The sequence below is a fragment of the Dermacentor silvarum genome, chromosome 9 (assembly GCF_013339745.2).
Source record: "Dermacentor silvarum isolate Dsil-2018 chromosome 9, BIME_Dsil_1.4, whole genome shotgun sequence".
In the NCBI taxonomy this organism is placed as follows: Eukaryota; Metazoa; Arthropoda; class Arachnida; order Ixodida; family Ixodidae; genus Dermacentor; species Dermacentor silvarum.
Genome location: NC_051162.1, coordinates 8367354 through 8439442, shown reverse-complemented (window position 1 = coordinate 8439442; position 72089 = coordinate 8367354). Strand labels below are relative to the sequence as shown.

Here is a 72089-nt window from a genome sequence, read left to right as displayed (position 1 = left end):
AATATACCAAGAGTAAGATAGCTGGAGTTTTGCCGCATGGAGGTAAAATTACATGCGCATTAATATCCAAAAGGAAATGGGAGCCTACACTAAAGTACACAAGATTCTAAGAGTACTAATAAACAGATGTGGTTACCAGATGAAGTGAAAACATGTCTGAAAGTGTTTTGCGCATGGAACGGACAGAATTAGTAAACTCAACCCTGACAATCAGTCTGATCAGTCTGCAGTTGCAGCCTCTGGAGAGTTACTGCCCAGGCAAATAAAAGGGAAGCAACAAGTTAAAGCTGTGAGGTATAATGCAGATGAAAAACACAGAACAGGAAGGCGCACTTCTAGAGCACTCTTCGATGCACAACCAAACTTGCCTTCTTTTATTGCTTTTGTTGTGCAGCTAATGTCTTACGTTGCAGTTTTTGCCCATAAAAGCAAAGTTTGATGCATTCATCCACGATTCATGCTAAAGGAGTAAACGATTAGCAAACTATTATACAAGGTCTAGTGTACATAGTGAAAGCCACATGTTCCACCAGTTTTATTTTATATTACAGTATGCCTTATAATTGTTACTTTCTTCTGTCACCGAGCAACTGCAAACACCCGCATACATATTGTTACGGTTAATGTTGAACCGGCTTTATTTAAAGGACGAGGTTGATGCTGAAGTAAAGATGGCGTCCTGAGGCTGCGCCAGCTAACGTCTTCCTCCTCTTCTCCTTGCCCGGCTCATGCCGTAGCAATCCCCGGTTGCCAGACGAAGCCCGCTGGGCAAGTCCAAATCACTCGGAAAGCGTGGGGTGAAACCGCTTAAGACGAGCAACATGTACTAACTGGGTCCTGCTAGACCGACGACCAGCTGACGTCAAGCGTGCCACCACGTACGTCAAGTCACTCAAGCGATCTACAACGACGAATGGGCCCGTGTACTGGGGTAAAAACTTTTCGCATAAGCCACGCTTACGTAGCGGGGTCCACAACCACACAAAGTCTCCTTTAGCGTACGAGACAGACTGGTGTCGGCTGTCATAGCGCTCTTTCGATCGGTGTTGCGATGCCACCGTACGAAGACGAGCAATACGCCGGGCTTCTTCGGCAAGACAAAGCGTCTTGGCAACAGAGTACTCGCTGTGAAAGTCAAACGGTAGTATAGTGTCAATGCAGCTTAGCGGTGGACGTGCGTAAAGGAGATAAAAAGGACTCTAATCGGTCGTCTCATGCTTTGCAGTATTATAAGCATAGGTGATGAAGGGGAGTACGTCATCCCAGTCTCTGTGATCGGAAGATACGTACATGGCCAGCATGTTAGTTAGAGTTCTGTTCGTACGTTCTACAAGCCCATTTGTCTGAGGGTGATAAGGCGTTGAATGGCGGAACTGCGAATTGCAGAGACGAAGCAGTTCTTCTACGGCGTCCGCAACGAATTGACGACCGCGATCGCTAATGATTACACGGGGGGCACCATGCCGAAGAATAACGAAGCGAAGCAAAAAGGTTGCAACGGACGCAGCTGTTGAAGATGGTACGGCCGCCGTTTCCGCGTAACGGGTCAGATGGTCGACACATACGATCACCCATCGGTTGTCGTTAGATAATCGGGGAAATGGGCCCAGAAGATCAATACCCACTTGTTCAAATGGCAGGCGAGGCGGCGGCAGAGGTTGGAGAAGACCTGGCGGAGCGGTCGTAGGGCGCTTGTAGCGTTGACATTGTTCGCAACTGGCGACATAGTGCTTGACTGTGTCCCGCATTCTGGGCCAGTAAAAACGTTCCTGTGTCCGGTTCAAAGTTCTGATGAATCCTAGATGGCCAGAAGTCGCATCGTCGTGCATGGCTCTCAGTATGTCCGCTCGCAGACTCTGCGGCACCACCAGAAGGAAGCGTGCGCCTTTAGCCGAATAATTGGTCTTGTAAAGCAGGCCGTCACGGACACAAAATCGACCGGTGGCTCCAGGACGCGATGCGGCTACAAATAGAGGTTCCAAACTAATATCATTTTCCTGCTCTGCTGTGAAAGTCATCGAGTCCGGGAATGTACAAGAAATGAGAGCAAAACAGTCATCAACATTGTCTTCGTCACACTCGGTCGTCGTCGTCAGAGGAAGACGGGAGAGACAGTCCGCATCTGTGTGGCGACGCCCAGACTTGTAGGAAATAACGAAGTCGTACTCCTGCATTCGAAGAGCCCAACGTGCCAGTCGTCCACTCGGGTCACGGAGATTCACCAACCAGCATAACGCGTGGTGGTCGGTAACGATAGTGAACGGGCGTCCGTAGATATAGGGCCGAAATTTGTGGACAGCGAAAACAGCTGCCAAGCATTCTTGCTCGGTGACAGTGTAATTGCGTTCCGCCTTATTCAAAGAGCGACTAGCATAAGCCACAACGTGTTCAGCTTCTTGATGACGTTGCACGAGTACGGCACCGATGCCGATGCCACTGGCATCAGCGTGCACTTCCGTAGGTGAGGACGCATCGAAGTGACGCAATATGGGCCCTGACGTTAGTAGAAATTTTAGCTGGCGGAACGCGTCGTCGCAAGCCGATGCCCAGTTGAAAGGGACGGCTTTTTGGAGAAGACATGTTAGGGGGTACACCACGTCGGCGAATCTTGGGACGAAGCGACGAAAATATGAACACAGGCCCAAGAAACTCCTCAACTCCCGCACTGACTTCGGTGCTTCGAAGGAGCTGACAGCCTCAATTTTCCGTGGATCTGGCCTCACGCCGTTCTTGTCGACCAGATGCCCAAGTACTAACGACTCAGTTTCCCCGAAACGACATTTCTTGGAATTCAGGATCAAGCCAGCTTTTTCGACACAATCCAGAACAAGTCTGAGACGGCTGTTATGCTCACTCAAAGTGCTGCCAAAAATCACCACATCATCGAGGTAGCACAAACAAATTTCCCATTTAAGTCCTCGGAGGATAGTGTCCATAAATCGTTCGAATGTTGCTGGCGCGTTGCAAAGGCCGAACGGCATAACGTTAAATTCATAGAGACCGTCTGGTGTCACGAAGGCCGTTTTCTCCTTATCGTCTGGGTGCATGGGTATCTGCCAATACCCTGATCGTAAATCCAGTGATGAAAAGTAGGCAGCGGAATGTAAACAATCAATGACATCATCAATTCTAGGAAGCGGATACACGTCCTTTTTGGTGACCGCGTTCAGTTTCCTGTAATCAACGCAGAACCCTCACGATCCATCCTTCTTCTTTACGAAGATTACTGGTGCTGCCCACGGACTAGAGGACTCTTGAACAACACTTTTCTGTAGCATGTCTTTCACCTGTTCAGCGATAACTGTCCTCTCTGCGGAAGAAACGCGGTAAGGCTTTTGCCGAATGGGGTGCGCAGATCCGGTGTCAATTCTGTGGCGGGCACGAGAACGCGGGAGTGAAGACTGCTTGTCGCCTTGTGTGAAATCGAACACAGAAAGATGTGCCCACAAAACTTGTGCGAGAGCGTGGCGCTCATGTGAGGGAAGCGCCTTGTTGATCATCCGTAGGATCTGTTCTTCAGAAGTGCTTCGGAGATCGCTAGTATGAGACTGCTCCTCCTCGCTTAGAACTGTAATGGAGCTGTACGTAATCTCGTCAAATTCAGCGAGCTTCATATCACGCGGGAGAACAGCAGGGACGCAAGAACAATTGAAAACCCACAAATTTGAGGCGCCATTCACTACTCTCACGACAGAGCGTGGCACAAGTACATCTTTCTTTACGCAGCTCGACGTAAGTGGCTGAACTTGCGCGTCAAACGATGAAAGGTCGGCAGCAGCGACATTGACAGGGACACGTGACAGCGACCAAGGGGGTAGCAGCAAATCGTTCGAAACAACACAATAGTTTTTCTCGGGTAAAGATGTGTCGGCAAGGGTGGCGAGAAGCGCGCTATTCAAGGTAATTTCGCCTGTGCCACAGTTAACGGAAGCACCACAATCCTGAAGAAAGTCAATCCCGAGGATAACATCATGAGTGCACCGCGGTAGCACGAGAAATTCGGAAGCACCAGTATCCACTAATGCTGTTGCAGGTATACTATCAATTAACACACGCACTTTGTTCTTCACCATCATAATAGGCAGAGGAGGATTTCGCAGAGACGCAGACTGTCCGGCGACCTTACCTCCATCGGCCGCGCCGGCTAGTTTCCCGACGGCGGTGGTGACGTAGCACGTCGACGTGGTGACGGTGAACGGCGTTGGCGACTGGTTGGGGGCGTCAGGCTGCGGTCTGAAGCTGGCGAGCCACTACGTCTATTATATTGACGGAAGGTATTCCGGGGTGGCGCGCCTGTGGTGTTTGCAGTATCAGGGTCTGTCGGCCAGCGGTCGTCATAACTGACTTGTTCAAAATTAGGCCAAGCTGGTGGTGGGCCTTATGTTGTTGTCTGTCGGCGCCGGCGACAAAAACGAGCAATGTGTCCTGAGGCGCCACAGCTGTAACACACAGGCGATGCTCGACCGACGTTGTAAGCCTCGGGGTCAACCCTGGGACGTTGCGAATAATAAACGCGATCTGCCGAATGCCGATTCGTGGTGGTAGCTCGACGAGTGCGCTGATCGTGCGTCATGTCGTCGGGAGAGGAACGTCGATGCTGTCGCAGCTGATCGACTCGACAGTCTGCAACGCCTGGCATGGCAGACAATGCCGACACAGCAGATGCATGCTCTTGAGGTTGGTTGCAAGCGCAACGAAGCTGTTCGACATTCGCCCCTGTGGGGTGTCGTTCAAGTTCTTCGCGGACAATTTGCCTTATAGTTGCCACAAGGTCAAATTGAAAATTGCACTTGTCGTTATCGTCAACGCTTGCCACCGTTGTGACATTCGCTAACCTGCCGAACTTTGGCGTGATACGGCGCAGCTTCAAGGCCTCAAATGTGCGGCAATGCTTGATGAGGTCGGCGACCGAGGCGAGACTCTCCTTTCCGATTAAATAATTATACACGTCCTCGGCTATGCCTTTGAGAAGATGTCCAACTTTGTCCTCTTCGGACATTCGAGGATTGACCGTTTTTCAAAGCTTCAGGATCGCCTCTATGTACGTAGTACAGGTCTCACCTGGGACTTGAGCGCGCTGAAGCAATGTCTGCTCCGCCCGCTTCCTTTTCGTCGTGGAATCTCCAAAGCATTCTGTGAGGTCAATAACGAAGCTGTCCCACGTTGTGAAGGAATCTTCATGGTTCTCGAACCACACTAGCGCCGTGTCTGTGAGGAACAGACCGACATTGTCGAGCTGAGCCGTGGAGTTCCAGCCGTTGTACTTGCTCACACGCTTGTAGTGGGTGAGCCATTCCTCCACGTCCTCTCCGAGTTTTCCTGAGAAAGGGCGGGGTTCCATCTGATGCATCCAGGTGCCGGTTGTTCGCACTGGAGCCGCCAGAGAAGGCTGTTGGTCGCCGCTGTGGGACATCGGGATCTCAAGCGGTGTCGGAGGCAGTCGAGCGAGGCGTCGGCTTCGGCGTGGCACTTGCTGCAGCAGCTCCGTCGTCTTGGTCGAAATACCCAGCACCTCCACCACAAAACTGTTACGGTTAATGTTGAACCGGCTTTATTTAAAGGACGAGGTTGATGCTGAAGTAAAGATGGCGTCCTGAGGCTGCGCCAGCTAACGTCTTCCTCCTCTTCTCCTTGCCCGGCTCATGCCGTAGCAATATTAATTTGTGCCAAGTGTGCCACTGTACTCTCAATACATAGTTATATTCAACATTGTGACTGCTATCAATGGCTGCCGACTTCTTTGGCAATGAAATCGACTATAATGGATGCTTGGACAAAGTTGTGGTGCTGCTACTGAATGCACACAAATTGCATGTGCGTCGAAGACATTATTTTGCAACTGTACATGTGCCCACATAAAGAATTTGTGTGATTCTGCTCGCTCTGTCAGGGCACACAATTTTCATACAGTATGTAGTTGCACACAAATGTTACATATTCAGCTTACAGCAAAAGTATTTGCGTTTCATGCCAAATGGAAAGCAAATGACAGAATATGTAACAAAATTAACGGTTTCATTGCAAAACAAAAAAATTAAGAGTGGGACAAGAAATGTCAAGAACAGGTGGGATTTCTTTTAACTCGTACTTCCCATGCACACAATGATGTAACATGTTTGCTTTTGCGATGCAGCACGGGAGCAACACATTCGCGTGGCTGGTAAGCACATAACATACATACCACCGAGGCCGAAATGAAATGGGTAATAGAAGTGTTCTTTTCACTCGATATCGATTATGACAAATGTGAATACGGATGCATACGGACTCTTAAATTGCATGCCATACATTGCAGCATTCATGCTCAACGCCGTGATAATGGTACTCACGGCCGGCCAACAATGGTTTCCTTGATAAACAGCAGGCGGTCGTAGAACAGCCAAGTCTTGGCCGAATCGTCGATCTCGCCGTCTTCGGCGGGAAAGAATCCCTGAGATTCTTCCATCGGGCCTTCACTTCACCCACTGCAGAAATGATGGCGCGTTTGTTATTCACAGCATGAAATACGCACGTATCAAGAGAGGTAAGTGGTTATTCTTTGGGAAATCATGGGTTGGTTAATAAAAGCAAGAGGGAACCGATGCAGGCCATTTCAAAACACCACCTACTATGAATGTCGATTCACTTGATGTGAATCGTACGAAAACAGTGGCGCACTTACCGACAGTCACCTGACGTATTTTGCTTTAGCGCGAATTACAACAGGTTACACACACACAACATAGTAAGCATGCTTTTATCTGTGTTAATTTGAGCTTACCGCTGCATCCCATTGAAGTTGCGACGCGACGCCATGCCACTTCTTTCAAATGGTTGGCCTTGTAGAGCTGGCTGGCCATGTCCCACAGCACTCTTTCTTTCTCAATTTCGTCAATGAGACGAAAGTCCAGTTTGCGTTGAGACGGTTTGCGTTGCAGCAAGCTCACGACGCAGTTGGGTTCGATGGTAAGCCTAAGTACCAAAACAAATAAGCGATATCAATAAAAAACGAACAAATATCAACCCTGACTTTGTCCTCAGCGTGAGATTTCACTATGGGAAGGCTGATCTTACCATTTAGTTCTTGACGTGAAGGCGGAGATCAATCGCAGAAAGCAATGTCATTACGAAGTCACTCTAGCACGAAGCGAACGGCGTGGATGCTGCCATTTTCTAAAGAACCGCCGGAAGTCGCTGTGCGCATTTCCGGTCGACACGCGATCTTTTCTGGCTGGCCAGAAACCGGCGACGCGACGAGCGACAGCGACAGAAGACCCTCTGCGACAACGAAACTTGTCGCTCGTCGCTGTCGTTCGTCGCTGTCGCTTGAATATCGCGTGCATGCGGTTGGGCCTTGACTTGTGTTCTAGCCATGCGAAAAGTTGGCTACAATAAACAGGTAAAGCTCTGATGTGCGCTCTGCAGAATTGTGTCATCTATTAAGCATAAACTAATGAATGCATGGAAGTACTTCCACGATAAAATTTTCTCTTCGTGTTTTAGGGAAGTTATGGACAGAAATTCTAATATGACGAAGTTAGTTCAGCTCACAAGCTTTGTTTCATGTTCAGAGCAATAATGCTCCATTCATTAGAATGACAAACTGTCACGTATTTTCTCTGTACTTGCAGGATTCATATATGACAAGTGCCACGTCATTTGTGAGCAAGAAGAAATGTTCTCTGAGGCCATAGGCCTTTCTGAAGCAGCTTGCTTGGGTTTTTCAATATACTATGTCGTTAACATGGCATAACCTGATGCAGCTGCAGCATCACTCGAATTCTTGCAAAAGTAAGATTCAAGTTCATCTTATGGCCACTGATGTTTGTTCTGGTTAGCAATTAAATTATTTAAGATGCTTTCACATTTTTTTTCCAGGACCGTTACTTTAAATTTTAAGCAAGCAGTTTCTTGGTGCTCATTTTTCGATTGCAGAACAACTAGCCGTTGTAGTAGTATAACAGCTGAAATTCCCAGCGAACTTTTTTCTGAGAATGCACCATGTATGCCAGGTTAGCAGCTACAAAAGTAGAATATCTACAGGGTGTCCGAACTATCGTGCACCAATATTGAAAAATATGCTAATGCCACGTATCTGGACAGAACCAAAGTAATGTTGTATGCCATCGCTTAGAGAGACTGGGATTATTTTTTGCACTCCGCCTAATTAGATAATTAGTCGTAATAATCTGAAATATTATACCTAAATGAAAAATATCAATGAAAAAATTGTAGAGCAAAATGTAAAACTCCTCACAGAGCTTCCTGTTGCTCGATATGTGCTACATAAGTGTTTTTACAAGTGCGAAACAGGCCCGTGAATACACGCGAAGTGCCAGAGCGGCCAGTTGTGTGGCAATTTTATGTATTCGCAAGCTTCTTTCAAGCTCGGAAAAACACTTTTATGTAGAACGTATTGAGGAAAAGAATGCTGTCGGGAGTTTCACAGTTCTACAATTTCGCCATTCATACTTTTCGTCTAACTATAATATTTCACGTGTTGATTACGACTAATTATCTAATTAGGTGGAATGCCAAAATAGAGTGCAAGCGATGGCAAACGTTACCTTGGTTCTGTCCAGCTACGGGGCATTTGCATATTTTGAATCTTGGTGCATGATAGTTCGGGCACTACTGCATACTTTACATGTATGTGCAGCAGTAACCTAACAGCTACGATGTTGCACTGCTGAGCTCAAGGTCACACGTTCGATCCCAGCCATGGTGGTCGTATTTCGATGGTGCTGAAATGGCCAAAAATGCTCATGTACTTACATATAGGTGCATGGTAAAGGTCAGGTGGTCAAAATTAATCTGACGTGCCTCATGAATTCATGGTTTCGGTGCTTTGAAACCCACAAAGTTTATAAGTTCCAACTTATAGGAGGGCTGTACAGAGCCCACGTCGTTGTTGCTATAAACTGCTGCTTGAGTGCCATTTAGTATGTGTCACCGAGCAAATAAAGCTTATAATTTGTATTGAACACTCTTAAAGAAAAGAACTAAACCATTGCTGTCTTTCTTTTCATTTATTTCACTTGATTTATTATCACCTTGAAGGCACGAAGGCATTGCACAACGGGGGGCAATACAAACAGATGTAAACCTGGTTACGTACAAAACAACAACAAAAAAGAAACATTGCTGATTTTGTGTGACTTTAAACAATCAAACAAAAATTACGAATTCAAAGAAGTAACACGGCAATACGTTCGCGAGCAAAAAAAAGATACACTAGGTGGAAGGGTTGACAAGGGTACACTACTACGAGTGGTTTGTGATAGGTTCATGAACGTTGTACACTGGGAAAAGAAAGTTATTCAAAGTGATTTGTTAGGTATTCACGAAATTTTTTGCGGTCAGTAGAGGTAGCGAAGTGGTCATAGAGCGCATTCCAATAAACGATTGCATCAGGAAAGAAGGAAGTGGTCATGGCAGATGAGTGGCCGGGTAAACGTGCTATGGCAGAGCTGTGACTTATGCGAGAGGATGTTCGCAATGGTAGTTTAAGAAGGTGGTGCCTTGAGCGTGGATTGTAAAAGAAGGAGTGCAACAAACAAAGACGAGATATGATGCGGCGTGACTTCAGTGTTAGCAGACCTATTGTTTGCTTCAAGGAAGTGACACTAGTGTACCGTGAATAATGTGAAGTGATGTAGCGGGTGGCTCGGTTTTGAACGGATTCCAATGATGCGGCTAGGTAATCTTGAGATGGCTGCCAGACAGCCGAAGCAAATTCGAGTTGTGGACGGACAAATTTCACGTACGCCAGCTTCATCACTTCCGGGGATGCCTTTTTTTAAATTTCTTTGTAGATACCCGAGTGAGCGCGCAGCTTTGCGACGTATTGTTTTGATAAGTGTTACCAAAGAGAGTGATGACGTCAAATTAAGTCCCAGGTACTTGTAAGATGAAGTGGTGCTGATGTTGACAGAGCTAATGCGATAAGTGGACTGAAAGGGACTGCGCTTTCGGGCAAAACACATCGATTTGCATTTCGATTAAGTTGAGAGGCATGTGCCATTTTTCGCACAATGACGAGATGGCATCGAGGTCACGCTGCAGGCAAAGAACATCGTCAGAGGAGTTAACAGTGTTGTATAATCTACGCAGTCGTCTGCGAAAAGTCGTAGTTTACAATGTATGCTAGTAGGCAAGTCGTTCCCACAGATTAGAAATAATAAAGGGGACAGACAGGCACCCTGAGGGACGCCAGAAGTCACATCGGTAAGAGGTGAGCGGTGATTGTTTGTGGAAGTGTATTTAATGCACCCGGATAGTAATTTTTCAATCCATCTGAGTAAGTTATTGCTGATTCCAAGTCCGGATAGTTTTTGCAGTAGAAGCTTGTGAAGCACCTTATCAAAAGCTTTTGAATAATCTAAGAAAACAGCGTTGATCTGCAGGTTCCTGTCCATGATAAGCAGAATGTCGTGGGTTAATTCGGCGAGTTTCGAATCACACGATAAGTGCTGTGGGAAACCATGCTGAAATGGGTCGAAAAAAGTAATGGCTTCCAGATGTTTCGTTAGGTTTGAGGCTATGATGTGTTCTAGTAATTTTTAGGGGATGCTTGTAAAGGAGATTGGGCGGTAATTGGCAAGGTTCGAGCGGTCACCTGATTTAAAGATAGGCAAGATATTAGCTTTCTTCCAGTAACCGGGAACGATCCCAGTTTCTAGCGATTGGTTGAATAGTAAGCAAAGTATTTGTGCTGATACATGAGAGGTGTTCTTCAGAAGTTTACTACTCATACCATCACAGCCAGCGGAAGATGATTTAAGACTATTGATTAGGTTAAATATGCCCTCCGCGTAAATTTCTAGGTATGGCATAGCAGGTCAGGGTCGTGAATGGGAGCACTAAATACAGAAGAAAAGTAGTTATTTAGGGCGGTTGCGCATTCATCATTAGGAATAGGTTCACCATCGAGGTCAACGAGTTCGATGGTGTTAGATCTGTCTTTCGTGGAGAGCATGCGCCAAAACTTATTTGGATTTGATTGTAATATTCAGGAGGTCAGTCGATCCAAAGGTAAATTTAACAGTCACGATCTACTCTCCATTGTCCAGTTTTACGCACGCGCGATAAATTCCCATGCTGCAGTGTTATTGCTTTGATTATCTTTCCTGTAGAGACGTTTTTTTTTACGTTTGAGAAGAAATTTTACACGTTTAGTGAACCAAGGGTTGTTATAATCTGATTTGGCGACAATAGTGGGTATGTACTTATCCTTTAGGTTTAACATTGTGTTTCTGAATTGCTCCCAGTTGGAGTTGACTGGTCGTGACAGGGAAGTGGTATGAAATTCTGCCAAAATAACTCTAGTCCACTGTTTATAGCATCATGGTCACCTCTCCGGTAGTCAGAGATTAGTTTTTGGGCATATAATTTCTTACTGAGTGGGAGACGAAAAACAACGTGCAGGAGACAATGATCGCTGAAGTCAGCAATCGCGGTAATGGCGGAAATGTCGTCCGGGTGACTTGTAAGAAGTCGAGTATGTTAACGCCTCTGGTAGGACATACTATCACCTGCTGGAGGTTGAAATCTGCTGTTACTTCAAGAAATTGTTTCGCTTCAGTGGAAAAGGTCCCTGTTGTTACAGACAGTATACTCCAGTTAATTTGGGGGTAAATAAAATCTCCGAAAAGAAAAAGCGGTGCATTCGGCAGCTTGTGTTTTATGTTTGCTAAGGATTGGGACAGCAGGTCAATGAAAGCTTGTTGTTTATCAGGTGGTCTGTAACAAATGCCAAAAACTGTTTTTACCGTATTGTTATAGACACATCTCTTACAAAAATTTTTAATGTGTTTTTTTAGAGAGTCTTTTGAACTTGTTCGATAGAATTCTATTGTGTTTATTTTGACTGCTTATAGAATTTTCCTATAGAGTTCCAACAGTTATTTGGCCACCGCATTATTATAGGAACTTTGAAGACACAATTCTATAGAACATCTCTACGGAGTTCCTTTTAAGATCCTAAAGACAAATTTCTATAGAACATTTCTATGGAGTTCCTTTCAAGATTGTAAAGACGAATTTCTATAGAACATTTCTATTGAGTTCCTTTCAAGATTGTAGACAAATTTCTACAGAACGTTTCTACGGAGTTCTTTTAAAGATCCTAAAGACAAATTTCTATAGAACATTTCTATTGAGTTCCTTTCAAGATTGTAAAGACAAATTTCTTTAGAACATTTCTCTGCAGTTGCTTTACAGACCCAAAAGACAAATCTCTCTAAACCTATGTCGATGTTTGTAATGTGCTTGTACTTTGCCGAGGTTCTAGAGAACTGTACTGTAGGCATTAACGATTACAGTAAATGCAGTGGCAAAAATAATTGGCACTACAAACACAAAGTGATCTGTTTTAAACGTTTATTGGACTTCAGACTAGATACATGCATCATACATACTACATACACACTTTAGAACAGTCAGCATACATGCTTCAGCCTAGAACTTGCAACACACAAACTGTAGCTGCCAATGCGCTTCACGGGTCAAGCTGGTGGTGCTAACATACGAAACAGGACAACATTTGTGGCACACTCGACTGGAGTTGACACCTGAGAAAAGCAGGCTTGTCTAAGACAAGAAAGCTTCGCATGAAAACTGCAGAAGGACCTGCTGTTCCAGCAATGCACATTAAATGGTTGGATACTAAAGCCTGAAAGCAGATTCATATCAATGTGCACAGATATATGTGCACTGCAATGTTTTGCGTCAGCTCCACAAAACCACACTAAACTTATAAAACACAGCATTCTGGCCTATTTTGAAGTGTAAAAAGAACACTGGCAGTCCTTGTAAAAATGCAGCAAACAGTGGTACTCCTGGAGAAGTGCATCATATATTGTACAAAGCTTAATAAGCTTGAATGTTGTTATAAGGCAAATTTTGAGATCAGGCTCAATATTCCAAAATTATGCTGGGAAATACAAACATGACTGACGCACACCAATACCTAAGAAAACGATTTAGCTCAGGAGCTCCTATGCATGTGAATAGTGAAATCGTTTTTCTTGGCAACCACAGGACTGAACTTGATGTTTGTTATTTAATACATTTTTAATTGGTGTTATTTACATTTAGACCAATTTTTATTAAGAATGGTTGAAAATTGCACAATTTAAAAAAAACTTATGTTTAGAACTATAACTCACAAAAAAAAACTAGCAAGCACAATTCTGTTCTGCAAATCGGAATTGGCCTCGAGCTTTAGCTAAGGACCAACTCCGATGTCCCTCCTTAAATACGTGTGAAATTCCTAAATGGTTTTGAGACAACCACAAGGCTATTTTGAATTAAATTTGTAGCATTTGAGAAAGTTAAGGTCTACCGGTTGTTGGAAGAATTTCAATTCAGAGCCTAAAGTAAAAATTATTAAAAATAGGCAGGTTTAAAGAAAAGTAAAAGCATGAAGTTTAATAATCCCCAACTCTGCAATAAAAACACATATCACAGTTCTGCAGACTGGATCAGCTATGTCTTAAGTCAAGGAATTTGATATATGAATTTACAGCTTGCGTGAAATGTTCGAATGTTTATAAGCATTTTGCACGTCCTACTCACAAATTAATGATTGTATTTTAGAGCAGTATATGATACGTCAATTTCGCCAACTTTAGTTATGGATTAGGTGCAACTAACAGAACGGTGATATCACTGTTTTTTTTAGTAAGAGTTGTTAACTTAATAGCTTCGTTTCTTGGAATTTTCGTGGATTTGTATGAAACGTCACTTGAATAAAAAATGTTACATCATGCTTGTGCTATGCGAATGATGCTTTTTTGAATGACGTGTTTACGTTGATTTATTAATGCTTTCCCATTTTACCTAATTTCTTCCTGGAGAGCATGTAAGGCTTTAGTGAGGTATAAACAAATAAATGTAAATTATTTAATACTAACATAAATAAATAATGTGGTTTGTTTCAGCATTCCAGTTTTTACCACCAGCATGACCTGTATGAAGCTTTGGCTACTGCTCACATGTTGCAAGTTCATTCTTACATGATCGCCCACTACTTCACTTCCTGGAAAGCAGCGAGGAAAGGCTAGCTTTTAACCTCGTTGGTTCCGCCTGGTACTCTGCCACGGTGAAGCCTGCAAAATACAATTGAAAATCATTTTAAAAAGGTGTAATGAACATTTAGCCATAATGTATAGGCAGGCGCAAACATGTCACAAATATATATATCTACAAATGTGGTATAAATATTTATATGTATATAGTTGTAGCACTACACTGTTTCATTTAAGTATTTCAGAAAAAAATTATAACAAGAAAGTAGCAGAAGTATCTCCGTGAAGAGGGACAGTTCTCAGGCAATCACTTTTGAGAATATTTTCACTTTCCCAAGATTTTGTGACACTAGAACTAGGCCAATGCACCGACACTAGAATGCCATTGCTAGTGACAAAAATAAAGTGTTTCCAAAAAACAGCAGCCCAGTCGCACATTAACGTCATCTTGTAATGACAACACATTTTAAGTTTCACATATGTAAGCAAGCAGGAACACCCATGAACTAAGGCTCCTATATAGACATCGCGCTATGCATAGCAAACAAATTTTTGGAAGAAAAAGAGAATGATCTACTGGCTTCTATTGTTCAGCGGGTGAAAAAGTATTACATCTGTCGGTCGCCATAGTTCGTATGTGCTATGCGTAATATGGCAGTATTCAATTTCTCACGTGGAGCTTGAGATTTTGAGCAATCATGATAACAATGCATTTAACTATCTGTTGCATGGGGACCAATCAGACTTTTTTAGGGTTGTTTGCAATGAAAAGTTTGCAATGCCAAGTTTGGACTGCCGTCCTCAATTTCGCATTGCTTTCACAGGCAGAGGAAAAAATTGGCCTTATCGCTCAACCCCTGGTCCGTATAATTTTCTCTCCTAGGCGCATGTTGAGGCACCGGCCAGTCTGCGCCATGTACATTTGACCAAATATGCATATGATCACAGAAATAGACAACACTACCCCTGACAGACCCAAGACAAATTTAATAGTATCTTTAATAAAGCAAGTCTCCCTGGCCAGGGTGCCTTTCTTAGTTCACTTGTACACTGCTATGCACATGTATTTCTAGCGAAAAATAAAGCAGGCAGGATATGCATGGCAGCCTGCAAGCGAATTGAGAAAGGCAAGCAGGCAAGGGAGGCTTGCGTCGGTGAGAAATACCTCCAAATTTGTCCATTACGTGTCACAGGTAGTGTACTGTACTCCTTTCACATGTGGTCAAACTTACATAGGGCAAACTGGCCGGTGCCTAAACATGTGCCTAAGAGATGACCATATTTCACTCAAAAGACCAGTATGCTTGTCCTACTTGGCCATGCATTGTCACAATAGGGCATAATGTAGGATTAAGATTGTTCATCAGTGTTCACCCACACTGAAAAATTAACTAGAGAAATCAGTGAGGCATACTACATAAATAAGAAGACATGTGTGAGCGAGCTTTCATTAATAATGTACGAAAAAATGATATCCTTTCTAGATGACAAGGGATCGAAATCAGTCTGCCTATTTATTACTGAAGTAACTGAGCAGAGCGAATACTGACCTTCATATTTATTTTCAGCAAATTCAAGCTAATGAAATGTGCATTTGCCAGACACAGTTTTACAGGACAGAAATAACTGGGAAGATATTAATGATAAACAATGGTGTGCACACTACGTGCTTAGACTTGTGACATATGTGGCAAACTACACTACAAATTCTTACATGCACAGGTAACTGCATGAGCTTGCAGCACAAACAGGAAAAATATGGAAATAAATGCAACAGCATAGGAAACAGTTTTAAGACAATAAAACCAAACTAAAAAGCGATAAACATACTGTGTACTAAACAAAAATAAAATTTATGTTGCAGCCAAACAATTTATGCAGGAAAAAATACTAAACATCAGGACATGTTAGGTCTAGTTTTATACAGAACATGATAATGTGTGCCTAATCTTTACGCACACATGTAAGTAAGTTGTAAACTGCATAAACTAATGTGTCGCTAAACTGAACCATGAATGATACCAAGATCCAACTTTTTTGGAACATGTACATTTCATACATACCTGACATGAGCATCCAGCCATGCTGCTGCAGGCACTCGTATGGGGTCTGCATTTCTGGGGGCTCCTCCTTTTAGAGGACACTGTTGCGGGCCAAGGCCTCGCCACTACAAAATGAGTTGTGTTAGCTATAGCAGTGGAGCAATAAAGCTGTCATGTCGTAAACACATGCAAGGAGCACCTAAAATAGTCACGAAAACAATGTCTGCACTAGTACATGATGGCAAGAGAGCAAAAGGTTGAAATTATTGAATGGCTTGATAATATGGACCTCTTCATCAAAGTAAATTTTTGGGCACGTCGCAACTGCACATTACAATGTATTTAAAATTTTTTTAGAGAGTCGATTTTTTTTATTATTTAGATTAAGCAACTTTCCCCTACCATGTTTATTTATGTGAAAGTTATGTCAGCACAGCTTGTCATGAAAAGAAAGCTATACTAGTAAGTAGCAAGCTGTGATTGGCTTACATTTTTTTCCTGCTGCTCGTAAGCCAGAACCTCGTAAGCAGAGATTACCCACAACGTCGAAGCATTTATAAGCAAGGAAACGTCATTGAAAGAATCGGTGAAGAGGCAGGTGGATCGTTACTATGCAACTGCAGCAGAAAAACGGGAGCTCACGCACAGGTGCACAAGATGATTTCCGAACGTAATCTATCTCAGCGGAAGAAAACGCTTATCAGAATTATCAATTCCGCATTGTGGCAACAAATTTGCGTAACTAAATTCTGACAACCAGTGCGCCGCAAGCATTAGCACAGATTTCACTGTTGCCGTGGGTGTTCTATTTCCTGCGTCCGCAAGGCACTCTATGCACACGATAAGCACGCACAACACACGTGTAGTTAGCAACTACGATTGCTTACCTTTTGAACAGTACGATGAGATCGAAAAGAGCTCTCCGAGTTGCCAGTGCTGCGTCGACGATGTTGATCCAGCATACATGCCGTTGCGTAATGGACGAGCTGAGGCACGCTAATAATACGCATTATTTCATCGCGACGTCCACAAAACTTTTCACGACCACCCAAGACAAAGGGAACACACTCCACGGCATGAAAATCGTTGGTCCACATTTGCCTGGCGCGCCACGCATACGGCGAGTTTGCAGCGAGCCGCAGGCTACCTTCCGGCACTTTCATGCACACGAACTACATCACATTTCATTACGGCAAACCTAAAAACACACGATCAAACAAACACATCGAAGGAGCGTGCACTACCGACCGGCACATTCAAGACGGAGGAATAACAACACGACTTATTTTACCGGCCGCGTGGGACCGGCGCCGCCAGCGCCGTCTGTATACTTGTGAGGCTGTTATGGTCTCCGTGATGCCAGCAATAATAACCACTACAGCACGTTTTTGTGCCATTTTGTGCCCAATTACGTATATATATGTTGCGAGACAAAAGGAACCATCGACCAGTCTATATTGTACACTACAATTTAGCGCAGGAAGAAATTCCATGATCAATTCTTGCTTTTGAATCACTTATGCCCCAAGTAGCCAACAAAGCATGGCCTTCGAGATTCGGTTATGTGATCCTGAGAAATCTGTGGCTGGGGCGTGATTTGAACGATTTGAACTCCGATCACCTGCCTTAAAGCGCCTAAATGACATTTCCCGCAGCCGTTAGCTGCGCTACTTGGGCCGTAACTTCGTTTTAAGTAGCTTCCTGCTGTCTTCAACATTGGATGTAGCCCAGAAATTTTTGACACAATCTCGGAGCTGGCAGTGTGCGATGGCAGTGTGCGATGTTTCCGTGTACTTTGTAATTGTCCGTCGCAAAGCAACAAATATGCGATGGTTCTTAATTTTGCTCGTGTGGTGCAGGCTATACCCATGTCGTCCGTATCTTGCTTTCGTGTCGGTGTGTTTATCGTGCGCGGATTGCACTCATGTCGTTCGTGCCTTCTCTGTGTATCGTGCGACCTACGAAGATTCCTCGAAAAAACCGCATGTCTCTGCAGCGTGCATGCGTCGCATTTTAGTGACGTAGGCCAAAATGTGCGGCGGCGTTCTGTGTGTTTGCTGCCAAGTGCTGCAGTCACTGCGTTCCAGCAGATAGACGCGGCTGCTTACGCGTAGTTTTGTTTAGTGTTCCTTCGTCATCTTTGTGATTCACCAGCATCGGCGATAGAAACCACAATGCGCTTCCTTGACGTTACTTTGTGTAATTTCGCTTTTTGTTTTGTTCGCCTTCTTCAGTGATTATAAAGATGCTCTCGCTTGATAGTAAAAACCCATGAAACGGGTTTGAAATAATCAGGCTTTTTATTCCTTGGAAATTGGCGCGAGTGGTAATTTTACAAGAGCTTAGCAACAGCTCTGTACATCGAGCTAAAAAGCAAAATATCTAAACGTGTTACAGTACGTGAATCTTACTATTATGTGTCAATATCTCAGTACATTCTCTGCTGAGAACGATTGTCCAATTCGCTCTGAACTAGCGTATATAATTTTTTTTCATATCATTTGTTGCAAGTACAAAAATTTGCATGGTTGCACTGTTGTCTTTTCGAGTTAAAAAGACACTTTGAGATATTATTCAGCAGTATCCGACACCTTCTATTGAAACGTTTATAGAGTGCAAATATAGAGCCATTCTATAGAAAGGCCGCACGGTAGCTTCTTTAAGCGTCCTATAAAGGTTCCTCTATAGAATTCAGTGCATATGTGAATACACACACTATAGAACGCTTATAGAGTGGGAATGGAGGGCCAGTCTATAGGCAGCCACAATAGAAGTGCTACAAACATTCCATAACATTCTTCTATAGAATTTAATACATATGATGTCAAAACACCCTCCATACACGGTGTTTCACGTAACTTGAGCCAAACTTTAAAAATATGCAAATGCCACGTTGCTGGACCGAACTATCCAAACCAAGGCAATGTTGTTAGCTGTCGCTTGGAGATACTCACATAATTTTTGCATTCCCCCTAATTAGATAATTAGTCTTAAATAATTAATCAACTTCTGAAATATTGCCGCGCGACTGGCCGTTCGAGGCACTTTGCGTGTATTCGTGGGAGTCTTTCACACTCGTAACAGCACTTTTATGCAGCGTGTATTGAGCAACAGAAATATGTGTCGCGAGTATTTCATGTTGCGCTGCAATTTTCTCATTGATAATTTTTATCTAATTATAATACTTAAAAAGTTCAATAATTAATTAAGACTAATTATCGAATTAGGCCGAATGTAAAAACAATTTGAGCATCTGAGGGCGACGGCAAACATTACCTTGGTTCTCTCCAGCTACGTTGCATTTGCATATTTTTTTATGTTTGGCACAAGGTAAATGAAACACCCTGAAGAATGCTTAAAGAGCGCGAATAGAGAGCCGCTCTATAGACAGACCACATTAGAACTGCTAGAAATTTCCTATAAACATTCTTCTATAGAATTTAGTACATACGATGTAAATGCAACCTCTATAGAACTTTTACAGAGGGCGAATGGAGAGCCAGTCTATAGACAGGCAGCATTAGAAGTGTTAAAAACGTTCTATAAGCATTCTTCTATAGAATTTAGTACATATGATATCGACACACCCTATATAGAACGTTTATAGAGAGCGAATGGAGAGCTTGTCTATAGACAGGTCACATTAGAAGTGCAAAAAACTTTCTATAAACGTTCTTCTATAGAATTGAGTACGTAAGATATCAATACACCCTCTATAGAACATTTGTAGAGGGCTAATTGAGAGCCAGTCTATAGACAGGCCGCATTAGAAGTGCTAAAAACGCTCTATAAACGTTCCTCTATAGAATTTAGTACATAAGATATCAATACACCCTCTATAGAGCATTTATAGAAAGCCAATGGAGAGCCAATCTATAGAGAGGTCACGTTAGAAGTTCTAAAGACGTTCTTTAAAGAATACTTTATAGAATTCAGTACATATAACGTCAATACACCCTCTATTGCACTTTTATTGTGTGTGAAATGACATGTTTCTATAGACAGGTTGCTTTAGACTTCGTATAGAGATTCTATGCAGACGACTCTATAGAGCGCGAGTTACTATAGAGTTCCTTTTGACTTCATAGGAACTCATTAGGAGTTCTAAAGGAACTCTAAATTCATTTTCGTAAGGGATACCCATGAAAGTTAAAGGTTACCGTCGTGATATATTAGGTAAGATGATAATGTCTTCCGAACAGCGATAACGCCTCCTCCCCTTCGGCCTTGTCTATCGTTACGGTATAATGTGAAATTTGTGTTAGACGTAAAACTTCGTTATCGTCTATGTCCGAGCTCAGACACGTTTCTGTTAGCAAGATGATATCGGATTCTTTGTCGCTAATATAGCTGTGTAACTGCTCTCGCTTTGGTACTACGCTTCGTATGTTAGTGAATGGTATGTTGAAATTCAAAAACGTAGGCAGCCTTTTGGGAGCGGAACTTGATGAGTTAGTATTCTTGAGGGACCATTTAATTGGTCGGGACCGTGGGTGTATTTACAGAATTTTTGGTTCGGGCGTACGCATGCCGCATTGGTGGTGTGCATTCCTCAACTTTAGAAGACGCAATGTCATAGAAGAAAGCACTCATTACCGATATGAATTTTATCGAAACTGAGTTTGGATGCACATTTCTGAGTTCGGGCGAACTGTAATCGTTTAGATCTAGACGCACGCGTGGTAGCCTCGAAGTCTTCTCTGATGGCCGTAGCTGGTATCTTAATTTTCATCCATGAGACAGAATGTTGTCTTTAGTCTTAAAATGGGTGAATTTCACAATGATAGGCCGCGCCGCTTCTTTGATTCGCAAAATTTACCGATTCGATGCGCTGGCTCAATGGAGTTGGGTTCTAATTTAATGTTTAGATTATCTGCGCACAATTCCAGTATTTTATCTTCGGACTCCTTCCATGACTCACTGACACAGTCATCTAATCCTAAGAACAGTACGTTATTTCGTCGCATCCTATTGCTAGTATCTATGCTTGCAGTTTTTAGGGTTACAATATCCTAGCGAATCTGAGTTTTGATTTTGAAGAAGCATTGCCTGGTGTTTGTCTGGTGCATTCCAGTCGTGTTACGCGTGATTGAAGGGACGAAAATATATTGTCTTGGTTTGTTTGAAATGCTCGTATTTCTACAATTTCTGCTCGAATTGCTTCTAAAGAAGGGGCCAGGTCGGTAGCATCAGTTAGACCTGGATTCAACTCGACATCACCTGACAATAACAGCATAAGTTTCGAAAGCAGTTCAAAAGCAATCGTGTCACTACACAAACAAATCACAACGCGCCAATTTACGTGAAAGCCAATTTACGCCAGTTTACGTGATTTACGTCACTACTACGAAAATCCTTCGAGTCGCCGAGGTAATAAACCTGGAACGATAGGTGGCTCAGTACGGTGTGCCGAGCGGTGTCGTGCCCAATGCAGGCGCCATTCCATTCCCTGTTAAGTGTGCTTGGTGTGGTCCTGTGACAAGTGACGTAGGCGAGGCGTGGTGTTGCCAGACGGGCACGTCCGTGCGCGCTAGAACTGGATTTCTTGAAGAAAAGGTGGTGAAGAAGGGTTGGTTGGTGGCGACGGGTTCAGTTTCGTTGAGAGTAGATGGCATCATGCAATCGTAACCGGCCCGATAATGTGCACGGGAAGACAAGGGGCCAGCATAGCAGCACCTGGAACGATACGTGGATCAGCATGGTGAGCCGAGCGGTGTCGTGCCCCCAATTATATTACAGACAAATTTTCGACATAAATCCTGTGAAGCGGACCAAGTGGAAGGGGGGCCAAAAGTCCCGAACTCCAGCTCATTCGAAGATAATGAAATTGGCACAAGCTCTTCGTGCAGACATCTGAGCATGTGAGTACATTATATTTAATGACAGCATGTCTTCTCCGCATAATGTCTAGCATTGCTAGTTGTGTATTTGACAAAGACTGAAGGCATCTCATCACGACTTTTATGTGTGAATATGCCAGCAAAAAGGACAGATTAATGAATAATTCTTATTGCTGACCAAATGGGCAAATTGCCCAGGCAGTATAGAGCATAGGACTGATAGGGGTGACAGCATACTCGCAAAGCTCTAACAGTAGGAGAACTTGAAATTTTCTTTCTTCTGTGTTTTTAGGACCACATTCAATAAGTAATAAAGAGACCTGATGTGTAAATTAACAGTGCTGTGGATATGAAGGCCTTGCACCTCTCTTGTGCAACATTGTGGCAAAATACGCAAAGAGCACATTTACTTCCAGCAGTGATTAGCCAAATTACTGTCAAGACACACATGTGCTAAGTTAGCATGTTTGCCCATCCACTCATGATACACCTGCCTGTTTGTATGACTTAGCAATTATTGCATGATAAAAAATCTGGTATAGCATTTGACAGTAGCACAACACATACTTTCTTGCAATCTTTGTAATTGCGGAACAAAATGTGCTTTCAACAGTAGCTTCCTACAATCGTGACAAGTCAAGAAGACGGGAGAGGCTCCTGCGAAGAAAACATGTTGCGCTGGTGATTTATTCTGTTCTGCATTTCACGAAATATAGTTAACCTACCAATTCCACCAGCACTAACAGCAGCAGCCCCAGCTGTTAACAGCGAACAAGCATACGAACTGCTCGCACTGCAAACAGCTTGAAGGGGATTAGGAGTTCATTGACATTGACGATCCCGAATATATGAAATATAAAGGAGATAGCGAAATAGTTTCTTGTATTGATAAGTTGAAATATGAAGTATATCTATCTGAACCTTTTCGAAACCTCCTCCGCACGTCCAAGTTTACCAATATAAAAATGGGAATTCACTGATTTGCTTGCTCAATGCTGTGTGAAACACAAATAAGTTTACTTAATTTCTTGCATAACAATGTCGCAAATCATACACCCTGCAAAGTAGTCTGATATGGTGATTGCAGTGCTAATCCTATAACGAAATATGGAAGCGAACCAGATTGACTTATATGGAGTGTTGCTGGAGGTGTTGTGCGCTCCCTTGATGGTCACTAGTTGCTCTATTTTTGATCTGTCACTGACAGCTTTAAAGATTAGCTTTCAAGCCCCCAAAAGCAGCTTTATGGTTGCTGTACAGCCGGTGGGCATAGTCTGTCTCGGCTTGCCTGTCAGTTATGTGTTCCCCGTAGACCATCCTCTCCTCATTAATATCATGAGGGATTATCGATAAACAATTTAGGTTGAAAGTGCGACCATCATATTGTCTCGGTACACAGGCCCATATCGAGTGCTGCGTGCCACGACTCCAGTTACGTAGGAAATCGCCCCAGTCAGTACCAGTGCCTCGTCTGCCCCGCCTTCCACTGACGTTGTGCATGTAGCACGCCTAAAACCGTACTACCCTCCTGTTCACACTGTTATTTAGACGCACCGAGACGGTGCTTCTGCCGCCGGGGATTATGCTACATGCATATTGCGTGTTTCTTCGGGACGATGCGCGCGGGCGCCTAGACGAAGAAGACGAACTGCTCTGGGCTCTCGAGCTATCGGCTGATCTGTCCAGCGCTGCAGCTATCTTTTGTAAGTATACTTGTAAATAGTCTCCTGTACTTAATCCTTCTTTCGCGTAACATTTTGGTGGAGGTGCGGGGTACCGGTAGAACAGTCGATCGAAGCTGAATCCGCCGTAAGAAAGTCTAGTCCAAGGATTAGGTCATGGGGACAATTGGTCAGCACTGTAAAAAGAACTGGAACGTGGCGGTCGGCGATACTTATCCGGGAAGTACTTATTCCAGTGACGGCAACAGTGCTGCCATCAGCGACGCGTACGGCTCGGCTAGTAGCAGGCGTGAGGACCTTCTTCAGTCGACGACATAGGTTATTACTCATCATGGACACCTGGGCGCCAGTATCTATTAACGCCGTCAAAGTAACACCGTCGACGTGGACATCAAGTAAGTTCTGGTGCGTTGGGAGCGTCGATGGACGATTTTGACACGGCGAAGATAATGCAGCGCTACCCCCAGGAGCTGCATGGTCTAGTTTTCCGTCCGGAAGGGTACATAATAGGTCGGCGACGAATAGTGGCGTGGCTGGGGCGACGGAGACCGACGTCGCTGAGGTGACGGCGAGTGAGTGGGACGACTGTCAACGACGGATACGTGAGAGCTAGAAGGCATACGGCGAGGCGAGTAGCGGCGAGGGTCGACATATGGGCGAGGAGACGGGGGAAAGTAGCTCGAATACGGCGATGTCCAGGAGGTGCGGCAGTGGCGAGGGACGTGGCCAATGTGGTGCCAACGAAAGCAAATGGGCTTGTCGTCCGGAGTTCTCCACTCTGTAGGGTTGCGGTATCTGGGAGGGGAATACAGATCGCCGCGAGGTGCAGCTGTCGGCACCAGTCAGGCGTCAGGTCGGCAGCAGGCTGCAAGAAATTTGCAAATTTCTGCAATTCTGAACTTTTACTAAACTCTGAGTTAATATTCGCCTCGATGTCGGTGAGGGAAACATGAAGGTGTTGTGAATGTCGCGAAGTCACATTACAGTAGGCAAGGCGGTGACGCTGATTGCAAGGTGTTAACTGCTTATTAAGATTGAATAGCAAGCGATAGAAGGAAACTATTTACACAGACATCAAGACTACGAGTCAAGAGTTACAATGAGTTTACAATCTTGGCCTTCTTTCTTAGCCGAATCTCCACCCGATTCCCTTCCAACGGCCCCGCATGTACCTAAAAGCCTCCCCAACATCACCCTCGCCCATGGTTCGTCCAATCACACTGCGTCGCGCGCAGTGTGTACACAACAAGGCTCCAGGGTGACAGCATCCGGAGATTCATTATGTCAAGGCCGTTGTCACAAATCTTATGTAGCGCAATGCGTCTGTTGTATCACAACCTCGCAAGACACAGTCTCCCAAAGAAAACACTCCCACGCACATTGGGGCATCTGGTCCGTTCGCGCAATCTGGTCCGTTCGCGACGTCTCCTGCGCTCCTGCGCATCACCCCGTCAGACTTGCCGACTCGAACTCCGCGGCGCGATGTCGCTGTGCAACCCTCGACGTCTCCTGCGCTCCTGCGGATCACCCCGTCAGACTTGCCGACTCGAACTCCGTGGCGCGATGTCGCTGTGCAACCCTCGACGTCTCCTGCGCTCCTGCGGATCACCCCGTCAGACTTGCCGACTCGAACTCCGCGGCGCGATGTCGCTGTGCAACCCTCGACGTCTCCTGCGCTCCTGCGGATCACCCCGTCAGACTTGCCGACTCGAACTCCGCGGCGCGATGTCGCTGTGCAACCCTCGACGTCTCCTGCGCTCCTGCGGATCACCCCGTCAGACTTGCCGACTCGAACTCCGCGGTGTTGAAACTTGAAGGTGTTGTGCATGTCGCGAAGTCACATTACAGTAGGCAAGGCTGACGCTGATTGCAAGGTGTTACCTGTTTATTAAGATTGAATAGCAAGCGATAGAAGGAAACTATTTACACAGACATCAAGACTACAAATCAAGAGTTACAATGAGTTTACAATTTTGGTCTTCTTTCTTAGCCGAATCTTCACCTGAATCCCTTCCAACGGCCCCGCATGTACCTAAAAGCCTCCCCAACATCACCCTCGCCCATGGTTCGTCCAATCACACTGCGTCGCGCGCAGTGTGCACACAACAAGGCTCCAGGGTGACAGTATCCGGAGTTCCATTATGTCAAGGCCGTTGTCACAAATCTTTTGCAGCGCAATGCGTCCGTTGTCTCACAACCTCGCAAGACACAGTCTCCCAAAGAAAACACTCCCACGCACATTGGGGCATCTGGTCCGTTCGCGCAATGTCTCGGCATGGGTGTGGTCCAGCGACGAGGGGTTGGTTTCAAAGCCACGGCACTGCTTCCGCGAACCGAACGCCGGAAGCCCCGACTCACAGTGAACCTGCTTACGCGCTCCCCGAAAACCGCGGCTCCCCCGCCATCCCCGACGGCTATAACTCTCCGCCGCCGCCTTGGTTTCGAACCGCGCATCTCTTTTGACCACCCCGCATGGCCCTTACGCACAGCCGCCCGCACAAACAACACTGAACTTCACTCTCTGCTACAACTAAAGTTTCGAACCCTTGGAGTAAGACAATGCGAGCAAGGTATAGGTGCATTCACTCAAATGCATTTAATGTCAACAGAATTCTTTGGGTACTTCATGCACTTTTTCGTATTTGTCTCTGTTTCCCCAGCTTTCTGAGAAAATAAACTTCAAAATGTTCCGGTGGGCAGAATCAAACCTGCACCGCAGCATGCTTCTTTTGACTGAACCTGCTTCACGTCGGCTTCGGTGATTGGATATCTGCCGCCCTTCAAAGAAAAGCTCTGGCTATTGTGTCTCGGAGGCTACGCCCTTGCCCAGAGGGACACATTAACTAGTTATCAGTCTAAATAAGCAAGAACGTTTAGAGCATTAGCCGAGAAAAAGCATTCAATAGATTAATAGGACCAGATCTATTACAATAATAGGCAACTATACAAAGTGGATAAGTGGTTTTGAGGAAGAGAGAAAGGATCAAGGAGGGATGGGCAAAATGCCAGGAAGCTGGCATTTGCGCAATTATATTAGGCAGGCTACCATTGCGGTTTGAACAAATGCCAATAAATCATCATTAAAGCGCCTGGCGGTACTGTATGCTGGCAGTGGCAATACGGTGTGTTGTTACATTGCTTGCTTACTAGTTGCGTTAACGTTGACATTCATCGAGATATGGGTTCTGCAGATCTTTTTACTTGCAGAATATTAATTTCACGGCTCTGACCTTTATGCCGCTCAGTTTCCGTTGATAGACCGCACGTACCTTCGCCCGCTGCGCGGGCGAAGGTACGTTGCGCTGCCAGCGTTTTGACAGTCGTTGGCTGCAGTCATTCAGTGTGATCTGTTCATGTTTGTTTGTGCGCGCTCACACCACGCTTGTTTATTCAGTTAGTAATAGTCGGGCCACATTTTCCAACGCACGCTACACATGCAATGCTGCCCAGATCGGCAGTGCAGCACTACAGGTGTGTCCCTTCGCACGCGCTGCCCACGGTAAGCGCTTCTCATCAACACCACCGTTTCACACGCGCCTTCTCGTGGTCATCGAGTCTCTCTTCATGTCGGTCTACTTACGCCGCAGCACACCTGCGTACTTAATCAGCTCATGTTTACTACAATTCATATTGCTACCAAGGCCGCTCACCTTACTTCGTATGACATTGCTGTGTTGCTATCGCATTCATTGCTTCGCCCTTAGGGCGAAACTGTGACATTTTTTTTTATGTCAATACAGCTGCTTTTATGTGATCAAGCTTGCATTGTTTTAAAAAATTTCCTCACAAGAGGACTTCATTCGTTTGTGCCCCTGACACATTATACGTCAAAACATATTCCACAAAAGATGCACAAGTACTCTCAATAAAATAGTTGCGTTAAAGTCCACAGAATCTTTTCAGGCCGTTCAATGCATGTGTAATATGTGGTGGTCCGGAGACTTAAATTGATGCTGCAGTGCATCGAGAGCTGTTCATTGCAAGTGCCTTTATGAAATATCTACTATGCTGTGCTCATATTACAAAAGTTCTCGCTATTTGTTTATAGAAATTGGTGAGATAAATATGTAATGTATGTTGCATAGCTGTACAACAACCACACTAGTTTCTTTTTTAAACATGTTTTCTATTTTATTATCGGCACTTATGCATGGATAAGATGAACTCTTCGCTCTAATCTCACGGAAACCGTACTTTGGTGTTTATTTTTTCAGAGATCTTTCGTATTTATTTACGGAAATTTTGTATGTACAAAAGATGGAAATTTTTGTAAAAGTACGGTCTCTCTGTAACTAATTAACGGAGGCTTTGTATCTAGAAGACAGAACTTCTCGTAAAAGTACGGTCTCTGTAACTAATTAACGGAAGCTTTGTATTTAGATGACGGAACCTTCCGTAAAAGCTTTCCGGAGACCGTAGTACGGTCTCTCTGTATTTCATTAACGGAAGTTATATATTTAGAAGACGGAACTTTTCGTACTAGCTTTACGGAGCCCGTAGTACCGCCTCTCCGTGTATCACAGGTCTTCCGTCTGTTAAAGGGCGGCCCAGGGGCGTAGCCAGAAATTTTTTTCGGGGGCGCGATTCACCGGCCCGACAGGGGGGGGGGCAAGCGTCTGCTTACCTCTACATGGCGTGATCGACAATAAATATCGGTTGTTTACGCAGACTCTAGACATGTCTATCAAAGACATGGGACCCCCCCCCCCTTTCCCGCCCTCTCGCGTGCGTGTGCTTGTAAAGAAATTAAGTCAAAAGTAAAGTAAGCTCAGTAAAATACAGTACGTACGAAAGGTACAGTGGGCGTTTGGAGCTACGGTCTCTCATCGCGCCACTAAATAGACCAGTCTTCAAAAACTCATCATTGAAATTAACAATTATCTCCGTTAAGCGTAGATGGCGTCATCCTCGTCAGGGTGAAGTGCGTTTCACAAGTCAAGCAAGGCTATACACGTGAAAATGCACGTGTGACCAGGCTATACCTACTCCCATAGCAATAGCTTGTTCGCTGCGTCTTTGCGCTGGATAACTTAAATACGCGCAAAAACGCGTAATGCTTTTTTTTTTCGAAGGTTTCGTCACCCTACTCCCTCATACGAGAGAGTTGCATTTCCTGCGGCAAGTGCATGGGCCGCTGTGTTTTCCGCTGTGTGCAAGCGTGCAGCCGTCATTTGCCTTTACGTCAACAGATTCATAATTGTACAGAATATTTCACCGCACATCATATATATGACATGTGTATACGCATTTTAAGTAGTGCATGCAACTCATTTCTGCTTCACTTACGCTGGTGCAAACAGGAAGCGGCCTTGTACCTCATAGAATTTCGACTGATTGGTGTACTAGTGATGCAGGAATGAACTCCGGCCTCGTTCAGTGCATCGTGCACATAATCAATTTCTCAGGACGCGTGAACTCCGATGAGAACTGTCAGCGCCTGCAACAAGAGTTTACTTACGCTGTACTGCGCACAGCAGTAATCCATGCTTGTGGGCTGTCTGTTTCGTGCATTCTGTTGCGAGTCGGAGGATTTTCACTGCTGGCATCAACCCCTACATGTGTACATTGCTGGCTTGGATTCCACAACACAATAGCAACTACCAGCCTTCCGTAGGGGCGCAGTCGCAAACAAGAGACGTTTCGCGCACAGATCAAGGCTATGTTCACACTTGGGAAGCGGCAAGCGGGCTAAAAGGCCAAAGCGGCTGGAAAGGCCAAAGCGGCCGGAAAATCTTTTCTGCGCATGTCCAAGTTGGTCACATTTGTTTTGCTACCGCCGCGGCCGCCGCTGCCGCTTTCGTGCACATCCATCTAGTCTGCGTACGTTTGTCGGCGTGGTGGCGCTCATTATCGCATTGTTTCGAGCGGTATGTTCATTCATGGACTCACCCGTCATCAAAAGTGATCATTTTGCGCAACTTCGCGTCATCTGCGACCTTCGGTAAATTCCTCGTTGGCGTTCCGTAATGCTCCTCACACGGGCGCGGTAGCGCTGAGTCACAGGTTGGTGCCTAGGCATGATTATATTTCTTTAATAGCTTTTATTTACAAGTTATAATAGCATTTCATCATTTCGTATTATTGACAGCGCCTCCAGGACACCAAAGCGGCAACGGGAACACCAAAGCTAAAACCCGGGCTGGCCCTTAATTCTGTTGGGGCTCGCCGAAGCCTGCGCGTCCCACGTGAAACGTAAACGCTCCCAATCTATCGTCGCGACGAGAAAAGCACCCCGCGACTTCTGCAACATACCGTGCACGTGCGAGGAGAATTATGGAGCGCCAACGAGGAATCTGCCTAACTATTGTCTGACATGGAAGTGGAAGAAGAAATGGCTTTTATACTTCTACCTACTTGTTTTCTATAAATGGACAATGAATAAACGGAAGACGCGGACACCTCGGAAGTGGCGGTGGTGGGTTCGCCTGGCTTTGCAAAAGTGTTAGAAGTTGGGTCACGCCAAGGCTTCGTTGCCGCACCTCCGGTCGCGCGACGTTGAATACTATCGCGAGTATTGCTGACAGTACGTTTTAGTACCACTCTTGTCGTAGAGCAAGGGGTATGGTTCTTGATCGCGTCGATCAGCATTGCAGCCTACACTTTTGGTGCCATGTTCAATTTTACGACCAGATGTTTACATGCTAGTGTAGCTACCGGTCGAGTAGAACGACTTTCCGCCGCGTTTCCGCTTCGCCATGGCGAAAAAATCGGTCCGAGACCGATTTGGCTCGCCGCCTGTTTTTCTGCCTGTTTTGCCACCTAGGCGGGCGGACGTTTGCAAGATTTTGCCGCTTCCGCCAGCTTCGAGACCAAGTGTGAACGTAGCCTAAGATCCTGCGCGAGCGCGGCCTAACCGGCACCTGAAGGGAAGCGGCGGAAATGTATACCGGAAGTTTCCACCACCTGGGGTCTTTAACGTGCACCTAAATCTAAGTAAACGGGCCTCGAGCACTTTCGCCTTCATCTAAAATGCGGCTGCCGCATTTGTTGCTTCATTTGTTGCGCATTTGTTGCTTCAGAATGCGGCCGCCGCAATGCGGCCGCCACATTCTCGCCCGAAACCTCACAGCGTGTCAAAGCCTTGACAAACACCGTGACAGTTTTTTCCATATGCAGACATGATTCGCTGTAAATTACCAACCCAAACGTAAGCGCCCAGGAATGAAATTGTGATAGTAGCACCGGTTTCTTGAAATATGTCAGCGCGAAGCGACGAGAACAAAGGGTGGGTAGGGGGGGGGGGGGGCTTATGCAAAAAATTTCGGGGGGGGGGGGGTTGAACCCCCCCATACCCCCCCCCCTAGCTACGCCCCTGAAAGGGCCCCTAAACCACCCAGAGGTCGAAATTTAGTTGTGGTGTTGCAGTTACTCACGAGTCTACAACGAACACGTAGCCGCGAGAATTTTTCGATATGGTGCCGTAATAGCGCAATTGTACGCGTTTGGTGATCGAAAAATGGCCCTCGTTCGTTTCGCTCTTTCCTTCGCTACTCTCCTCGTCGGTTGGTCTTTCCTCCTCGCCGAGTGCTGCTCCGAATGTCACGTGACATACGTCCTCGCCAACGCGCTTCTCAAAACACCTCCCCCTTCCGGTTAAGGCACGTCCACGCTTGCGGCAAATATACCGACGGCGAACCGGCCTCCCGTACCCTAGAACGTCTGCCGCGGGAGAGGTGTCCAAAGTAGACGGTAGCTCGGCCGGCGCACCGCCCGCAGCATGATCAACGGGCCAATCGACGACTGCGAAGCTGCGCGCCTCCGCCACGGGCGACGAAAACATCGGCTGCAGCCTCTGATAGCAAAATAACGTTCCCTAGATAAAGTGATGCGTAAATTGTACATTTTATGAAGAACGATATCCACTGTCAAACGTTAAACACGAACTGGAGAGCTCCGATACTTGTCGAGCTCAGCTGCCGTGCACGGCTACCGACGGGGGACGACCGGCTCGGCTGTGCTCGCATCACAGCCGACGGCGCCGCTAATATAAGCGTGTTTTCTTCTTCGTGTACAATTATTGCGAAGAGCGATAACAACGGTAAGAAAATATTGCGGCTTGTGAGCGTCGGTAATTCATTCCGAAGCGCCGTCCGTTTTAGCTTTGAAGTGAGCAGGAAAAGGCCTAGCGACGATATCGGTGTTGTCGAGCGATCAGCGGCAGCGGCGGTGAGGCTACCGCACAAATAGGTCCCGGTCTCATCCTCTCTACGACAAGGAAATCTCGTCGTTCGCGAGGAAAAACGGCGGCCCGCGAATAGCAAACGGCATGCGGCGAGTTACCGTGCCGGTAACGGGGACGTGGACTGAGTGCTTCTCGGCTACCCGCTGTTGCTGCGGTGCACCGGCCCGTGTTCATGCGAAACGTGCCGCTATACACCCTGTGTTGCGCGGTCGTCTAGAAAGGCCAACACTGTTGCAATCAGACCGCTAAGCACGACTGCGTTGGAACGGGAGCGATTTGGCAGTTGCCTTGCGGGCTGTAATCACCGATTCGCAAGGGTGCACAAGCGAGCAACACGACAAGGAAGAGCAGGGAGCGCGCGTAGCTGCTAGCAGACAAACCGGAAGTCGTAGTTTCTTGTTCGACCAATGGGCATCGTCCCCAACGCTGACATCATCAGATTCACCCTGCTGACATCGTGACGACCGCTGGGGATACCGGAAAGGCCACAAGAGAAGGACAGAGTTGATTTTTTTTTTTTTTTTTTGGCGCGCCCGCGGCGCGTAGCGCTGCAGCGTTTGGCATCGTTGATCGTGACGGCATTCTGAACTCGATGCGCATGTTTACTTGAAATGTTAAAAAAATATCTGAGGTGGTTTAGGGGCCCTTTAAGTACGGAAAAATTTCTGGCAACGCATTGCCAGTAGGTTTCTCCGTAAACGGATGAATTTTTCTAAACAGTGTATATAAAAAGTAGCGCCATTCCAAGATGTTGCCGCCACCGCGCTCACCCCGGCGTTTCCTCCTCACCGCCTCCTGTCGCCCCAGCCTCCTCCGCTCCCCATTGGCCAATCCGTGTCACCAGGGGGGTGAATCTTCCTATAGGCACCGGGCGGCAACACTACATTTGCTAGTAGGTACAGCGTTTGACCGCTGGCGCCACGCTGCGCCGCTCGCGCGTACCGCGTTTCTAGGTGGTTTCGTTCGCCGAGGGCGCTCGAACGCGATCATATGGTTCGCATGAATGCAATGCTTCGGTGCGTGGCTGTATGCAATGCTTCGGTGCGTGGCTGTATGGGTGAGGGAAGAAGAAGCCGGTTCGAACGGCCACGTCTGCGATGAGCTCTGCTGGAAACAGCGCATCGGCCCTGGGCCGAGGATTCCACCCCCCGTCAACTACTGATTCCGGTAATTATAAGGTCGTTCTCCCTCGTCTACCAACTGGCAATACCGTTCTCAACTCAGTTTTCCTGCATGCTGACCTGGCAGGGCGGCCATATCGTGCCCCAGACTTTCGCGATGCACTCCTTTCTGTTCTGAATGCAGCTGATATCCTCGGTGCTGGACAGTACCAGATGAGCCATTTGTGGCTAGCAACATGCGTTAATAGCATCGCGAAACAGAAACTTGTCGACAAAGGCGAGCTGCTGGTGAAGGGCCTCAAGTGCCTTGTCATAGACCCAGAATGCAAAAATATCAAGATGAAGCTTCTTTGGCTTCCCCCACACCTCGAACAGAGACGGATTGTTGAAGCGCTAGAACCTTATGGAACAGTGCAGTCTATCACGAGAGAAATGTGGCGGTGTGACGGCATGGAGGGCTGGCAAATGACTAATCGCGACGTGGCGTTTACACTGAAGGACGGAGTCTCTGCAAGTAATCTGCCTCACCTATTGAGCATATACGGGCACCAGTGCCTCATCTTGGTTCCTGGCCGACCACCACTTTGCCTACGGTGCAACAGAGTCGGGCATATCCGGCGACAATGTAGGACACCACGCTGCAGCAACTGTCACCGCTACGGTCACATTGCAGATGCATGCATCGGAACCTACGCTGACAAGCTTCGTGGAAACAGACCAGCTGAGGATGAGACCATCACCGATCATCTAATGGATGTGAGCGAGGTTGTGGATGCGACCGGTGAAACACCCGCTGAAGCTCATCGACAGGAAGAGACAAAGCCTTCATCGGCTGACGATAGCCTTAGCCCGAAGCCTGCCGCTGTGGAGGATACTAAGTTGCCTGACGACGAACCAACTATGTCATGGGCAGAATTGCCACCAGTTCAAGACCGCCCGCCATCAGTGGAATCTGGATTGATGTGTGAGGCTACTAAGAAGCGTCCAGCGCCAGCTGACAACCCATCGTCCGTGGGAAAGGAGGCCCGGGTTCCCAAAGTGTCGAAGTTGACAAAACCGCTCCGAGGAACGCCTGCACCCACAGATGTCTCTTGTGTTGAAGTGCAGCAAAAGGTCGCCAGCGCATCCCCTCCTCAAGACGGGAGTGATGCACCCCTAGAGCAGCGTGTGAACGCTGCACCAACATAGGTAATCATGGCGGGCGCTCTTCCCTTCCACTTTGGTACTTTAAATGTCCGTGGCTTACGCAGTAAGCGACGGCAAGTTCAACTCCTTCGTTTGCTACGCAATAGGAAATTAGATATTGCTGCTATCCAAGATACAAAGATTGAATCCGATGAAAACACAGAAGTAGCTCTAACTCCATTTCTATCTGACTTTGTTTGTGTAATGTTTGTGTAAGCCATGCAATAGGAGTTTCCGCTGGTTGTATGTTATTCGTTAGAAAACATTTACAATGTGATGTGCTGCATTTGTTTACAGATAGGGAAGGGCGCCTAATATGGTGTGATATTGATATCAGTGGTATTAGCTTTAGATTTGTGTGTGTTTATGCCCCGAACAAGCTACGTGAACGAGAGTGTTTCTTTTTATCTCTAGAACATCATTTGTCTACTGATCGTGCATTGGTCCTTTTTGGGGACTTCAATTGTGTATGTAATGTGCAAGATCGTGCGTCATTGAGGCTGAGACGTGATCCAAGTAGTGATGTGTTGCAACGCCTGATGTGTGATTATCAGCTTGCAGACATTGGGGAACATCAAAAAGCAGGGTGTCGCTACACGCATTTCCAAGGTATCTCGCATGCAAGGCTTGATCGAATTTACGTTTCGCTTAGCGCCCTATCACTTATTCATGGTTACACTGTGCACCCTGTGTTCTTCAGTGACCATTGCCTAGTCTCAGCATCTTTTGGTAGCCGTCGATACTAAAGCCGGCGTATGTGCTGGGAGTTGTGGAAATTTAATAACCAACTCCTTTCGCGCGATTGCTTCCTAAAGCGTGTTACTGAGTTTATAGCTCATCTATCATGTCGCAAGGACTTGCCTCTTTTTGCTGTTTGGGAATTAATCAAACAGGAAATTAAAATGATAGCTATCGAAGAATCATCAATATTGGCCTTTGAACAAAAGAATAACTACAGAGAATTGTATAGACTTCTGAAGGAATTACATGAACTTGAATGTCTACATCCGGGTGAATATATTGATATTCATAACACCAAGGCGCAGTTACAGGTTTTGTACGCAGAAAAATACAGAGGTGCACTAGTGCGTGCGCGAGCGCAGCGTTTTCTAGAACAGCCATGCAGTAGGTCCCTAGGTGATGAGCGCCGACATGCGCTGTCTAAACAAATCCTAGAAATAGACTATGGTGGAATCGTTGTTAATGAGCCGACCCTCATTACTCAAGCGTTTTTTTAACATTACCAAAATTTATTTCGAAGCCATAAGCCATTGGATACATGTGTGTCTGCCACCAAATGTGTATCCCTGCTGCCTCAGTTAAATCAGGACGATTATGATTATACAAACGATGACATTGATATTAATGAGATAACTGCATGCATAGATTCATTAGCGAAAGGCAAGACGCCTGGCCCGGATGGCCTTACTGCCGAATTTTATCAGTGTTTTCGTTCCCTCTTGTCCCCATTATTACTTCAGGTGTACCGTGAAGCCTTGGAGGTAGGTTACCTACCTGCCACAATGTATGAAGGGCACACTGTACTCATAGCCAAAAGCAATGATGAAACTAAATTGCAAAAAGTGGACGGATACCGGCCTATTTCCTTATGCAATGTGGATTATAAAATTTTTGCAAAAGTATTAGCTAACCGTTTACAAGTCGTGATAAGATCTGTGGTAGGTGATCATCAAACCTGTGGCATCAGAGGTCGGTCCATTCAGACCAACATTCATGTTGCGAGATCTGTGCTTGAGTGTGTAGCCGAGGGGATTGGACAGGTAGCAATGGTACAGCTAGATCTGGCTAAGGCGTTCGATAGGGTGAATCACTCGTTCCTGTTTGGTGTACTGGAGCATATAAATATCGGATCCCAGCTCCTTAAAGGTGTCAAAATATGTTGTGCTAATGGCTCAACGAGGTTGATAGTGAATGGTTCTCTCTCCGATCCGATTAGGCTTTTATCATCAGTAAGACAAGGATGCCCTTTGTCACCGCTTCTCTTTTGCCTGTATTTGGAGCCACTTTGTATGAGCATCCTGAAAGAAGAAAATTTCCAAGGGTTTAAACTGCCGTCGAGTGAGATTCGGGTTCTTGCATATGCAGACGACGTGGCCTTCTTTTGTACTGATAAAAAGAGTCTAAAGACTGCTCTCGCAATTACAGAAGAATTTTGTGCGGCTTCTGGTGCCAGCATTAACTTTGAAAAAAGTTCAGGTTTTTGGTTTGGACTATGGGCCACAATGCCATCACATTACGCAGGCATTCAATGGAAAAATGATCTGTGCTATTTAGGTGTACCTCTCTCACAGTATAGAAATAGCAACAGTCATTGGTCCGGGGAAGTAGGGAAAATACAAAGTAAAGTGAATTCATGGCGAGGACGGAATTTGTCAATGTTCAGTCGTGCTGAAGTGTGCAACGTGTTTTTAGTTTCCCGTCTCATGTATGTGCTGCAAGTACTGCACTGCTCAAGACTTCGTATTTAGGCACTGCATCGCGTATTTGCAACATTTATTTGGAGCTCGAGTTGCGAATCCATGCGGCGCGATAATCTGTTCGTCCTTCTTGAACGAGGTGGTTTAGGATTAGTCCATCTCTTCGTCAGGCAAATTGTTTCTCGTCTGTTTTTCTTTCGAGACAGTGATCATCCCTTTTTGCGTGAAATGTTACAGCTCCGATTAGCTCATTACCTTCCTGATATAGTAGTGTCATCAGATGCCAGAGATGTCACACAGGCTCCTTGGGGCTTTCTCAAGGAGGTTGTGGATTCATTCCTTTTCTTGAAAGTTAGATTCAGCCTGGAGTACATTTTCACTGCGAGTCGAAAAGAAATTTCTGCTGCACTGGTGTATTCGATTTTCCCAGATCATTTGTATCGTGCACCTTATTTAAATCAGCCTTATCAGGATGTACTTAGGCGGGTCCGTAAAATGTGTATACCTCCTGGAGCTAAAACATTTTTCTTTAAACTGCATACGGAAACACTTCCTGTTAAAACCTGGTTGAAGGCGAGGGGCTGCTTCGTGCCATGGTCCACGAACTGTCGACTGTGTCCACGTGCTGAAACTATAGATCACTGTTTTATAGACTGTACAGATGCTATATTTTTCTGGGACATTCTCCAACGGACGCTTAAAAAGGACATTGACATCACTCCATACGCAATTAGATTCTTACCGTTTAAGATTAGTGGCGGTCCTCCCTATGACATGTTCGTAGTACTGGGTTTGTATAGCCTATGGAGAGCTAGAATGTGTGATCGCCATGCCGAAAGCCCGCGATCTACAAGATCATTCTTTCAAGAAAGTGCAGCTTATATAAGAAGTGTGTACGCCGTGCAGGAACCTCCGCCTGACTGGATGCACTTGTTGGACGCATGTGTGTGTTTGCCCGAGTTTTAAGTGTGTAGCTATGTCCGCACTGTAATATACCTTCCACTTTATTTTCCATGCATTAAAGAAAAAAAAGTGGCTGTATGGGTGAGTGGCTACGGCGCTCGCTTTGGGATCATGCGTTCGCTGGTTCGACTCCCGCCCGGGCTAGAATTTTTTTTCTTAATATCACGTTTTTCTTTTTATCCTCTCTGTTTGCCAGCGTGGTCGTTTGAACCCCGGTGCCACGGCGGCAGCCGTGGTACCGGGCGCCGACGCGAAGCGGCGGTCGTTGGGGTCTTGCGGAGCGCAGCGTAGCGTAGCAACACCCCAAATAAAAAAATACTGCTCCAGTCAGGTAGACTGCTCCCTCCCTGATAGTGAGATTATATTTGGATCATCAAAACAGTGATGCGTTTATAATACCACCGATCCCAACAGCAGGCTAGTCACCACCAGCCCAGCGTTTTCTCCGTCAACGCCTTCTCCGTTCCAACGGCGGCGGCTACAAACATGGTACGTGCGAGCGGCGCAGCGTGGCGCCAGCGGTCAAACGCTGTACCTACTAGCAATTGTAAATACGCCACCGGGCGGCCGTCGTAAGGCGCCAGCGGCGCGCCGGCGATATGCTGGCGAACAGCGCCGCGAACGGCAGCTATCAAAGCACTGGCATGTGAAGCAGACGACGGGACGAAGGCGCTCGGTGCTTCCAGTGATTTGGCATAGCGGGTTTTAAAGGTTGACGCACCGGAAAACGCATTTTTGTGTGTCTGCTTTTGAGAAAGGTCGTCACTTGTACGAGGCAGATCACATTCGTGGCATCAGGTAGTACATAAAGCAGAAAACGAGCGCAAATTGCGATGCAAGTGCACCACGCGAACGGAGCTCACCGCGGCAGGCTAAGACGTGGAACTCCAGCAGTTATATTCCAAATGTTTTTTGGCTTTGCGCTTTAACATTACCGCGTATTTAATCATGGAAATATGCGAATGACACAAAAATTATGGACAGAAAAAAAAAGGAGACATACGTCTTCCTTATTCTGTTTCTTGAGCTGCTTCGCCGATCACACATGTGTCAGTAAGTTCCCGCTCTCTGTCCGTTGTAGTTCTTTTAACTTTGCAATGCTTCCCCATTTTTAATTGCTTATAAACTAGCCCAATCTTCAGTCACGGCCCATTTTAAATTGCTTAGCGCGACTGGAGCCGTCGGTGGCGGCGAGTGTGATCACGCCACTGCGTTGGCGTTCGCCGTCGATGCACAGCACAGTCGTGTGCTGGACGCAACCAGAGTTGGGAATTGCTAGGAACGAAAATGTACATTAAAAGGAAGACTGATACACTGATAAGACGGTAAAATGACTACACGTCTGAGTGTTCGCCTTCGGTGCCCAAGCTCCAGAGCCGTTACACTGCGGAGGCGAAGACAGGTAAGCGGGACACGAAGCTCTTGCGTATGAACGGCTCTTTTATTGCGATAGCAATTATATGGACACTCCAAAGCAGATTTCTGCCGTCGGCGTCGCCGTCGCCGTGAGGTTCCGTATGACGTCAATGGAGATGAAATCATCGCCGCGCGCCGCCGAACGCTGTATGTGCGAGTGAAAGGGGGCGAGGGACGCGTGCTTTCACGGGGCGTGAACGCACGGCGGCGAACAAACGCGCATTCTGCGCCGTGCTCCCTTAAGGGCTGCAGAAGTAGGCGTCTCTTTCCTCCTTTACAATCACCATATATGTAGAGCAAACGCGCATTCTTCCGACGCGCGAAAGACCTTGAGGGGGGGGGGGGGCAGGGGGAGGGAAGGGGGCGACGTTTAGCTGCGGCACCAAGTGCCTATTTATATCAGATTCTCCGGCAACAGTCACCAACGCCACACGCATTTTGTGCGAACGCGGGCAAAACGCCGACGGCGTCGACAACAGTTCTGCGTGTTGCCGGTGCTGCTGCATGTCGAAGTTTATACAGCTGATAATGCTACTATCATTACTCCGTATAGGTCTCTACAAATTTGCTATCGCAATTGATGCTTCGCCTTTCAGGTGAAACTGCAACAACTTTTATTAACGTTAGAACAACTACATCATAGCAAATCAGCGTCGGAAATGTACAGTGCCCAGCCATTGAAGCGCTGGCAGCGCGCGGCTGCCGCCGTTTTTTTTTTCTTTTCTTTACTTTTCGTCCCACAGGTGAGCGCCGTGGGACCAAATGCAGTCATAATGCGTTACGAAGGTTCTCGCTTTCACTCTACACCACAATGCATCAGTTTGGTGTCCCCAGCGCTTACAGTCAGTGCAAAAAGCGCTGGCGACCATGCGATTCGAGTATCGCGTTTGAATTGCTGAGCACTGAACGCGCTGTTGCCCACACACCGCACATATACAGACTTTCCGCCTGAAAACGCGATGCCGCGATGAACAACGGTTAAATTGAATGGCCTAACCAGCTTAAGTCATGTTTCAGTAACTGTTTGTGCACCCAAAAACGCAACATGTTTAATCAGACTTGGTTTCACGGCAGCGCCTGCTGCGCGCGGCCCAGCCGCCACATGCCATTACATTCGCGGCGCCTCCGCATGAAGGCGCCACCGGTCCAAATTCTATCCCGCGCCCGGTGCCTATACCTCGCATTGGTTGTTTTATAGCAGACGCTCAGTCCACGCTAGCGCCAAGGCGCACTCAGTTAGGCCCTAGCGGATTGATGACGGTACTACGGTGGCGAAAAAAAGAACAGAAAGAAAAGCGGCGCGATTTTTTTTACCCTCCCCCTTTCACTATAGAACTTTTTCCTTCCTTTTTTACACGGTGGAAGAATATTTAGGTGTTGACACTGCGCGCGAGCGAGCGTCCAGATTATGTTCGGCCGCGCGCGGGCGCACCGAGTAGCTCTGCGGCGAGCAGATAGATGGCGCCGCGGCCAGCGGTCACAGCTTAGCGGCGCCGGCGGCTTGGCATTCCTATGCCTCCGCTAAATTTTTGTTTATAGTGGCGCCAGTAAAACTCAAAGCGCGAAGGAAATTCGTTATTTCAGATTAAGGTGATAAGTGTACCAGGCTGAATGCTTTGCTAACATGAACGTATATTGTGCAGGGCGTGAATGACGTGAAAACGGATCGATCGGGCAGCACTCAACGCCCACTCACATTCCGCTCGCGCGCACATTTTGTTGCGGCCGATCTAGTCATGCATACAAGCATAAAAAAATGAAAGCGTAAGCCCGCGTGCTACCCCTCGATCAGAAGAAAATAGTGACTGCACCGGAAAATTCAAACTCAGTAAACCGTTCAAGCATCCTCACGCGAATTCAGTGTGGGCGCGATATAATTTAAGAAATGAAACAGCGCAAGCTTGCGATATGCAACGCACTAGAGCAAAGTGGGTGTTCATGGCTAGAACCTATGATGCGAAAGCATATAGTTATGTAAAGAAATCTTTCAAAAGATAATTTGTCAGGCGGAACGAAGGCAGGCGTTTTATCTTGGATTACAAATCACTAATACAGTTTACTTGTGAAAATCTTTTTTATTTCAATTCCACTTAACATAGACTGTGTATATTATTCATTTGGCTTTCGTCGTTTGGGGAGCGAGTGACTCTTGCAGGATCTAAGAGGTGACTTTCTTTTTTCTTAAATTGCATATGAGAATGTGCCAATGTAAGCGTATTTGACAATGCATGCTAGAGCCTTCCACAAATACACTTATACGCAGCACACAATAATCTCATAGACTTTTTATTTTTTATTTTGCAAAGACAGAATAATTAAAAAATTGTGCATGAAGCAGCTCGATAATTTTGATAGAGGATAGCCTTCCCAGAAGCTTACGCTCTCATACACTCCCACAATGCCAAAATGTTGAATAAAAACATGCAAGCGTGTAATATACACCGCACGCGCCTTGTAAAAAAAACATTCAGTATCCAGGATGGCACAAATATGAAAATCAGGCACACATCTGCACAGAAAACAGCAGTATTATACAGGGTGCACAGATTTAAAAACATTTAAATGTCACGTAGCTGAACAGAACCAAGGTAATGTTGTTTTCCGTCCCTTGGAGATACTGAGATTATTTTTTACATTTGGCCTAATTATATGATTAGAATAATTAATTATTCAACTTCTCAAATATTATAATAATATTAAAAGTTTCACTGAGAAAATTGGAGAGCAACATGAAAGACTCCCGATACAGCTTTCTATTACTCGATACACGCTACGTTGAAGTATTTTTTTCGAGCGTGAAAGAAGCCCACGAATACACGCAAAGTGCCTCGAGGCAATTTTGAGTCTATTCGCGGGTTTCACGCTCGGAAAACACTTTTAGGTATCACGTATTGAGCAACAAAAAGCTGTATCGGGAATCTTTCATGTTGCTGTGCAATTCTCTCGTTCACACTTTTTTATCTAATTATAGCATTAGAAATGTTGATTAATCAGTTATGAAAATAATTATGTATTAAGGCGGAATGCAAAAAAAAATTATCTGAGTATCTCCAAGAGACGACAGACAACATTGGCTTGGTTCTGTCCAGCTATGTGACATTTTCATATTTTTAAATCTTCGTGCATGATAGTTAAGACACCAAGTATATATCTAATACACGCAGCAAAATTTGCACAGACTGCTGTGGCACACGGCAGTTTTTGTGGCACACAGGAGGTTCTCCTTCCGCAGCGGCTTTCGAGGTTTATTTGACCGTGTGAGGTTCTTTGGACAGTTCGGAAATAAGGTGGGGACTGTATTTGCAGACAGAACAGGGCTCTTTGGCACGTCAAGTAGCACCATTTTATCGAGCTCCGCGTAATATGCCGTCGATATCATATCCTCTGAAAAATGCTTGGCGCAAACATGGTCGGTAGGCATTAGAGTTCGGTCTGCCCTCAGATTTACACGGCGTCACTGCTCTAGACGACCGCTGTCGGATGGCACTTTGAATAGAGGCACACGCTCCGCACAAGTTCGGTATCCAGAATTGGAGTTCGTGACGAAGCACTTTCTACCCATTTCAAACTCTAAGAAGGCTGCTTCCACCTTGGTCGATGGCCCGTGGCGACAATACACAAGCACAAGATGATGAAAGGCGCGTGAACAAAAAGTGTGCCTTCAAAACAGCACGGCCGCACATGCAAGCTCAAAGCGTACAAAGACAGCGAAGCACGCGCCTTCCCGCCGAGGCTGGGACTGCATACCGCAGCGCCCTCTACGACGGCGCCGAACCAGCTGCAACCAAGCTGAACATAATCTGGACGCGAGCGAGCGGCGCTTTCGCGCGCGTTGGGGGAAGAGTGTCAGCACCTGTGCTTTTTTTATGATAACGTTGTTCCGCTCTTTTCTCCTTTCCCTCTTGACTTTCCTATTCCTCCTCGCAAGCCTCGCCTCACCCTCCCCTCATGCCACGCGCAATGCTCTTTTTTTTATTTCTTTAGCTGTCCGCTGAGTCGCGTACCTCAGGACGTTCATTAAAGTTTTCCATCCATCCATCCATTTAGCTGTCCGCGGCGCGCTTTCTTTCTTTTTCCTTTCTTTTTTTTCTTTTTCTTTTTTTTGTCGCGGGCGTTATCAGACGCACCACCGGACCGAAGCGCGTGCTCCGCGCTCCTCTCCTGACCGGCCGTGCCATTCGTGCTGCGTGCTTGCGCGCAGTGGATTCTTTTTACGTTTTCATGCACGCAATCCCGTTCATTATTACGATCAAGCAAGCATGTGCCCAATTTATATTAAAAAATAATTGCACTTACAACACAACAGTTCTTTGGACTCACTTTATTGTGTTCGTTTGCGAAAACCAGAATTGGAGCAGACAGTGCAACACACTATAGAATGCAACAAAACGCGGATGGTGTTCCATGTTCGCACATGTAAAAAAACATTTATTGATCTAATGGCCAATGCGCAGAATAGCTTCTCACGGCCTGCTTCTCGCTCGGTCCATAAAATCCACCTCCGTGAAGGGCACAGAGCATATTCTGCGGTTGTTGACCTTGTCTCTGGGCAAACCCATTAGGTCCATCCTTCCAACGTAGGTTAAAAACACTTTCTTTCTTTCTTTCTTTCTTTCTTTCTTTCTTTCTTTCTTTCTTTCTTTCTTTCTCTTTTATTCGAGACAATTTTCATACAAATTGGCTCAGGAGGCACAACAAAAGGCCCGGAGAGAGCCTGACTAGGTTGTGCCACCCTGACAGCGTAGGCAGCGAGTCTTGTTTTGATTACACATCATAGGCCGACCCAAATACAATAACAACAATGCAAATACAGAGAAATATGCAGTTCCTTTTTTGGAACGAGAATCAAAACCTAATACTTATGCACACACAATGAAATAAATCTACACAATACACAATGAAATACAACACAATACTCAAGATTAATACCGAGAATTGCTTCAGGGACTAACATCTCACATCTGCTCAAACAGTAATAGGGCTTTAACTTGCTTCTTGAATTGAATTAGAGAAACTCTAGAATTAATTAGATTTAATATGTCAGGATACTTATTGAGGAGTTCTGGTATTAGTGACGATAGCCTCTGTAAACCATAATTTGTGCGTGATCTTGTCTTAACTATTAAGCTGTGTCGTAGTTCATAAGGGGACTGCTTAACTGGATAGGTTTCTTGAAAATTTATTCTGTTTTCTCGGTATTGACGTAGGGCTTCCAGAGATAATTTTTGTTTCAGCAATTGTTTTATTTGAAGTATGCTATATCTGGTAAAGTACGATGTAGTGCTTTCCGTGTAGGGGACGTTTCCAATTGCTCGTATAGCTCGCTTTTGCAACGATAAAAGATAATTAAGGTTTGTCTCGGTTGTTGTTGACCACACCAAGGAGCAGAAAATCAGACGAGAGTGTACAAGTGCATAGTAGATTTTGCGTTTTGCTTCAGGCGGGAGGAGTGATCTTAGTTTATTTAACATTCCAATGGCTCGAGATACGTCGGTTCTTAACGCATCCAGTTTAGGGGACCATGATAAATTTTCTTGGAACACGACACCTAAAAATCGGATCGTAGATGTGTGTTGGATAGGTACTCCTTGAAATTCCAAAGGTAAGGCTGGTACATTTGTTGGTCCTTTCGACCTAAACAACAAATACTTAGTTTTTTCTATATTTAGTTGCATTTTATTTGATGTTAACCACTTATTTAGATTTTTAAGCCATTTATTTGCTTCAGCGCATATTTCATGTGCGTCTACTCCTGAGAAAAATACATTTGTATCATCTGCGTAAAGCACCATCTTTTTACGTCCTTTAATATTTACAATATCATTTATATAGAGTAAAAATAGTACTGGTCCGAGAATAGATCCCTGGGGTACTCCATATTTATTAGTTTCCATCTCCGATTCGGCTTTGTTTATTACTGTGAACTGTGATCTAGATGTTAAGTAGCTTTGAATTAGATGAAGTGCTATACCTCGGATACCGTAAAAGGGTAATTTACGCAAGAGGAGTTCATGTTGCACGCAGTCAAACGCCTTCCTAAAGTCTAAAAAGATACCTAGTGTGTATAGTTTATTTTCTATGTTTTCGAGAATTTCTTCTTTGATTCCAAGAAGGGCTGTTTCCACCGACTTATTTTTACAAAAGCCGTATTGTTCCTTCGTGATTATGTTGTGAGTATTTAAAAAGCCTGTTATTCTTTTGTTAATAATGTGTTCTGCTATTTTTGAAAATATAGAGAGGATAGAAATCGGCCTATAGTTGTTAAAGTCGTCAAAGGATCCTCCTTTATGAAGGGCAGAAACTCTTGCTTGCTTCATTTTGTCTGGAAACTCGCCTGTTGTCATAATAAGGTTGCAAATGTGTGCCAGTGGGACTGCAACTACACCACTTACCTCTTTTAGTGGTTTTGGTTTAACTTCGTCGAGGCCAGAGGCGGAATTATCTTTCATAGACATAATTATGCTCTGCACTTCATGTTGGTCTGTTGGGGATATGAAGACTGTTGAGGGACAATTTACAGCGATGTAATTTTCACACGGTATGTCAGGCTGATAATCTGACGAGGAGCCCACTGTGAGAGAGTGTTTGTTGAACAAGTTTGAGATCTCCGTCTCAGTAACACCAGGTTTCTCAAAGTGAATGTTTCTGGTCATTGGTTTTTTGTTTACTATTTCCTTGAAAGTATCCCACAAGACTCTGGAATTGCTGGCAGAAGTAAGAAATTTATTTATATAGTATTCAGCTATATAAGAACAGTGAAGATCATAAATTATAACATCGCAGTTGGAACATACAAAACAGAACTCGTTTCGCATCGCGGCAGAGTACTACTTGTACCTTAATTCTCAGAAACGCATTTTTAAACGATTGCGACCAATTAGATAGAAATAAGTGCAAAGCGCACACCTACACACGTGTTCTTTGCGATACGCACAGGTGGTACTATATTTATCAGGAGCTTTTTGTTCGCTGCTCGTTGGCACGACGATTTACAGCATCGTTGTGGTGTTTTCAAATCAGCCAACTGCTGCCTCAACACCGGACAGTCCATGTACGACTGCGCACCATTACTATGACAAATAAAAACCGGGAAGTAAATAGCACGGTGCTCACCTGTTGTCTTTAGGGATGCGGTGGAATTTCACGTCGCATGGCTCACTTCGTCTTGATGCGTTCGTACACCACTGAACCACACACGAACAGCGACAGCTGCGAGACATGGCGGGAAAAAAAGCCGACAAACGTGCAACGGTAGGTTACCACAGGGACCACACTGCTTGCACGGAACGCGAAAAACTTACCGTATAATGCCAGAAAAAAAGTTCTGCCGTTTTGGCCGTTATCAGCACAGCCGACGACTAAAGCCCCTACATTTATAAAAGTAGCGCCATTCTTAGATCTTGCCGCCACCGCGCTCACCCCGGCGCTTCCTCCTCGCCCTCTCTTAGCCGCCTCCTGTCGCCCCAGCCTCCTCCGCTCCCCCATTGGCCAATCTGTGTCACGTGGAAGTTCGCGTCGCGCTTTTGTATATTTTTAACACGAAAGTGTTTTATGCCGGGGTCCACCAAGACTTCACTGACGTATTTCCGTCACGGAAATACGTCATAGAACATAATACAAAGAAAGAAACCAGAAGAAAAAGTTCCACAAACATGCAAAACTTGGAAATCGAACCCACGACCTCTTGATCCGCGACGATAGATCGCCGAGCGTTTAACCCATTGCGCCACAAACGCATTTACAGAGAGCTACACAGACGCGCCTTATATATCTAACACTCCTCCGTGTACCCGCGCTCTTGCTCGGGGCGGTGCCGCCGCCTACGAGCAGAAAAGAGAAGTACTGCATTATGACACTAACGCGCACCGACAGTGAACGCTTCGGTGGTCTCAGCACTACGACGCCTCGATGCCAGCATTCGAAGGGACGCTGGCATCAAGAAGCACTACCAACGCCACGCCACCTAGGTGGCGTTCACCGTACTCAGCACAGCGGAGCTACGTGGCCTCCGCAATTAGCTCTGAAAATGTTTCTGAAGTTGATCGCGGAGGCTGCAATTACGACGCGCTGTACGCGCTGATTTGACTCGGTGACGATTCAGTTACGTGCTTTGTCTTGCGCGTTGTATTAGTGTGTCAGTTACGTGCTTCGTCTTTCGCGTTGTGCTAGCGTGTGCAGCGTAGTGCAGCTTCCATATGCACGAAGGTTGCTCATGGTCATCGACGTTGGTAGTCGTGATGGAGGAGACGTGCCACCAGGCGTCAGCGTGGGTGCATCAACGCCTAAGGGCGCTTTAGCCACAAAACACCAATAGACATTATATATCAATGTGCAATAAACATTACACTACTTCTGTGAAGACACGTTTCACTTTCGTGTTCTATACCGATTCCTATATAAGAGGGATCAACCACATTTTTTTCTTTCCAGCGCGCTCCGACTGCTATTCTCGGGCCTGTGCGACGAAAGTGCTGTACGCACAAACGGATCAAACGTGTTAGGGTCAAGAACTTCGTTGTGATGGCATGCTGCTGCGCCTTAAGTAGCCGCAACCGACAAGGCGAGGGCAAAAGGCTTTTTTGTTTACCATCCAGCGTGCGCAAACGCTTGCTGCACACTTGATATTTGCGCCGTCTCGCATCGTCGCGTTGCTACTTCCAAAACAGGCATTATTAAGACCAGTTACTGACTGACGAAGCAAAATCGCGCCTCGAAAACGTCTCCGCAGGGCGTGATCGAAGTTTTCCTCGGATTTCTTCTGGTAGCGCGTTAGCTGTCGTCTGCCACGGCAGGCCCGACGCAGGCGGCGCCACTGTCGATATCGCGCCTCAATCGCGCTGGTCGCGCCGAGCGCGATAGTGGAACGGAGGAGGAGGGAAGTGGATGGCGCTACATTTATAAATATAGGGGCTTTAGACGACGAGCGCTGGCCGCGCCGCCGATAGTTGAAGGCGAGAGAGAAAGGACAAAGTTGAGAGAGGGTTGACAAGAAAAAAAAAGAAAAGCGATTTTGGTTCCGCATCCATCTCATGGATGGCGCTGCAATTCGCGTGGACAAAAAGCCAGCGGAGTTTCCGGGGCCTGGTGTCACGTGGAAGCACGCGTTGTGCTTTTGTATGGACCTTTTCGCTGTTCACAAACATGCGCCCTGGACGGCTTCCTGTTTGGCTCAATGGCGAGCTAACTATGGCGAGCAAGAAAGGCAGTGGCGGAGATATAGATTAGCAGGAGTCCTCTTTGTGATCCGGCACAGTAGACTGATAAGGCCTGTGACCGGAAGTTTCTTGGGAGCGCACTAGCGCTGCTGTTAACGCTCCAGCGAAATTGTCTATTTTTTTTTTTCTTTCCAGCGTGCTCCGACGGCTATTCTCGGGCCTGTGCGAGGAAAGTGCTGTACGCACAAATGGATAAGACGTGCTGGGGACAAGAACTTCGTTGTGATGGCATGCTCCTGCGCCTTAAGTTGCCACAGCCGACAAGGCGAGGGCAAAATACTTTTTTTCTTTACCATCCGGCGAGCGCCAACGCCTGCTGCACACTTGGTATTTGCGCCATCTCGCATCGTCGCGTTGCTACTTCCAAAACGGCATTATTAATGCCAGTTACTGACCGACGAAGCAATATCGCGCCTCGAAAACTCCGCAGGGCGCGATCGAAGTTTTCCGCGGATTTCCTCTGGTAGCGCGTTAGCTGTCGTCTGCCACGGCAGGCCCGACGTAGGAGGCGCCACTGCGGAGATCGCGCCTCGATCGCGCACGCTGGCCGCGCCGAGCTCGACCGTGGAACGGAGCAGGAGGAAAGTGGTTGGCGCTACATTTTATATATAGGGGTTTTACTCTACACGTGTTTTCCTTTAGCTTGTCAACATTTTGTATTGACACGTGTACACGTTTATCTTTCACCGGTGACCGCTTTTCACCGCCTAACAAACGTTAAACGTTATCGCTAGGCACAGGACGCGCCTGCATATATCAGAAGTTTCGCGAACGTTATCGATGCTTCTATCTGTTGTCTGTTGTCACCGACGCTTATGTAATCTGTTTGTATGAACGACGCGAATTGTCCAGTACTTTCTGGAAGACACGCGGGCACCAGGGACTAATCTGAAACCATCGATGACTCATGTATAAAAGCCTACGCGTTTCGCCGCTGATCAGATTTCGACGATCGCCGACTGTGTTCACCGCTATCGTTGTGCTTCAAGTGCAACCTGGTGCAACTTGCTTTTGTGGACACAGGTTCGCCTAATAAAAAGTCCATTCCGGCATTCACAGTTTTGCCACTGTTTTCTTCACCGTCACTACTACGTGACCGTATTATGACTATATAGGTACACGGTTTATATTAGAAAGAGAACGCTGTGAGTAGCGTAGCTGGCGTGGAAAATGTGTCTTGTGCAGCACATTGCAAATATACGAGAAAACCGTCGGCAGACGGCGCTACTGCGCTAAAGCCCTATACACTCTAAGAACAGTTGCACCCTTTGGGGTGAATTTTTGCCAGACAACAATAATCGTCATCTGTCTTGCTTGCGTTTCCTACCTTGAAAACTCTGCACTTGCTACTTTCCTGTCGAGAACGCTGTGTCACGTTGATAACGCTCTTCTCGTTCGTGACCGAGAAGTGCCGGGCGCACAGCGTTAAAGAAAGGAAAGCCACGCAAGTCAGATGGCGATTATTGTTCTGTGGCAAAAATACGCCCCAAAGCGTGCATCTGTTTTCAGAGTGTATAGGGGCTTTATACTGCGCCTCCTGACAGCGCCCCCAATGTGTAAATGTCAAGCAGCGCGGTCGCGCCGTGGTGCAGTCTCCGCTTTGTTTACATTGTTTCGCCCGCGCTTTCCTTCGCTGCTCGTGCTCACGGCGCTCTGTTTTCGACGGCGGCAGATCGCGGTCCTGCTGAACAGCGATACAAAGATTGCAATGCGGCTTCAAGAAGGTTGCCGACGCCGACAGCTTTTTTCGTGGCGGCAACCTCAAGAAAGGGGAGCGTCTGCTTCCACACGTGTATGGCGTTAAACAAGTTGTGGGCGGTGATGTGACAGTGAAAACGAAGTGCGTGTCGGAGGTGTCCAACAAGATAGTATACGACATCGAGATAGAGGCACACACCGAGTTCAGTAATTTAGTCAGTTTTATTTTTCTATGGTGCAGTCACAAAGCGGTCATGCTTGCTTGCAGAGATGTGTAGAGGCCGGTGACGATTGCGGTTGGTTTCATTGGCCGGTGGCCGCGCACACACGGCTGCTCTCATTTTGGCTCCCAGGGAGGGGCATCCGCACTGTCATCACAGAACGAACACATGCATTAGGCACCAATAAGCCAATAAAATTAATTAACGATGTAAGTACTACATATGCGCATAATGCCTTATATCATGCTGTATAAATTTTTAATGTATATCATGCCTTATTCAATGCGAAATACAGGCATATTACTATTGCGTTAGAGTCATGGCCACTCATTGCATTAGTGAGCAAGGTATCTTTTCACTGCTCATGAGAAATGGCTCGTACAAACTGCTCCGCGAAATGAACCCAGATAACGGTAACCGACGATTAACTTGGGACCATAGCACGAGCGCAAGAATTAGCGATACATGCATCATCAAAGCAAATCTACTTTCTCGTCGGGCGAATGTCCCGCCGCTGCTAAAGTAAGCTCACACCGATGGCCGGCTACTACACGAAACGAAGATTCTTGGCAGGAAGAGTGAAGCAGGGAGAATGTGCAAGGTGGTAATTACTTTAAAGCATGCTTGGATATTGTGAACCTGGAAAGCATGGCGAAGCAACAAACATAATGCGCACGTCTCGGGCAGCTGCTTTCCGATCCGCCCCTTACCGACGCACGCGATGACCGCAGCTTGCATTAAGTACGAATTGCTACCACACAAAAGACAAGTAACGCGCGGATCCTTTTGTTGCCTGCACAACTAGCAATTTAAGTTGCAGCGTTAGAAAAAGGGATATAATTCTCTTGAGCTCGTCCTTGCGGATCGCGAGTGAACGAAAAGTACAATCAATTAAATTCGGGGGTTTTACGTTCCAAAACCACGATATCATTATGAGGCACGCTGTAATGGAGGGTCTCAGGAATTATTTTGACCACCGGGGGTAACGTGCACAAAAATCAAAGTACATGGTAACAAGTGTATTCGTGCATATCGCCCCCATCCAAATGCGGCCGCCGTGGCTGAGAATCGAGCTCGCGTCGTCGAGCTCAGCGGCGCAACACGTATGCATTTACCGCTATGTTAAGCCAGCGGATGTCACTGTACGATTAAACTACGCGAAACGTCTAAAGCAAACGGCCATGCGCTAAATACAGGCATATTACTATTACCTTTTTACTGAGCGGCCGTGATATTAAACGCGCATGCGAAAGTACGTCACTTACTAGACTCGGCGCACCGCAGTTGTCGTCTGTCCTTCTCGTACCACCTCCCCAGAATTCTGTAGGACTTCACGGGCGGCTTTCAACCTTTCGACGCTGTTGTGGCAATCAACAACACAGCAGTGTTGCGTGCCACCTTTCCTGGTTGATGAGGTCGCGCTCGCCGTCGCGAAAAGAACGCTCACGATCGCTCGCGCCGTAGAGAACACGGGCGCGCTGGCCCAGCGACGACCTTCGACACTTTCATCCTTCCGCCAGGGGAGTATTCGGCGCTGGTGCCGTGCGGGCAAATTTTAGGTTGCCTCGTCTATAGAGCGAAGTGTGGCGCTACTGCCTCACTAATTAGGAGATCGGGATAGGCAGAACGTGGGTGACGCTTGGGCGCGATGGGCAGCAGCCCCCGCAGACAGACCTCCGCTAATGCAGCGCTTTGTTTCCATATAAACAACGCCCGCTGCTCTGGCGCCAGATCGTAGCCATCGTCGCCGCACAGTCCATCCAGCACGCCACTATGCTTTTGTTCGCACGCTTTCGTTCCAACAACGACGAACACGGCCCTCCGTCGCGGGGAAATAGTGCCCCCAATGTCAGCGCAGCCGCTCGCCATCGCCCCTTGCAGGAGCAGTGGTCCCCGTCACACACGCTGGTGTTGTGGACTGACCTCAGCAGCTGACGCCACGGAAGAGCGTAGCCCTCCCCACCTCACGCGACCCTACACCTACCTCCCTCGGAAGTGCAGATGAGAAAGCCCACGCGGCAGCGGATGCCGTGGCTCTAGTACACTGCACCGTGGCTGCCGGCGACTTATCACATGCGCAGGCCGTCTTCCCTCCGCTCCTCCTCCGCTTTCCGCCTCATGCTTTCTTCTTTCAGCTACCGCTGTGCTCCGCGTTCACTTTCAAATTTCGCTATGCCTGTTCGCTCGGTTACAAGGTACGACGACGCTAAGTGCAGAAACTGGCGCCTAAGGGCTGCGCTCTAAAACTTGACGATGCATTATGATACATTATGAAACTTAACGATACATTAATAAATGAGTACGATACGCAAAGCCCTTAAAGCCGTTCTCGGGATTCCCGCCGCAGCGTCCAGAACCCTACTCCTCAAACATGGCCTTCACAACACTGGGGAAGAGCTCGCTGAAGAGGATCAAACTATTCAAAACGAACAGCCAAATGAAGCCCCACTGGAAGAACCGTCCTACTATGGCTTGGCTACAGCGGATATCCCACGGAAAGATCTGACTAGAAAGCCCGAATTCCGATGCATATCAGAAACTGCATCACGATAGGTCCGTTACCACGGAACAAGCACCCCACACAAGAAGAAAGGAAGAAAACAGTCAACAACGCGAGCGCTTTACAACCGATACTCTGCAGAGCCCTACACATGATATACGAACGTAGCCAAGTGCTGAAGGGCCACCGTCTACGCATTAAGCCTCACAAGCTCTAAAGGAAATGTGGCTAAAGCGCCCTTAGGCGTTGATGCACCCACGCTGACGCCTGGTGGCACGTCTCCTCCATCACGACTACCAACGTCGATGACCATGAGCAACCGTACGTCGTGCATATGGAAGCTGCACTACGCTGCACACGCTAGCACAACGCGAAAGACGAAGCACGTAACTGACACACTAATACAACGCGCAAGACAAAGCACGTAACTGAATCGTCACCGAGTCAAATCAGCGCGTACAGCGCGTCGTAATTGCAGCCTCCGCGATCAACTTCAGAAACATTTTCAGAGCTAATTGCGGAGGCCACGTAGCTCCGCTGTGCTGAGTACGGTGAACGCCACCTAGGTGGCGTGGCGTTGGTAGTGCTTCTTGATGCCAGCGTCCCTTCGAATGCTGGCATCGAGGCGTCGTATTGCTGAGACCACCGAAGCGTTCACTGTCGGTGCGCGTTAGTGTCATAATGCAGTACTTCTCTTTTCTGCTCGTAGGCGGCGGCACCGCCCCAGGAAACAAAAAGCCACGGCTACTATCCTAGCACGAAGTACCGACAAAGCCGAAGCAGTGGCTAACGCGCTAACAATATCAACGTGCACCAACCACGCCATATTACTACGCGAGTTCCAAACGGCATGCCGCATCGACCTGATAGGTCGTATACCCACGATAGCGCTCAAAATCCTGGGAAACATCTGAAGCAAGAAGCAACTCCCCGAGAGATTTGTCGTCTGGGCCCCAGGTCAGATTCTTGGCGGGAAACGAAGCGGCGCACGCCATAGCCTGACAGCACAAAAGCCAGGCTTTTGCAGAGGTAGGCTCGTAAGGTCACGAGGCCTGAGGACATCACACCCATGGAACTCGACAAAATTGTCATTCTGCTGCCGCAGCCAGCGTTTGCAGCCCCAACCACTATTCCACCACCATGGAGGCGGTGCTGTCTAGTTCATATTCACGTGACCAGAAACTCATTTGGTGGGCCACACAGGCAGCTAAGTCCATAGGGGTCTTGGACTAAGTACCCCTCCCGCTGGCCAAAGCCAAAAGAGAACTGCGGCTTACTTTCTTTTCTTTCGTCTATTAAGCATTAGTCATCCTTCACCAAAATCAAATAGCTTTCTTAGTTTTTCTTTCGTAGCCGATGCTAAGGGTACGTGCTCTTCACAACTGACTGGCGGGGTGCGTTTCTCGCCTAAGGCCGCGAGCTGTCGCAAGGGGGGTTTGGTGCAGTGTTGGCAACTAGAAATAAGAAAACCCCGGTAGTTGAAGACACCAAAAACCTCTAGAATCCGTTATAGAACGCTTAAAATACGCTTAGAGCCCGCTAAATGCAGACAGCGAGAATCACGCTCAAAAACTTTTTATTTCGTCTACATAAAACAAAGCGGAAAAAATCAGAGCCCTTCCACTTCTGCGAAGATGGCAGCTAGCGAAGCTGTGACTTTGGTGACCGGGTCTGCTGTAGTGAAAATTGCCCCCCACGATGACAATGGGCGTAAGGTCGTTGGGCATCACCCAACCGAACATGTCTATCTTGAACGTTGCGGTTGAGAAACTCGCGTTGAAACCTGGCCGTCGCACGGGGGATGTTGGAAAGGCGTGCACCACTGTTATCGGGTTCCTGGGGTGTCTGCGGCTCTACACTGACGTTTGGCCTCAACATCGCGCTCTCTCAACTCGGGGTCCGCGGCTCTTCGCTTGCGTTTTGCCTGAGCTTCGGAAGCCCGCACGCTAGAATCGGTACGTCGACGACGAGCGCTGTCCCGAGCGCGTTCGGGCGGCATTGCTCGAACGCGTTAGGACACGTCGTCAGTTGCTCATGAATGGCTCATACCCCTTCAACAATGGCTCATACCCATTACACTGGGCAGTAAAGTCGGTTTGTTCTTCCACCATAATGGACTAGAGGATTTGACTTGTCAGTAATAAGCGTTTTAACACGAAAGTGTTTTATGCCGGGGTCCACCAAGACTTCATTGACGTGAAGGAACATAATACAAAGAACATAGAACATAATACAAAGAAAGAAACCAGAAGAAAAAGTTCCACAAACATGCAAAATTTGGAAATCGAACCCACGACCTCTTGGTCCGCGACGATAGATCGCCGAGCGTTTAACCCATTGCGCCACAAACGCATTTGCAGAGAGCTACACAGACGCGCCTTATATATCTAACACTCCTCCGTGTACCCGCGCTCTTGCTCGGGGCGGTGCCGCCGCCTACGAGCAGAAAAGAGAAGTACTGCATTATGACACTAACGCGCACCGACAGTGAACGCTTCGGTGGTCTCAGCAATACGACGCCTCGATGCCAGCATTCGAAGGGACGCTGGCATCAAGAAGCACTACCAACGCCACGCCACCTAGGTGGCGTTCACCGTACTCAGCACAGCGGAGCTACGTGGCCTCCGCAATTAGCTCTGAAAATGTTTCTGAAGTTGATCGCGGAGGCTGCAATTACGACGCGCTGTACGCGCTGATTTGACTCGGTGACGATTCAGTTACGTGCTTTGTCTTGCGCGTTGTATTAGTGTGTCAGTTACGTGCTTCGTCTTTCGCGTTGTGCTAGCGTGTGCAGCGTAGTGCAGCTTCCATATGCACGACGGTTGCTCATGGTCATCGACGTTGGTAGTCGTGATGGAGGAGACGTGCCACCAGGCGTCAGCGTGGGTGCATCAACGCCTAAGGGCGCTTTAGCCACAAAACACCAATAGACATTATATATCAATGTGCAATAAACATTACACTACTTCTGTGAAGACACGTTTCACTTTCGTGTTCTATACCGATTCCTATATAAGAGGGATCAACCACATTTTTTTTTGTAGCGTTAGCTACACTGGCCTAGCCAAGCCCGTTTCGCGCGGCACATCAGGAGCCGTGCTGCGCATGCGCAAGGATCAGTGATGTCACACGGCTTGGGCACCGGAGCCACCGGAGCCGGCACCTCTCGCGCACTCCGCCGCCGCCGCGCGCGACTCACCGCCGCTGGTCTGCGCATCCCAGAGGAGTGACGTCGTAGCCGTGGTAGACGCACTGGCGCCGGCGCGCGCTCGCTGTGCAGTCGCCGTCTGACACTGCGCTGGAGCCGCTGCGCTTCTGACTGGCGTTTGCCAGTGTGGTATAGCCATGGAGAAGGAGAGCGCAAATGCTGCTCAACAGCGCAGAAGAACGGAGAAGCTTGACTCATCGGATCCCGAAGTAGTTGCCTGGCAATTAGCGGTTGAGCGTAAGAGACAACCAGGAAAGCTAAGAATAATCAGCTGAACCTTTGCTAACGCTACGTATATTCTGGCATAGCCGAGCTAAGCCACTGCAACTTTTTTTGTGTGCGACTATGAAGTGCGGAAACGTAGTGCGAAAATAAACAAGAAAAAAAAAAGCTTACGCAAACTGCATCACTGGCCGTACATCACGTTGAACTACTGGTTAGTGAGTGAATAAAATAACAGAAAGATGCACTCCGTTTCACATTCGTATAGTCGTCCGTCCTGTGTGTGTATTTGTTACCTGGCGTGGCTGGATCTAGAGTCGGTGGTATCGCTGACCCCGTAGACTTGCATCTGGCTGATTTTGCAAACACTGCTTGTGGATGATGATCCACAAGCAGTGCACACTAGCACTGTACACGCGTAAAGCATAAACTACTGTGAAACATTTTAAGTGCGGAGCACTTTAGGGGCCCTGGATGTAGTCCCTCGTCAGTGGGTGTCACGCACCACACAATGTGTGACCAGGCTCCGCACACTCACAAGTGATCTCGCAACCCGATCTCCTGGTTGCGAGATCAACACGCTAAGCGCTTTAGCCACTGTCGGCTTACCATCATCATCATCATCATCATCAGCCAAAATTTAGGTCTACTTCAGGACGCAGGCCTCTTCCTGTGATCTGCAATTTTTTTTATTTCAATAGCCTAAAGGCCCTAGTGGGCATTATATAGGGGGGGGGGGGTTTCAGGTAAGTACATAAATATAATGTATGAACGATATAAATAGAAGACAAGAATACTTACAACAAAACAAGAAAAAAGAAACCGCAAGTTAATTTGAACCATGGTGTCCAGAATAGCATACAAAAATAATAATCTACGAAATACAATGATAACGACTACAGAGCGATTTGTCACATGGCCGTTAAACCACTTATCATCAATACATTGGAAAGAACACTGCGCACATATAGCGTACAAATACCGTATGTGAAACAAAGACAGGCAGATACAGGTTAGGAATGGTTTCCATTTTGTAAATAGCCCAGCAGCGCTGAGTGAAACATTGAAGCATCTGATATTTGGGCGATGTTGGATGGCAGGGAGTTCCATTCGTTTATGCACAATACTAAAGGCGAATTTTGGTACTTCTTCTCCGGGCGAAAATGGGTGATACTTTGTGCGCATGATCGAGACGGGTTGAAGTATGAGGGGCTGGGAAAATGGTGCGATTGGGCGAACGTTGTGTTGCTGTGGTAAAGTGAGTGAAAAAACGATAGTCGAGCATGTCGCCTGCGCATGACAAGCGTAGCTAGATTAAGTTCAGCTTTTAGTGTTGAAACGCTTATGAAACGTGAGTGGGATGACGTGACAAACCGCGCGGCTTTGTTCTGTACCATTTCGAGCATGTTAGTAAGACCAGTCAGGTGAGGATGCCATATGGTAGAAGCATATTCTAGAGAGGGCCGAATCAATGATTTGAAAGCGTGCAGTCTTGTATCTTTATTACCAAAATGCAGACGTCGTTTAAGTAGGCAGAGCTTCTTGAAAGCCTTATTGGTAATATGCTCGATGTGGGCAGCCCACTTTAAATCGGAAATAAGTATGACGCCCAGGTATTTAAATGACGTGAATTTTTCTATTACTAGGTCATTCACTTTTTAAGAGTTTGAACATGCAGAAGAAATGTTAGTAAATTTTAAGTGTTTGGTTTTTTCGACATTAGTTTCCATTTTCCAATTAGTGCACCATTCCTTTAACCTTGAGAGATCAGATTGTAGTTCTGCGACGTCGGCCATGGAAGTTATTCTCTTATAAATAACACAATCGTCCGCGATTGACGAACTTATGTTAGAGGCTATGTCATTAATGTATACTAAAAATAAAAGAGGGCCCAGCACACTCCCTTGCGGCACCCTAATTACCCCTGTCTTGCGCTAGCTGAATCCAACTTGCGCCTGCAAATTTCCTAACTTCATCACCCCACCTAGTTTTCTGCCGTCCAAGACTGCGCTTCCCTTGGTATTCATTCTGTAACTCTAATGGTCCTACAACCTGCAGACATAATAGCGTCGGATCTTACTATGAATATACAGGAAAAAGTGTCGCAGTTTCGCCCGAAAGGCGATGCATCAATTGCGATGTCATATTATTAGAGAGCTATACGGATTAGGGATAGTAGTTTTATCGGCTGCATAAACTTGGACACATTCGCTTACTAACTGAATTAACAAGCGTGGTGTCAGCGCGCACAAGGAAGCATGAATAGATCATACTGAATGACCACAGACAACGACTCTCAAAACGTTGGCAGCAAGCGCAGCCGCCGCAGCGGGTGAAGGTTGGAGCGGTCTATCGCTTCAACGGAAACTGAGCGGCGAATGCACGGCGCATTCGAAGGTCAGAGCCGCGTGGAGATCGCTTTTAAGAGACAGTGCGGGCGACCCCCACAGCCGGGCAAAGTACAAGCGCAGTTGTTGGCAGAGTAGGAGCTGCCACTCCCCCCCTCCCTCCCGCGCTGCCTTCTCACTTTCTTGATTTCGTGTGTGAGATTGAGTGGCCAGTTCCCCTTGCACCCGGTTGCAAGATAAGCATTTGGTGCCGCAGCACAGGTTCGCCGCGCCTCCCTCCCTCCCATACCCCCACGGCCTTTCGCACGACGGTCGCGTTTGCTTTCCGCCTTGCGTTCGCTCTCCGTGATAGCGCGCGTTCCCCGCACGCTTTCACTCGCTCATACGGCGTGCGGCGACGATTTTATCGCCCTTGGACTTTATACGGAACCTCAGCGCCGACGACGACGTGGACGGCAGAAATCCGTTTGAAGTGTTCATATATTTGCTATCCCAATAAGAAGAAAAGTGGCGGGATTTTTTTTCACTCTCCTTCTTTCGCTATAGTACTTTTGTTGTTCCTTTTTTAATGATAACGTTGCTCCGCTCGCTTTTTCCTTTCCCTCATGAATTTCTTATCCGTCCTCGCATGTCTTTCCTCCCCTCCCCTCATGCTTCGCGCAGTGTTTTCTTTTTTTATTTCTTTCGCTGTACGCGGCTTGATCTTTCTTTCTTTGACGCTGGCGTTATCAGACATCAGTTCGGCTGGACCGAAGCGCGCGCTCCTCTCCTGTCTGGCCGTGCCAGGCGTTACACCGTGCATTCGTGCTTGTGCGCCGTGTGGTTTTATTTTGTGTTTTCATGCACGTAATCCTTTTCATTATTACGATCAAGCAAGCATGTGCCCAAATTATATTTTAAGAAATAATTCCACTTACAACACAACAGCTCTTTGGACTCACTTTATTGTGTTCGTTTGTGAAAACCAGAATTGGAGCAGACAGTGCAAGACACTGTACATAGAATGCAACAAAACGCGGATGTTGTTTCGTGTGCGCACATGTAAAAAACATTTATTGTAATTGCTCTAATGGCCAATGCGAAGAATAGCTTCTTACTGCCTGCTTGTCGCTTGGTCCATGAAATCCACCTCCGTGAAGTCCGCTGAGCATATCCTGCAGTTGTTGACCTTATCTCTGGGGAAAGCCATTAGGTACGTTCTTCCAGCATAGTTTAAAAACTCTTCCATACTGAAGAACAGTGAAGATCATAAAAAAATGTGGTTAATCCCTCTTATATAGGAATCGGTATAGAACACGAAAGTGAAACGTGTCTTCACAGAAGTAGTGTAATGTTTATTGCACATTGATATATAATGTCTATTGGTGTTTTGTGGCTAAAGCGCCCTTAGGCGTTGATGCACCCACGCTGACGCCTGGTGGCACGTCTCCTCCATCACGACTACCAACGTCGATGACCATGAGCAACCGTACGTCGTGCATATGGAAGCTGCACTACGCTGCACACGCTAGCACAACGCGAAAGACGAAGCACGTAACTGACACACTAATACAACGCGCAAGACAAAGCACGTAACTGAATCGTCACCGAGTCAAATCAGCGCGTACAGCGCGTCGTAATTGCAGCCTCCGCGATCAACTTCAGAAACATTTTCAGAGCTAATTGCGGAGGCCACGTAGCTCCGCTGTGCTGAGTACGGTGAACGCCACCTAGGTGGCGTGGCGTTGGTAGTGCTTCTTGATGCCAGCGTCCCTTCGAATGCTGGCATCGAGGCGTCGTAGTGCTGAGACCACCGAAGCGTTCACTGTCGGCGCGCGTTAGTGTCATAATGCAGTACTTCTCTTTTCTGCTCGTAGGCGGCGGCACCGCCCCGAGCAAGAGCGCGGGTACACGGAGGAGTGTTAGATATATAAGGCGCGTCTGTGTAGCTCTCTGCAAATGCGTTTGTGGCGCAATGGGTTAAACGCTCGGCGATCTATCGTCGCGGACCAAGAGGTCGTGGGTTCGATTTCCAAATTTTGCATGTTTGTGGAACTTTTTCTTCTGGTTTCTTTCTTTGTATTATGTTCTATGACGTATTTCCGTGACGGAAATACGTCAGTCAAGTCTTGGTGGACCCCGGCATAAAACACTTTCGTGTTAATATAGCATCGCAGTTGGAACATACAAAACTGAGCTCGTTTCGCGTTGCGGCAGAGTACTAGTTGTGATATATCAAATATAATTCTCACAAACGCATTTTTAAACGATTACAACCAATTACTAGAAAAAAGTACAAGGAGCACACCTACGCACGTGTTCCTTGCGATACGCACAGGTGGTACTATATTTATCAGGAGCGTTATGTTCACTCCTGCCTCACCACCGGACACCCATGTACGACTGCGCACAATTACTATCACAAATAAAAATCGGGAAGTAACCTGCAAAGTGCTTACTTGTTGTCTTCAAGGATGCGGTAGAATTTTCTGGCGCATGGCTCACTTTGTCTTGATGTGTTTGTACACCAACGAACCAAGCACGAACAGCGACAGCTGCGAGATGTTGCGGAAAAAAGCCGACAAATGTGCAACCGTAGGATGTCACATGGACCACATTGCTAGCGAGGAAGGCTAAAACCGCAAAACTGGGCCGTATTCTGTAACGCTTCCGTTTTCGAAGACTTTAGTTTGGCAGTGACGTCACATTGGAGCGTTCCGTTGACGTACTGAAAACGTGTGGCAGGACAGAGAGGCCAATCGGCGCGCAGGTTTTTTTCGCTGGAGTGAACTTCACAAACCGAGGGAAAATATGGCAAATACGTATGCTTCGTGGTAAATAAAAATAATTTATTGATGGTATTGATGAGGTTTACATTTTTCATTTTGAAACGTGTGTGACTTGTACTGGCGGAGAGCGACTTAGCAAATTTTGTTTACTTTGGTTAACCCATTGATGCCGCTAAGTGGGACATCGTACGCTAACTTGGCGTTCCGCTGCTCCCAGAAGTTTTGAGCCATCGGAGAAGCCATTTTCGTCGTGGTTTAATGAAGAGCTTTGTACCCCCGTTTCTTTCTTTGCTGCTTGCTAGCGAGTAAGAGGGCCTCGAAACGAACTGAATGTTTGTCATACTACATAGTGTTGACGCAGTGAGTCTTTTTCTTCCACCGTTCGTGTGGCCTTTGAGGCGGGTTGTAGTGGGATGTCCTCGCACAAATGCAGCCGCCTCGAACCACGATCGGTGTCTCCTCGCCAGCGGGAGATATTGGTAGAGTTCATGGAACCCCTTACAAAAATGAGTTTGACCTTTCAATCACCCGCTAGTCACCAACCAGTCACCAACCAGTCACCTCAGTCACCTCCCTGTGGACTCGTCCCTTCCTGTATACCTAGTCTGCAGATTTTCTGCAGACTCCGTGCAGACAGCCTGCGGACTTTTCTGTATAATGTGCGTGCACGCCCAGTGCGTGCGCGTGTGTGTATACGTATACTAATATATATATTGTGAACCATGATAGGCTTTATCATTAAAAAAACGGTTAGTTTTGCCATTTCTACATTACGAAAACTTTGCCACTGATTGCTATCAGCACAGTCTGACAATGGCAGTAACCTAAGGCAATTAATTATTATTAATTGAAATGAGGTAATGGCTACATAACTTGCATTAAAAACAGCAGTGGTACTATGTGTCGATTCACAGCCTGGATGTAAGCATACATATATACAGGGTGCCACACAACGCCATGCGATCACCGTAAACATGGTCGCTTCTGGTGCCGGCCAACAGATGGTGCCACCGGGAGCACGGGAGTAAAGTCCCTATATAGGAAAAGTACCGCCATCCATTGATAAACGCCGCTTCTCTCTCTCCTGTATCTTCGATTGGACGATGATAGCGCGTGCTTTTCACTTCTTTATATTTTCTTTTTTTCCGCCTCAGAACCATGTTGAAAGTCCTCTGCGCAGCCGCAGTCGCCGGCGGCGGCGCGCGCCCGGCCTGAAAGCTTCAACGTGGACTTTCTAGGTGCGCCACCGTCGACTTGGCTTTCGCAAGCAAAAAGCAAAGAAAAAAAGCAAGCGCTTTAGGAGAGGAGGCGGCGGAGGAAAGAGTAGATGGCGGTACTTTTCTTATATAGGGACTTTACACGGGAGTGCCGGCAAAATTACAGGTGCTACTATTTTCCCGTCTTCAGCTGTCGGCATGTCGGTACATGTGCGTGCGCGCTGCATTAACGCCGGCCGATGTGTAGTTTATTGGTGTTTACGCTGTGCCGACAGAAAGTGTGGTGGTTTTTCTGTGTATTACTGATCCAAAACCCCTGGGAGCGCGTAATGTAGCGTGCAGTATCTCTCGTGTGCTACGCCGATGATTATCGTAGTTAGGCCCGTTCGCACTTTCTTTGTCCCGGGCTCGTGAAAAGCCTCAGGTACTCTCGCTACGCTCGCATCGGATCAGAGTGCGCGGAAGAATTTGTTGAAAGTCGTGCTATCACGTGCTACTAGTTCATCCACAATTCTACAGTGCTTACACTGGATGGGCCGTGCACCGATGGTTCTTGCCGCGGTACCTGTACGATGCCGCGGAACCTGTGACACAAAGGAGCGGTTGCCGAGTACGCCTGAAAGGTAAGTCGAGCGCTTGCGCGAATTCTTGTAGTGCGTGAAGTGTACATTGCTATATAGATCGCAAGATGACTAGTAAAGCGACAAAATTGATAGATGTGCTTTTCGAATCTTCATTGTTTTGTGCCAGTGCAGATATTGCATACAGTTTCATAAAAATTGCCCTGAAACGTGTTGATGTTGGCTGAAGATTTATCGTTTATTTGCTTTCTTCTATGAAGTGTGCTAGCGCCGGGGATTATTTGATCTGAATGGGCACAAAAATTCAAGAAGGAAAAGTTACCGTTTGTGCCCTTAATTTCTCAGCGAGAAATATCGTATACGTACTTCTAGAAGTACGTCGGTGTGTTCTCTTCACGGCTAACGACTGCGTGAGATGGCACCCGATTGCTTTGTCTGACGCATTGCCAAATTTTAGCTTATATACAAATAGTTCTATTTATAGAACGTCGTCAGACAGACTGCATTTCTTGTGTTGGATGTCCTGTGTGTTCTCGTGTATTTGTAAAGGTTTCTGGTTTACTAAGACGCCGAGATTTCGACAGCAATGTTTCTTTTTAAACGAAATATCTTTTTTGTTCTCTCTCCTGAAAAGGGGTGGGGGTCTGTTCTTTGTCAGCGCATCGTCCTTTGGAACAGTGCTTTTTGCGCCGCATGAAGAAATTAGGTTTTCGGACGCTTTTCATGTGCTAAAGAATTTTCTTCTTAGTACAATTCATATTTCACTTACTACAGATCTGCGTTTGAGTGAAGCTTTTGATAGCAGATGTTGAATAACTGCCTGTGATGTAATAATCGGACATTAGTGCAGCCAGATGCAGCTTCCTGGACCTGGTTGTACGAGACTTTTCACAATATATCATGATCTTGTTAAATCACAAGTTTGCAGTTAAAACAGAGGTTACAGCAAACTGAAATTTTTTATTGTTTAGGAAAGTCACGATTTTGGTGAGCCAGAGGCATCTCTACAACCCATACGAACCTCCGGCACTTCTGCAACCTGACAACACGGCAAAGTGTCTGATCTGCATGCTGCGACAAGGTGTGTACAAAACGGTCACTGCCACTTACACGAGCTCTAGGTTTTGTTGGTGTAATTCATACCTGGCAACTTTCCTGAGTGGCCCGACAAAAGCAGGAGGGCTTTGGTTACCTTTATTGTTACAATTTTTTGTAGACTTCTAACATCCATGCCTGCACAGATTCTGTGTTCTTAATGATATTTTCCTAAGTAGTCAAAATTGTGTATTACACTTTTTTTGGTGGTGCGGTGGGTATTGATTCCCATAATACTACAGAGAAATAAAAATTCTAAGGTTTTACTTGCCAAAACAACGATCTGATTATGAGGCACGCCGTAGTCGGGGACTCCGGAAATTTGGACCACCGGGGGTTATTTAACGTGCACCTAAATCTAAGTACACGGGGTTTTCGCATTTCGCCCCCATCGAAATGCGGCCGCCGTGGCCGGGATTCGATCCCGCGACCTCGTGCTCAGCAGCCCAACACCATAGCCACTGAGAAACCACGGCGGGTTACTACAGAGAAAGGGACCTCAGAACAAAAAGCCACGAAAGGTGGTTTAAAAGTGTTCGAAGCCCGGAATTCAACATTCCGTTATATGGCACTCCGGATTCCAATTCATCTCTATTCCGGGTCGTCACTGTTGACTTACCAAAATTCAGGAAATGGTTCAAGCTGCGTAACCATTGTATTTAGCCAATATACGGCAAGACATTATTTCTGATATTGTTTCAGGGTTGTACTTCCCAAGATATGTCCCTATGTCTCTAAAATTCACTCTCCTTCTTTTACAGAATATACATGACAAGTTCGCAGACCTCAAATTGAAGAGGGCATAGTCTCCATGCTGCAGAAAATGGGGTCCAAGAGCGACTCCTCTTCCAAGGAATCAAGTGGCGAGTAGATATTCTGACTCACTACTTCATCGTTCGTTGTGCTGGGGAGGCACTGTGACACCGAAAGGTAGTGGAAACAAAAACCCATGACAAGTGAAGCGCGAACTGTCAAGTGAGTTTGGTGAACAAGAAGGAAGAACCTATACCCGAAGCCACTATCATCAGCTGGCTGCAGGCTATGTGTGCTAAAAAGGCGGAGATAAGATAGTCAGAATGAATCAGAACTGACAAGACGACCCACTTGAATCAGATCGAGCCGATAATATTTTGGAAATTGAGTGACGATGAGGTAGAGCCACTGACAGCTCGCTCACGCAGGCTTCCCATATCTCTCGTCACTTTGCGCTTGCTTCTGAGGAGGATTTCCGCGCGGTGAAAAAATGGTGTGCCACCGCATCTCATGCAGTGCACAGCCAAGTTGCCTGTGTATTTACTAGGCTGGGAGCATATCTGCGATCCAAGAGCTTCTGATTCCAGCACCGGTGCACAACGTAAGCGCAGTTGCATGTGAGCGGTACTTTGTAAATGACTCCCGCTTCACACGCTGCATGTCCCCAATTTTGCATGTGCGAAGAGGCAGTCAAGGCACCTAAGATACCGCTCATATACAACCATGCTTACGTAGGATAAATGTGCTGGTGCTTGAATCAGAGTCTCGGGGGAGCACGGATATACTTTCAGCCTAGTGAATACCCCAGTCAACTTAGGCTGCGCACTGCATGAGAGGCGGTTATACACCGTCTTTTGAAAGCACGAAAATCCTATTCAGAAGCAAGAGCGCAAAGTGATGAGAGAGATAGGAGAAGCATTTCGCATGGTTGCGGCTGCTGCTGCAGCCTGCGTGAGTGAGCTATCTGTGTCTCTATCTCATCACCTAACCCAATTTCTAACATATCGCCTCTATATAATTCGAGTGGGTCACCTGGTCGGTTCTGATTCATTATTGTTATCTTTTCTCTGCCATTATTAGTGCATGTAACATCGAGCTGAAACTAGCGGCTATGAGTATAGATCCTTATTCATTAAACTAGGCTGACAGTTTTCGCTTCACTTGTGTGTTTTGGCTTCCACTAACTTTGTGTTTCACAGCACAACAAACGAGGAAGCTAAACTAGAATCTTTTTGAGCTTTGCTTACCTTACTCGCTATTTTATTCCTTAGAATATATATTTTTAGGTTCGAACCTGGCAGCCATGAAGAAATAACAGACGAATAAAGAGTGCAAAAAATATTATTGCGTCTGTTATTTCATTGCATACGTGCATGCTTGCCAGTTCCCGATAGGTGGGCTACACAGATTCTCCCAAATGTCTGCTCATTTTCTGCATCATGTGACCACAGTCTCGACAGACTTTCCGCAGACATTCTGCATCCTGCGGCTACACAAACTCTGCAGACTTTCTGCAGAAAGGGTGTGCCAATTGCCCGCTGGGAGGGGACAGGAAGTGACATAAAGTCTGTAACCTGTCTGCACGTACTCTTCATCCCGGGTGACTCAGAGTCTGTAAGATTTCTGCAGCAATACTGCAACTTTCTTTGGAAGGGATGTCACCCCTACCTCGCCAAATCGTCGTGTGCTCTGAGCCCGGAGCTCACGGCGGCGCGCAAAGAAGAATTGTGGAAGGAACTAATGAAGGCCCCAGCAGTGAAAATTGTGTACCAGTGGCGCGCCTTGTGGAACAAGGAGACGCACGACGCCCGCCACGACGCCGCTGTTCACGCCGCAGAGCACAGGTAATGTGGTCAGCAGTGAATGCGCTAACGACTTTTCTTGCAGGGGCAATGGGGGTGGCAAGTTTCCTGGACTGCGCGGGCGTATCATTTCGCTGGTAGGGGTAGCCAGCGCAATTGGAGTGTGCCCCAATATTTTTGAAGACGCCGAAGAGGTAGGTAATGTGTTGCATTTGTTTCGGACCTTTTACCCAGTAAATGCCGTACAGTTTCCGAGATGCCGCATAGAATTGCAGCGGAGGCGTTGTTGTAATCACTGAATTCAGGGGTGCAATGCACGTTTCCACCGTCAAGCAATGTGTTCATTGCGAGTGATATTAGTCTTAGTTCTGCTTTTTATAGATTTTGATAATGTTGTAAAAGCGAGAACGCGATTTCACTATTGTCACAATGACATTCAACGCGCTTTCACTAGACTACATGTGACAGCTTATGGAAACAGTGAGAAGTTATAATTATTATAATTATTGGTGCGGCGAAAAGCTGTGTACCAGGCAGCCAAGACAGCTTTAGTAAAGCCAACATTATCAGCCATATGAAATGCGTTTTAATGCTTTTTGTCCACCAATGAGAAGTAAACAATGCTATCTGCACAGATCAGCGAAGAGCCAAGAGCTGCCGAGAGCCAGCCCAGCGGTTGTGCGTCGGCTGGCGAACAACCGGGTACGAGTGGGATTCAAGGTAAAAATAATTTCTTAAGATAATGTGCTATAATTAACTCAAGTGACAGTGGTTGTACAAATTTATACTTGATGTTGAGCGCTCATTTTGATGTCCTTATGTCGCAATGTCTTTTGGTTCTTCCTAGCACGCCTGGAGCAACAGCCTCAGCAGCCCGTGAAGCGACCCGCGCCTTCGGAAGGCGAATATGGCGGTAGTAGGAAACGTGAGTGAAACCTTCTTCTTTCTGGGGTTTTACGTGCCAAAACCAGTTCTGATTATGAGGCACGCCGTAGTGGAGGGCTCCGGATTAATTTTGACGACTTGGGGAAAAAACTTTATGCACGTAGACCCGTTAGCATAAGTATACATACCACAAGGTCGATGAAAGCAACAACAATTTCTCCCTAATTAACGTGCATAAGCTAACAAAGAGGAAATGGACTGTGACGCGGAATCCCTGGTCTGTACACTAATGAAACCTTTATGTGTGCATAATTGTTGGCACACTTAATTGGCGCGTGCAGCCTGCATTACGATAACATCACAATTCAAAAGTGACCATGCTGATGACACTTGTGTACAATATGTGCAGCTCAGTGATGAGTCAGGAATGCAAATGTTGCCAATTTATGCCACGAGAAATTGTATTTATGATTAGTAGAAACTTACTGAAATATTTTAAAATTATGCGTTTCACCATGCCACATGAGATGTGATCTGTTCCATGCGGCAGGCAGCGATAGCAGCAGGATTCGAGAGGGAAGGGGTGGGGAGGTGCAATATGCAAGTGCAGTGTAAGGGTGCCATACACCGTCTTCGTTCTTTTATTTTCGCATAGCGTGGACCATGTGGGCTTCTGTCTTACTTTTGGTGTTCTTTTAATGCTTTGTGTAGGCAGGTACATTCGCAATCTTTTTGAGGGTGAACACGGGAGCGCGTGGCTTTCTATATCAGCCAGCGCCGTCAGACGGCAGCCACAATATCTGCGCGCATGCTCGAGGAGGGTAGGCTCCTTTCGTGCGCATTACGTCATCGTAGCGCGCGTGTGCCGTCAGCTTGTAGTTTTTTTCCCCTGAATAGAAACCAAATTATGAGAGAAACCACGATTTTGAGGCTTTTAATTCGGAACGTTGTGCTTCTTATGCTTGGCGTTATTGTAATTACTTCAACTTTTCACTTTGTTTAGTTTTCCTTCAGCTGTGTTCTTATCGTACAACGAGCAAGCAAGGGAACACAAACATCCAAACTTTTATTTGGTGCAAGTTCAACAAAAGATTGATCCTTTTAGAAGTAGTATTAGTAAGCAGGAATAATTTTCTCTTTGATGATGTTAGTATTTTGTCATACAACCTTTTGCGGAAACGACTACTGCCATCCTAGAGGGCAGTGACGCGTACAGCGCTGGCACAAAGTCATGATGCGCTCGAAGGTCCTCCCATTCTTGTCGAACGGCTGCCCACAGCTCGTCCCCAGTCGTCGGGCGGACAGATTTTCGCACCATGGCTGCTTTGATCTACCCCCATATATTTTCGCAGATGATCATGTCAGCGCCTTTGGCCGGCCAGAAAAGCATGCTGATTCTGCGACTTTCTATATGTTCCTTGACAACTTTTGCCGCGTGAACCGGCGATGTAAGGGCACCTTCTATGCCATGCAGAGGCCCGAGATCATGCCTTGACACCGCGCCCGACACGTTCACACAGTTTCGGCCACTCGCGGCGACTACCTGCACATTGGCTGGCTCGTAACTGCATGGAAATCGTATTTTCGACCATCCTTCGCAAAATCAAACGTGCGTTAAGAAAAGTTTCTTATCGTGTGCCTCTGGTTTGCCAAACTCGCATCCGTTGGTCTTGGCGAGTTGTAAAAGTCGACTCATCCGAGAAGATCACTCGGTCCCAGTCATCTGCCATCCATGAGGCGTGTGCTTCGGCAAACTGGAGACGTGACTTCTTGTTCGAAGCAGTGACGACTGGCTTTCGTGCATCTACAGAATTTCGCAGTCCAGCACTTCGGAGGCGTCGCCGGACCGTAGCAAGGGAAGCGTCCACATCTAGCTGCTCCCGCACTTGCCTCGCGGACTGGAACGGGTTCTCGACGACAGCAGCTACCATAAGCGCGTCTTCATCCTCCGTCGTTGCCGTTGGTCGACGCCTGTGTAGGGCATCACAGAGTCGGCCTTCCTTGCTGAACGCCTGAATTATCCTGTTGATGGTCTTTAGTGGCCTGAGCACGAGAGCACCGATGGAGCGCTGTTAATATCCCTTGTGCGAACATTGTACGATTTTCCACCTCTCTTCTTCGGAAACGCGGGCCATGCTGAAATGCAGTTGCTGCTTTGACAGATGCGGTAATGTGCAAAATATATATATATATATATATATATATATATATATATGCTCCTCAAAGACGTAAGCCGCTTTTTAAATACGCCCACAAATGTAATGAGCATGCGTGGCCTGGCTACAGATCAACAATGATCTTGAGAATGCCCACAAAACATTACATATATTTTCAAGTTTATTGATGCATTGTGGGGAGCGTAATGAGCAGTTCAACATCGTCACCAATCCCAAACCGTACGGCTACCTTATTGCGGTACGCGCGCAGCAGACGTCACGCACTTGCTTACGTGACGCAATGCGCGCGGCGGGAGAATTTGCGCACACCGGACACACTGCACATGAGCAATGCTTCTCGTTGCCGCCGCTGAACCGCGCTGTGAGCTCAGAAGGCCGCGCGTTCCCGTGTTCACCCTCGAAAAGATGGCGACTGTACAGTCCGTTTCACGCTTAGGGGAAAACTCAGAGCACCTGGCAAGGTGCTCCGAGTTTTCTCTTAAGTGTGAAACAGACTGTACGTTCCGTCTTATTTGGACATTGCATGCACATTCTTCTTGAGAAGTGCTGACTCTGCTAGCAGGATTTCTTTAAAATGACGATGGGCCTCATGGCAGGCAGATACACGAGCAAAAAATAAGTAAATGAAAGGTTTTGGCTACGTGCCACCATTTTTTACAGTACAGTTTGGTAACGGCACCGCAAGCATTTTTTACAGGCCCACGGCAGGGTGTCCCAAGCAGAAGCAGGTCCCCCAGAATATATGAGGTGGTGGCCGATCTATATGCGAGTTACGGTCATTCAGTGGAGCTGTATGACCAGTACCTAACTGTAAGAAGAATTTCTGATATGTTTTGTCACTCTGATCACCTTAGAGATAAAAGTGCGAACATTCTTAGCATTTTAACTGCTGATACACATTCCAGAATGCGGAGCATTGTGTTATTGCAGTGATTGCTCTACTTAACAATGGTGTCTAAATTCAATAACACTTTTGGCAACAATGTAACAATAATGCTTTATTAATTTCATATAATTTTTCTTATAATGGTCCCACTCTGGATATGACTAATGCCCACAGCTACACTAAAAAAAACTTATTTTAGCTTTTCATTGCATAGAGGGCGACTAGGTTGTGTAGCAATGATCGAGCGCGAATGCATCCACTGGACCATTGCACTGCAGCGTTGTATAACATATCCAGGGAAAACAATTACGCACGTAGACCCGTTATCATAAGTATACATACCACACGGTCGATGAAAGCAACCGCAATTTCTCCCTAATTAACGTGCATAAGCTAAAAAGGAGGAAATGGGCTGTGTCGCGGGATCCCTGGTCTGTGAACTTTCGCTCGCGGGTGTCCGTTGTGGGAAACCTTGATCTTCGAATATTGAGAGTAAATGTAATGGCCCTGTTCAAAACAAACATCGCATTGCGCAAAGGTGTGTCCACATTACATGAACATTTAAACATTGAGACAAGCCTTAGTCTAACTACGCTTATCTTTGAGCACTTGCGATAGCAATTATATGGACACTTCAAGCAGATTTCTGCCGTCGTCGTCGCCGTCGCCGTGAGGTTCCGTATAAAGTCCAAGGGCGATAAAATCGTCGCCGCGCGCCGTTTGTTCGAGTGAAAGCGCGCGTGGGACGCCCACTATCACGGAGAGCGAACTCACGGCGGAAAGCAAACGCGACTTCCGTGGCGGGAAACGCCGTGGTGGTATGAGCGGGAGGGAGGGGGGGGGCGACGCTTTGCTGCAGCACCAAATGCGTATCTTGCAACCGGGGGCAAGGTGAACTGGCGACGCAATCTCCCACGCGAAAGGAGCAAAGCGGGAGTGCAGCGCGGAAGGGAGGGAGGGGGGGGGGCGCCTTCTACTCTGCCAACAAATGCGTTCATGCACTTTGCGCTTTGCCCTTGGTTCTTTATTATATGCGCCGGTACGGGCTGCCGGTGTTGTCGCGCGCGCCGTATCTTGCAAGCGATCTCCACACGGCTCTGACCTTTATATGCGCTGTGCATTGGGCCGCTCAGTTTCCGTTGAAGCGATAGACCGCACGCACCTTCGCTGGCTGCGGCGGCTGCGCTTGCTGCCAGCGTTTTGACAGTGCTTGTCTGCGGTCATCGAGTGTGATCTATTCATGTGTGCTTGTGCGCGCTGACACCATGCACGCTTGTTAATTCAGTTAGTAAGTAGATGTGTCCAAGTTAATGTAGCCGATAAAACAAGTAGGCCTACTCCGAATAGCTCTCTACTAATTGGCTATCGCAATTGGTGCTTCGCCTTTCAGGCGAAACTGTGACATTTTTTTGCTAAGCTTTGCATGGTATTGCTGTTGTGTAGTTGCACATGAGTGCATGTGATGTGTATCTTAGTGAAGAAAAGTTAAAATTCATTCGTGAGGCTTTTGATTCACAAATATTGTAACTCTTAGCACCCTTTACACTAAAGGTTCTGTAGGACCTCGCGACTGGTGCCCGGGTGTTCACCGATGCTATAGCTCAGCAGCCTGCTGACATAGCTCAGCTGGGAGAC

General features: G+C 46.7%; 1 protein-coding gene and 1 pseudogene across 1 annotated transcript; both read left to right on the top strand.

Annotated features, from left to right (window-relative positions):
• The first annotated feature begins 32829 nt into the window (after positions 1 to 32829).
• Positions 32830 to 34225, top strand: LOC119464973 (uncharacterized). The gene has a single exon (XM_037725829.2). The coding sequence runs from the start codon at positions 32853 to 32855 to the stop codon at positions 34062 to 34064; it is 1212 nt and encodes a 403-aa protein (XP_037581757.1). The 5' UTR covers positions 32830 to 32852; the 3' UTR covers positions 34065 to 34225.
• Positions 34226 to 36505: 2280 nt separating this feature from the next.
• Positions 36506 to 37483, top strand: LOC119464642 (uncharacterized; annotated as a pseudogene).
• Positions 37484 to 72089: the final 34606 nt, after the last annotated feature.

Coding starts and splice junctions, on each gene's coding strand:
- LOC119464973 (XM_037725829.2), top strand. CDS start 32,853: ATGAGCTCTGCTGGAAACAGCGCATCGGCCCTGGGCCGAGGATTCCAC.